The sequence below is a fragment of the Grus americana genome, chromosome 2 (assembly GCF_028858705.1).
Source record: "Grus americana isolate bGruAme1 chromosome 2, bGruAme1.mat, whole genome shotgun sequence".
NCBI classification, from domain to species: Eukaryota; Metazoa; Chordata; class Aves; order Gruiformes; family Gruidae; genus Grus; species Grus americana.
This window is the reverse complement of record NC_072853.1, coordinates 89,177,995-89,241,316: the sequence shown is the minus strand read 5'-3', so window position 1 is coordinate 89,241,316 and position 63,322 is coordinate 89,177,995. Positions and strand designations below refer to the sequence as shown.

The window sequence follows — 63,322 nt, the reverse complement described above, 5'->3', positions numbered from 1 at the left end:
CATTAAGTACCTCATCCTTTTCCAATCCTTTGTCACAATGTTTTCCCCACATCCAACAAAGGATAGAGATTCTCTTTAGTCCTCCTTTTGTTGCTAATGTAGTTATAGAAAGAAAATTTATTGTAAAAAAAAAAAATACTGTGAAAGGGACCACCAGTGGAGATTGTAATGGATGCCTTTAAATTGTTGTAACCCATGATTTGAATTGCATGTTATAGGAATTACTATAGGAGGAACCACCTGAACCAATGGTGGACAAGCCTTACAAGAAGCAGTGCAAGTGCAGCAGTGGACCTGACCTGAGCTGGCTTTGGTGCCCAGTAACTCCATGCAAGGGTGATGACCATAACAGATAAAGCCCAAAGTCATGGGCTAAATTAACTCAATGGACATTTTATGGACATTTGTGGACATTTAATGGACATTTTACAAGGGTGGTCCATAGACTAAGGGAATGATATCTGCATATTATATCAAAGGATGGGAAGCAGGGGTGGTGGTTAATAAGGATGCATTGAATATTGTGGGACCTGAACATGATGTAAATGCTATGGAATAAGGGGTAGAGAATGTGCTGGTTTTGGCTGGGATAGAGTTAATTTTCTTCACAGTAGCTAGTATGGGGCTATGTTTTGGATTTGTGCTGAAAACAGTGTTGGTAATATAGAGATGTTTTCATTATTACTGAGCAGTGCTTACACAGAGTCAAGGCCTTCTCTGCTTCTCACCCCACCCCACCAATGAGTAGGCTGGGGGTGTACAAGAAGCTTGGAGGGCACACAGCCAAGACAGCTGACCCCAACTGACTAAAAAGGATATTCCATACCATATGATGTCATGCTCAGAATAAAAAGCTGTGGCGGGGAGACAGATGTTCAGAGTGATGGCATTTATCTTCCCAAGTAACAGTTATGTGTGATGAAGCTCTGCTTTCCTGGAGATAGTTGTACCTGCCCATGGGAAGTGGTGAATGAATTCCTTGCTTTGCTTTGCTTGCACATGGGGCTTTTGCTTTACCTATTAAACTGTCTTTATCACAATCCACAAATTTCCTCACTTTCACTCTTCTGATTCTCTCCCCCATCCCACCGTGAGGGAGTGAGCGAGTGGCTGCGTCGTGCTTAGCTGCCAACTGGTGCAAAACCGCAACAATAACCTCCCAAAATCCTTGTGGTCCCCCTGACTTGCCTTCTCCTTCTTCCAAAGGTCATAAACTCTCATTCTTTTCCTGAGTTCCATCCAAAGCTCTCCATTCAGCAAGGCTCGCCTTCTTCCCCACTGACTCATTTTTCAGCACATAAAGATGGCCTGCTCCTGCGACTAGATTTAAGTCTTGAAGAGTGTCCGGCCTTCCTGGACTCCTTTGCCCTTCAGGCCTGCCTTCCAAGGGACTCTGCCAACCAGTCTCCTAAACAGGCCAAACTCTGCCCTCCGGAAGTCCAAGGTAGTAGTTCCACTAACCACTCTCCTTACTTCTCTGAGAATCGAAAACTCTATCATTTTGTGATTGCTATGCCCAAAACAGCCTCCAACCATCACATCACCCACAAGTCCGTCTCTGTTCGCAAACAACAGGTCCATTGGGGTGCCTTCCCTAGTTGGCTCACTCACCGTGTTAGCAAGTTCTCCTCCACACACTCCAGGAACCTCCTAGACTGCTTGCTCTCCGCTGTATTGTATTTCCAGCAGACATATGGCAAGTTGAAGTCCTTCATGAGAACAAGGGCTAGTGATCATGAGACTTCTCCCTGCTGCTTAGCAAATATTTTGTCTGCCTCTTCATCCTGAGTACTTTATAACAGCATCCCATCATGATATCTGCCTTGTTAGCCTTTCCCCCGATTCTTACCCTATTGTCACCATCATCAAGCTCTGGACAGTCAAAACGCTCCCTAACATACAAGGTTATCCCATTGCCTCTCCTTCCTTGTGTATCCCTTCTGAAGAGTTTATAGCCGTCCATTGCAGCACTCCAGTTGTGTGAGTCATCCCACCATGTTTCTGTGATTGCAACTATATCATAGCTTTCCAGCTGCACAATGGCTTCCAGATCCTCCTGTTTGTTGCTCATGCTGCGTGCATTGGTGTAGCTGCACTTAACTTGGGCGATTGTTCCTGCCACCTTTTTTTTTGGGAGAAACCCTAACTCCTACATGACCATTCCCAGGCACTTCTGTGGTTTCTAACATATCAATAACCCTTATGTCTTTGCTGACACATGGATCTCCATCCCTTCTATCCACTAAGATGGCAGACCAAAGGACCTTGCTAGCACATTGTCCCACAAACATTGGCATGCCACCCCACGGCTTATCTCTAGCGAGCCTGGTGTTCTCCCTTTTCCCCTTCAAATCTAGGTTAAAGCTCTTTCAATGAGCCCTGCTAACTCCTGTGCAAAGATCCTTTTCCTCCTTTGAGACAGGTGTATCCTGTCTGTCAGCAGCAGGCCTGGTGTTGCTGACCCATGATCAAAAAACCCCAAATCCTGCTGGTGACACCAGGCTTGGAGCCAGGTTGTGGAGGGTTGACCCAGGCTGGAGGCCAGGTGCCCACCAGAGCTGCTTTATCACTCCCCTCCTTAACTAGACAGGGGAGAAAAGGTATAACGAAAAGCTTGTGGGTTGAGATAAGGACAGGGAGAGATCACTCACTAATTGTTGTCACAGGGAAAACAGACTGAACTTAGAGAGGAAATTCATCTAATTTATTACCAAGTAAAACAGAGTAGAGGAATGAGAAACAAAATCAACTCTTAAAACACCTCCCCCCACCCCTCCCATCTTCCCGGGCTCAACTTCACTCCCGGTTTCAACCTCCATGCCCCCCTCAGTGGCACAGGGGGACAGGGAATGGGGGTTACGGTCAGTTCATCACACATTGTTTCTGCTGCTTCTTCATCCTCAGGGGGAGGACTCCTCTCATCGTTCCCCTGCTCCAGCATGGAGTCCCTCTCACAGGAGACAGACCTTCACAAACTGCTTCAGTGTGGGTCTCTCCTATGGGGTGCAGACCTTCAGGAGCAGACTGCTCCAGCCTGGCTCCCCCACGGGGTCACAAGTCCTGCCAGCAAACCTGCTCTGGCCTGGGCTCCTCTCTTCATGGGTCCACCGGTCCTCCCAGGAACTTGCTCCAGCATGGGCTTCCCACAGGCTCACAGCCTCCTTCAGGTGCCTCCACCTGCTCCAGCGTGGGGTCCTCCATGGGCTGCAGGTGGAATCTCTACACCCCCTCATCCTTCCTCCATGGACAGCCTCCATGGGCAGCCTGCTTCAGCATGGTCTTCACAGGCTGCAGGGGGATCTCTGCTCCAGTGCCTGGAGCACCTCCTGCCCCTCCTTCTGCACTGACCTTGGTGTCTGCAGAGTTTCTTACATCTTCTCACTCCTCTCTCTGGCTTCAAAAGCTCCCTCCAACTTGTTTTCTCCCTTAAATTTGTTATCACAGAGGTGCTGATTGGCTTGGCCTTGGCCAGTGGTGGGTCCATCTTGGAGCCTGCTGGCATTGGCTCTATCAGACACAGGGGAAGCTTCTAGCAGCTTCTCACAGAAGCCACCCCTGTAGGCCTCCCCCGCTACCAAAACCTTGCCATGCAAACCCAATACACAGGTATTGATATGCTGGCTCTTCCCATTTCCTCCCTCATCATTCTCTGCAACTGGAAGAACAGAGGAGAACACTACTTGTGTTCCTGGTCTCTTAACCAGTCGTGCCGAGGCCCTAAAGTATGTCTTGATCACCCTTGGACATCTTGTTGCAGCTTCAGCACTGCCTACATGAAAAAATAAATAATGGATAATAATCCAAGGGCTGTACCAGGGTAGGAAGTTTTCTTGTCACATCTTTAACATAGACCTCAGGGAGGCAGCAGACTTCCCTAAGAAATGGGTCAGGTCTGCACACTGGGCTTTCTGTTCCCCTCAGAAGGGAGTCTCCTATAACAATGACCAGTTTTTTTTTCTTTATGGAAGCAATTTTGATGCAGGACGTAGGCCAACTTAATGTCAGCGACACCCCCAACCTAGATGAACCATCATCCTCGTCATTGTTCGGTTCCACTTGCAGAGCCTTGTGCCTGTTACATAAGAGCATCCGGGAAGGTGGGGTGGTCACAGAGATTTGTCTGCTGTGCTGGGCAGGAATTTGTCATTACTTCCCCTTATCCCTTCAAGTCACTGTGTTCAGCCAGGCAGAGAGAGGATAGTGGATCCTCCATATCATGTGTCTGGTCTGCCTGTGGGGCCTGTCCCAGGGAAGGTAGGGTGCGGTTCCAGTAGCCTATCTCTCTCTCACAGCCCCTGATACTCCTCAACCTACTCAGCTCCTGGTGGAGCTCTGCCACCAAGTTGAGGAGTGGTCACCCGGGACAGGAGAGATGGTGTGTTGTGTGGAGTTCCCTACCTGGGCACACCTCCCACAGGCGTGCTTACTGCTGCCGCCGTCCGGTTCTGGCATAAGAGCAGGGCACAGCCTGCAGCCGGGCACCTGGGTGGCAGCATCTTCCCATCCGAGCTCTGTCTGTGAAGCTGTGTTAGTTGTGGTGGGTGCAGAGCTTAGAGAGGCCATGGCTTTCTGTCGGGTGGATACCATTGCTCCCTGGTCGAGCCAGCAGAGCTACAGCGCCCTTCCTACACGCACTTCTGTGTCAACTGCTGCACAAACTGACGTGCTACGCCTTGTTTGCCCACCCTGTTCACAGTGCTCCTGGTTACTAGCACTCCCCAGGGGCTTCTTTTATAGGTGTGGGGCCTTGGCCACCATTGCTCCTGGCCCCGGCCAGGTCCTGTCAGCCACTGTCACCAGATCCGCAGGCTCCGGGCGGGTCTCTCCGCTCCCCTGATGTTCCCCCCATTCAGGAAAGCCCCTGTGCACCATGCTGGAGTGCTCCGCTGAGGACCCTGCCGGCACCAGGGCTGCTCAGTGAGCAGAACAAGAGAAGTGGCTCTAGATTATAAGGCTGTGGCGAGAACTGAATGCTGAACTAATATTTTTTTGTGTATCTTCTTTTGGATAAAGATCTGACAGAAGAACATTTCTCCTCTCAGTCCACTCTTAGCAGCAACATGCCACTTCATTTATCCGTATTATCTTCACCTCAGAACTACCTTCCCAACCACTTCTCTGAGACACTTTAGCTTGTTTTTAACAAAACAAGGTAAGAAAATAGATTACACAGTCTTTGTTACTTCAGTTTATTTTGACTAAACAGGATCAGAGCGCGCTGCAAATTTTGGCAGCAAAACAGTGAGAAACTGTGCCAGGTGGGCTAAAGTTCGTAATCATTTCAGCTGATACAATGGCTGCCCAAAGAAAACATTGAAGCAAACTTTAAGAGTACATATACTTCAGTGCAGAAGGAACCTTCTGCAGTAACTGCTAGAAGTGGAAAGCCTTTCCTTATTCCCTAACGCTGCAGAGCAGCCCAAGGACGAGCACCATTCAAGTACTACACACTGGAAAAGTGATGTACTGAAGGATGCAAGCTTACCTCCTAACCTACTCGTGCTCCTCATAAAATGTGAATAAAGTAATTGTACCATACAGCTACTTGGAGAACTTGTACCATACACAGTAGTATCTGTATTCTTTCTTTCTTATTCTCTCTTTTGAAATATAGAGCATATATTTTAATTGTTAAACTGTCATTGAAAAAAAAATCATAAAAGACTGCTTTTGACTCTTGTGGCTTTTTATTTTTCTCATGCACACCACCCTCATTCTAGCTGTAACAGTACTTCTAAGATTTCATTTAAAATCTGATTTTATATTAACATTTTCACAGATAAAGACCTTTCTAAATTTCTAATAAGCAAGGTTTGCTTTGCTAAACTGAGTTCATGAAAACATCATTTCTCAATGTAATGAGAAGACTCCTTTATTAGTATTCAACTTTAGAGCAGACATTACATTTCAAAAGACAGGTCTTTTACAGAATGTATTTGTACTAGAGACACTTCTTTTGGGTACTGTAATCACAGCTGGTCTGTTTTAGAACCCTGCGTTTTCTCTAATATAAGTTTTTGATCCCTGTGCAAGCGAAATAGCAATTCCAGAGACAGAAGCCAGTTCATTCCCTATATCCTGTCTGCCTACATATGGCATCTTTTTCAGGTTACTAAATAGAAGCAGAAGGTCTATCTTTTATGTAAAGTGTAAAAATAAACTAAAATAGATAGCGGGAATCTTCGGAAGTTCACTTAATGCCTAGGGGGATGTAAGAAAGTGCCATATTGAGCTATATGCTGCTTCTGAGATGAGAAAAGGAAGGAATCTCATAGTTATCTGAGGGAATTACCAAAAAACCCATAATAGATATTCCCAGTGCTGGTCTGAAATGCCACTGAATGCTCACTTCATCATGGTAACACGGCATTTTACATTCATTTTAATCCTCCTTCAAACACAATTTATAACATTTCACACTGGGAATAAAAGTAATTTAAAGGTGCAGCAACAATTTAACACACACATGCACACACACAAAAATCCACTTCCTTAAACTCTGGGTGACTTTACATAATTAAGCCTTCATTACAGAAACATTGCCTTTGGCCATCAGAGATAACGAGGTTCATCCAGACACACTGATCCACTGAATAATTAATGGCAAAATAGCACAACCGAAAAACTTCATGGCTTTGTAGTCCCATAATATTAGATTGCCCCCCCCCCCAAAAAAAAGGAAAAAAGGTTGAAATATATAAATACAATTAGAACAGAGGATGACATTGTCCCCTCACTCCCTTTCTTTTTAAATACTATTTTTGCAATTTTATAGGCTGCAAGGCCGGAGACAGGACAACAAGAAATTTGGCATGCATTCTTCTGCTGAAAATGAGGAGCATTATAAAATTTTATTCAGCCGTTCATTCAAGGTGACAATGCGCTAGACACAGGACCGTAAGAATGTCAATTTAAAATTTTCAGATGATAAAAGTACAACTGTTTTGTCACTGTACCACATCAGCCCTTTTATAACTACTCAAATCATATGTCCCAGTATGGTGCAAGTAAGCAATTTGGGGGTTTGTGTGTCATATAAATCTTCAAATATTCATATATTTCATCCAACAAAGATTCATTTCAGGAGGAAATCTTATCTGAGCCTCCTTTAAGACTTTTTTTTCATCTCAGGTTTTTGAAAAATCCTAGACTGGAATCTGATCTTGGTTAGTTCAGTGCAAATTTAGTAGCTTCAGTGGCACTACTCTGATTAAAAAAATATGTGTAACAAAGCTTTAAAATAGGTTATTTCAATTGTTGCAGCAAAGTTGAGAGTTTTTATTTAATTAACTTCCAAATAAGGTTTTGAGATTTAAGATAAATTATTTGGAATTGAAATTTGGCAACTTACATCCCCACAAAAGGATATCAGTATCTGCAAGATCAGCATTCCCTTTCAGTAACTCCCTGCATTTAATTTCAAAGTGCTTACAGTACTGTAAAATGGGAATATTTGTTATTTGTGTTTCCAAGTAAAACATAGAACTTATCCCAGGGCAATAAGCAAATTTTTTGTTGGTGGTTAAGATAAAGTTAACATTACATTGCACATAGAAAGTAAGCCATTCAACTGGAGTACATACAATGTTTGTCTAGTGTTGCCATTTTATTCCATGACAGGCTTCAGGTACAACCAGATTAACAGCAAAAATATTTTACAAAGTTTCTGATCCTTTGAGATTTTTGGCTGACAGAATAGTGCATGCTGCGCCATGGGGTTTTAAACAAAACTCTTGCTGGATAAGGTATCAATTTCAGATAATAAATCAGCAACAAAATATGGTTCTATCTCTTTAGATACATTTTCAGACACGGTTTCTTGGCATAACAGGCTTATGACACTATAAATACAGTATCATTCATCACCTAGCTGTAGATTTTTCTCAAAAATTTACCCTAATAATGAAGAAAATAAACCTACCTATTTCTCCTTCTACCTTCAGTTAATGTAATTCCACAACTGGCAAAAGAAGAAATGTATCTATTTTATTTGGGAAGCTAATGTCAAAAGTGCAATCAAATTAAAAAGTAGAATGCAGGTGGAACATAAAAACTCTCTTCAACCACCCACTGATCAAATAATTACTATGCAAGTGCTGTTATTATCGTTGTTGGGTGCTCTTTTTTTTTTTTAATAAAATAGAAAGCCTTAAACTTCAGGTGATTATTAAAATCTTACCTTTACAAGCCCTGTAACAGAGAAGAGATAAATTTTGCATTTCAGATCAACCTTTTGTTACTCTTTAGGTTACAAATTTCTCTCAGCCTATACAACTTTATAAATTGTGGAGGAGGGGGGTCTAAGAGATTTAATATTTTCCTTGGGAAGGGAAATTGTTTCAAAGAAAAGAACTATTGTAATTCAAATGGAAGTATATGTTTCAAAACATTCGGATGAGAGAATTAATTAAGGAAACACAATAAATATCAAACCGGCTTCTCTTCCCACTCACATTAATTTCATAGCAGTATAATCCCATCATCTTTCATAGAATTTTTCCCAATTTACCATTGTCATAAGAAGTGTGGTGAATATCAATAAGGCACTTCAGGCAGCATTATAATACGAAAAGAATGGACTACTGAATGAAACTGAAAGGATTCACAAAATTATCACCAACGGAGGAAAACACTCATCTTACTATGTTCTATGGAAACTTGTCATGGTTTAACCCCAGCCAGCAGCTGAGCCCCACGCAGCCGCTCGCTCACTCCCCCCTGGCAGGGTGGGGGAGAGAATTGGAAGAGTGAAAACGAGAAAACTCGTGGGCTGAGATAAAGGCAATTTGACAGGTAAAGCAAAAGCCGCACACACAAGCAAGGCAAGACAAGGAATTCATTCACCACTTCCCATGGGCAGGCAGGTGTTCAGCCATCCCCAGGAAAGTTACTTGGGAAGACAAATGCCATCACTCTGAACATCCCCCTCTTTCTTCTTCTTCCCCCAGCTTTATATGCTGAGCATGATGTCATATGGTATGGAATATCCCTTGGGTCACTTGGGGTCAGCTGTCCCGGCTGTGCCCCCTCCCAACTCCTTGTGCACCCCCAGCCTTCTCACTGGTGGGGTGGGGTGGGGTGAGAAGCAGGAAAGGCTTTGTGTAAGCACTGCTCAGCAGTAATGAAAACATTGCTATATTGCCAACACTCTTTTCAGCACAAAACCAAAACAACCCCATACTAGCTACTACAAAAAAAAATTAACTCTATCCCAGCCAAAACCAGCACAAAACTTTCACTATGAAATATCATTGCAGTTAGGAGACAGATGTATTCCAAATAATCACAGCCTCACTAGTGGAAAATACCCAAAATTTTAATATTGATCCAAACCCAAAAGCTCTGTTTCTTTTTATGTAGTCATTGTTGGTATCTATAAGCTGAGGAGATTTAAGATTATCATTCTCTTACTAGCTTCTTATTTCCATAGGTATGATATAGTCAACAATAATAACCATATCATATGGTCTGTTCTATATGTAATAACAGTCCTTAATAACCACAGAACATGTTCTAATGCTGTTTTAGTTGACCTGAAAGGGATGGAGGGACTGAGTACAAACAGAAGTACTCCACCAAACTCATGACTGTGAAGAAGTAGTAGATCCTGCAGGCTGTACCTGAGAAGCATTACATCTGAAAAACAGTTTTGGATTAATCAAGTAAACTACAAACAGAGAAGTTCCTAGTTGTTAGCTATTTAACAAAAGACTTCCTGTTTTCTCAGAATATAAATTGGACTAAATGGCAAAAAGCATCAGCAGCAAAATGTAATGTGTAGCTTTTCCAGCATACATAAGGTGTCAGGAGTAAGTTGTTAGCAAATTTTGCCTCACTGCTGCATGTCCTCCTGTCCAGAGTGTAAATAAATACATTGAACTACAGCAGAACCTGACACTTGGGAGTGTTAGACCTTCAGCACCAACTTCTTAGAACAAACCCTATAGAGAGAAAAAACTCCATTTTCAATACACAGTGACTATGTGAGCAAAAATGCCAATACAAAAATAACGTCCAGAGCTGTGAACAATACAGTGATTTTATGTGCTTATTTATGTTTTCACTTTAAAGGCTACACAGGACAGGAAGCTCCATTGTAGGTACTTAAGAGCTGGTTATTCTAAAAACAAAAGATGTACAACTCCAACAGGACTCCAAGTTATGGTGAAGGCTATCATGAAGATCACTGCATACTCTCTCAAGCAGTGTCCTGCAGCTGACAAGATCCCTGCTCAGAACCTATTCCCAAAAAACTTGTTCAAAAGTCGTAAGAAAAGCTGCCATAAATTAAAGGTAAAGAACTGCTACTCTCTTTTCATGCAAAATCCCACTGTGAGATGTCTCATTTATTCTGGCTTGTCTGTCTTAGTTTCCTTACATGCAAAACAGAGATAACACTAGCCTCCCCAGGTGCATGGGGGAAGAATATAGTGATACATAGGCAGTTAGTTAACATTCCTGAAACGTGATCTATGCATTACAATATTCTAAGATAAATGGAAATAAATGGAATAAGCTGTCAATTGTCATCATAGAAAACTCTCATGATTAGGATGCCTAAAGGCTTTTAACCCACAGTTGAATGTATACACTCTGGACAGTAGGATGTACGGTGATGTTGCAAAATTTGATGATGACACCAGTCTTTTAAATTAGGGAAGTCTAGAAGAACCAAACAATATTATGCGATTTGTCAGCACAATGGTAGATTAAAATTGTGCAAGTCAAGTCACGTTGTGAACATTTGCATGAGTCATATACATTGTTGAGTTTTAAATTAACTGTGTCTACTCAGGCACAAGTCTTGACATGTCACTGCAAGTGAGCACACTGAAAACGTTAATAGTGCTGAAATAGCTATAATAGAAATATCATCAAAATGGTAAGGTGGGTGAAGAGGTGGACGGAAAATAATGGAAAATATTTTGCTGGAGGAATGTTAATTATATTCTCCCAGATATTATTGTGTTCCATTCTATATACTCCAACTCAAAGTGAAATACTGTAGAAGTTTGGAGGGCTGCAGATAAATTTGGAAATACCTCCAGAGATAGGTAAAGAATAATTTAGAAATGAAACAAATTAGAAGGGTCATTATATCCTGACTCTGTGCAGAGCCATCTGAACAGATTAAAGGCATTTAATGAGTGTCAAAGAAAACAGAGCCAGGCCAACTTAACCATCTTCATTCAGTAAAACTGAAGAGAAATAAATTTAAAATTTATTAATGTAAATAGTTTACAAACTGCCATTACGGAAGACAGAGACTCAGCAGAATTTGGAAAAGAATGACCACATAGATAAAGGGATCCATCACAGACACAGTAAATTGGATGTTACAGTAAGGGATACAGGTCCCTTCTCCCTCCAACTTTAAATGTTAGTCAATTTCTAATTATTAGCAGCAAAAAAAATAATTGTATTTCAGTGGTTTTTATTGTGTAATTGTTCATTATAGGTTTTAAGAAGCTTTGAAAACACCTTCTCATCCTCACACCCAGGATCACTTGTTATAGTTCCTGATATTTTTATCAAACTCAGTTCTCCAAAATGTAAACTATTATGTCCTGTCTGAATGCAGATGTTCATTCAAATAGAAAGTTAATCACTTTAGAGTTTCTCCTTTCCAGGTGGTGGAAGAAAATCATATGAGGGTTAAGAAAAGAGTGGGGAAAAAAAGAAGATGCCAAGGAAGGAATAAGCCAGAATAAATGAGACATCTCACAGTGGGATTTTGCGTGAAAAGAGAGTAGCAATTCTTTACCTTTAATTTATGGAAGCTTTCCTTACCACTTTTGAACTAGGTTTTTGGGGAATAGTCTTTATTGTCAGGCAATCAAGTCTTCTCTCAGTGTTGAGAAGACAGTGCCTTTGTGTACAATTGGCTTGTAAGAGCCAGTCAAGAAAATTACTTCATTATTTACCTCTACCAGCTGTGCACAGGAGTCATAAATTCATCTCTTCATTACCTTAGAAGAATTGATCTTGCCATCTTCTAGAACCAAGTGAAATAACGTTGCCACTCATTGCCACTCTCATTGCATCTGGAAGCAGCATCAAGATTAGCTTCAGTCTTTCTAACCACATGGCTCAGGGCTGGCAGCAGCCAGGATTACCCTTCCCTCCAACTATGATTCCTTCCTGGTCTTTTGAAGTCAGTCCTGTTTCGCTTCTCACTGATCATATTGATTTCTTGCCTTCATGAAAGCAATTGTGCTCTTTCTGATTCTTTGGGAAAATGTCATCAGAGAAAGAATTTAAGTGGTGTCAGGTTATGGAATTGGGAGCGGGCTGGAATATAAAGCCAAATGTGATAACAGAGCTTCTTACAGAAAAAGAAGTTTAACAAACCCATATTATACTTTGGAAATGGCAGGGACAGAAGGTTGTGTGTGCAAGGCTGGTACAAGCAGACACTTCTCTCCTTTGTTCCTTCCACATTCTGACACCTGCAACTGGTTTGATCATACCTCTTCTGCAGTTAATGCAAATGTCCCCAGAACTCCTGCTGGTTCGCCTTGTTTTCCTGCACCCTGCTCATAAGCGGTTGTCTCCCAGAAGATATGCCATTTTCGTGTTCCTTGTAGCTGGGAATATAAAAAGGATCATGACTATCTCAAAACAGAGTTTCCCCTTCGTTCATTTTTCTTGATATTTTAAGATGCTCTGAGTATTCCTAGTTAATAAAACTTTATGCTCAGAACATTTGGCAAGAGCACGTTCCTCATCAAAATATTTTCTCCTCCTCTTTGCAGGGGAAAATCAACTGCTTGGGCAGCTTAGAAGCTGTTTGCTGTTCAGAAGAGAAACCCAAAATCCTTCTAGCAGTTGATATTTTGAAAAAAAACCCCATAAAATCTATGTATAATGCACTAGCTTACATTGTGCTTTCTTTGGTTTGAAGCACAAAAGGCTTTTAGCCATTCTGTTAAAAAGAATCTGTGGGGAAGGTAAAGTATTAGCCTTAAAGAGCATATGCAAATCTCATACTCCTCTAGAGAAGGAAAAAGACCAGAAGCAGGAAGGAAAAGCTAAATCCAAATGTATGACTAACTACGTCTCTTTGTGCTTTTGAAGGCAACTTCTGCTGTGATATCAATGTGAAAATAAAGTACAACAGAGATGTTTAGTGGTAAGAAGGGCTGCAGACCAGTATTCGGCCAATTCAACTGAAGAGATGCTGTGAAAGAGATGCCAGGTTAGCTGAGGCATGCTTCAGGTGCAGACTTCACAGCTTGAGTCAAGTGAACACCTGATTGAACCAACAGATAAAAAGGGGTGGGAACAAATGCTAGTGTGTATTCAAAGAGCAATTGCCTTAGCCAGCCTGTCACTGTGGGCATCTCCTTCAACTGGACTATGTCTCTGAGTTACTGATATTTGTCCATCTTCACAAAACGCTTTGATATTTTCACCTAAGAGGCCTTGTCTGAAATGTGAAATTCTATTAGAAGGCTGCCTCTCCAACATGCAAGATGGCATCCTGCGAGGAAGAACACGGCCATAAAGAGAGACTGTCCACCTCTGCAGTCAACAAGGTCTCTAAATTATGATGAAGAAACAAATGGGAGCAGGGATCCTCAGTGAGAGGGGAAATTGACTACGAAGCAGAAATCCAAGAGAACATTCTCTGACAGATGCTGAACCCAAAGAAGAGACTCATCCTGAATTCATGGTTTTAGCTCAAAATGACTGGAAGTAACACTTGACAGTTTTTATTAACAAACTGCTTAAGCACTTAAGAATACACAAAATTAGCTTATGTTTTATTTTGGGATGCATACTGATGTAAAATGGGAACTGATGTTGTACTGAGTGGAAGAGACCATTTCTGCAGTAACCACATAATAAGCCAACAGATTTCATGAAACACTCTGGGGAAAAAAACAGGCTAACAAGACTTGGAAAAACTAGGAATATCTAGACAAAAAAAGTAATTTTAGCATGAGGATGAACCCACTCCAGCCCATAAAGACTGAGTAATTAAAAGCAAATATCAAAAAGCAAAGGATATAACAGAGGATTACAGAGATTATGAAATAGCCATACCAACACTCACACATAAAGACAAAAGATTAATAGAGAACTATGACACCTGTACACTGCACATCACACACTTATCTACATAGCACACCAATGAGACAGGGAAGTATCATTCTCCTGTTTTACAGCTGGGACAATCTAAGGTTCAGAGGTTAACAGATTTACTTTGAACTTTGTCTGTGTGCAGCTCATGGTTTTGTTTTGTTTTGACAAAGGACAGTGTCTCAGAGCCCCATTTAGTGATTCAACAACAGAACCTTTCTTATAATACAATTTAAAGCATGCACCTGATTTACTCCAAAAGTAACCTGTAAGAATATAAAAGATATCCATAAAATATCTATTATAATTTTATCTTGCCCAAAGAAAGATGTCACTACTGCTTCAAACACTCAAGTTGTATCTTATTGCAGATGAGAAGCCAGGATTCTCCTAAATTTGTATTTCAGAGAATAATGAGTTAGCGATATAAGAATAACAGCTAATCACGCTTACTCTTAGCGTGGTAAAACAGGTAGGCCAGTGATTACCTAACCAAGATGTAAAATTTTAGAATAAACACAATTTCAGACTCCTTGTTTTCATATATTAAATCAAATTGTTTTGTATTGTAACACATTATCATTTTATACATTTTTATGTATGTGCTATTAAATGTTATTATAAATATGCTGCTACCATAACCAATAACTTTGAGGGAAATTGGACCACAATTTAACAATATTTACCTACTTGAGAAAAATTTTAAATATATAAATTTCATATAAAATATAAGAGTGATGTAAAGGATAAAAACCACTGATAAGAATTAAAAAAAATTAATCTAAAACGCACATTAATGCTGTGTCTAATAAGAACTATCATACATCTCTTACGGAAAATAAATCTCCAAAGGTATTATATTCAGAAAAGAAAAAGTACACAACTAAACATATATAAATGGATTATAAGCCATGGAAGAGTATGTAACATTTGACCTGGAAAAAGCGTCAAAATCATGATATAAAGCAGAACTTCAAAAAACATTTTTAATTTACTAGTAGTTAAAAGGTAATGTTAGCATTTAAATCAGTTAGAAAAAAATGTATTAAAGCATTACAATTTACATTAGAAATTTATATGAAAAAATCCTAAAAGTTTAACCTGTGATTAGCTTGTACTTTATGATTTGATTTTGTAAACAGTACCGAACCACACAGATACTTAATTTAGGTTAGTTCGTGATTTTTCCTGACATAATCCTACCAACTAAATTATGTTAAACCAGATAAATCACCCATTGCTTAGGGATCAAACTTAGAGCAGAAACATATCGACAAATTGTTTGGGAAAAGATTTACTGCTGTCATCATTAATGAACCCATGATGGTTTTATCACTGGCAGTATCGGAGAACTCATTTAATACATAGATAATCTTTCCAGACTCTTCAGTCTCATGGCTTCAAAACACAGTGTGGTAATAACCACATTCAAAACTTGCTATTTTAAAACAGTGAGTCCATCCTGAAGTTGTGTAAGTGAGGCAAACAGCAGTGGCACCTTCAGTCGAACGTCAGCGAGGCGTCTGGAGCAGATTTCACTCCATGCTTGTGCCAATTTCTCTGTCCTGATCTCCGAAGCACCGGGCTGCCAAATCCGTGGACTACACAAAGCAAAGGCTGGCAGCCACATCTTTGGTGACATACGTTTGGTTTGCTGCGTGTTCAGGCAGGGCACAAGATCAGATTACTACGCGTGTCATCTGAGCCATTTGGTGCAGTGTTTAATCGCCGAATTAGGGACTGGAAAAGGAAAGGGAGTAAACCCACCAGTATTCAAGAATTTGTTGTAAAAAGCAACGGAACTAAGTGAGTTCAAAGTAAAAAGTAACTCAAAGTAAAGGAAATAGATTGCAGCCTTATGGCTTGAGATTTACAAGTTTGGAGGTAATTAAAAAAAAAAAAAGTTGTTTTAAAACATACTTATATTTTTTTTCCTTGAAGCAAGACAACTGTATAGCGCTTGAAAAATCTGTAATCAAAATCTACAGGAAGCCTGCATGCTACACATACTGTTGCTAGGAATGGAAAAAGCAAACGGACCAAGGCTTTCACAAAGGCCCCATAGCCATCTACGGCATTGTCAAAGGACACGCAGAGCAAGCAAAACCTCTAACGGCCCGTGCAGAGCAAGAGCAGCTCACGTCAGGTCATCACAAGATCAGCAACACAACAGAACAGGTGACAGAACCGGGGGATGTGGCAACCACAACCTATAATTGAGATGCCATTGCAGCAAATGTCTGACATCTTCCTTACCGAAATACAAGATAAGGAAACTAAAGGAACACGTGACATGTGGGAGTCGCAGGATGCGTGTTGTCAGTGCCAAAAAGTTTAGTGTGCTTTTCCTTTCCTTTAACTGAGCAGGGGAGGTGAAGGTTATGAATACGAGTGCTGAAGAGGACTACCTGCACCAGGCCCAAACCAACCCCTCCTGGCTGGACTTGAAGGTCCCCAGCAGGTCTGCTCTTCCTCCAGATCAAGGGTTTCCACTCCCAGGCGAGCTGCAGCCAGGGAGCTCTGCTCTTCCCACACAGATCTATGAGAACTTTGCAAGTTTGGGGAGTGCAGCTGCCCACTCATTTTGTCTCGGTGTCAGAAAGCTGTGGTAAGGGAATTTAGTGAGGATGCAATCCTCTCACAGTCAAAGAATGAAAATTTTTTTTGCTACCGTGAACAACGTCATTCTTGCGGAGTTGTGACTTTACTAACCAGCTTCAAGCTAAGCCACAGAGCCACTTCTATAGGTTACTAATACGTATTTTAAGGACCTGCTTTAAAAACATCACACTTTTGCATAAGTGAGAAACAGAGAAACTTAAATTATACTAAAAGAAAACTCTGCATTAAAATGGAAATTAAAAAAAATAAATTAAAATAGAGCAACTAACCTGAACATGGTGAGAGAATTTTGCCACAGGTGAACTGCTGGAGGAAACTGAGAAGGAAAGGTGACTATTCCCTCCTCTATTTCTCTGTATAAAGCCTTTAAGAGGGGAAAGCCTTTGTCTTTAAGGCAAACGCTCTCACTCTTGGCAGTGCTGGCACTGGAACACCTGCAGCACAAAGGGACACAGAGGTTGCTACTCAAAGGAGAAACATGCTCTGGGAAAAATAAAAAATCTTTTGGGGTTTTTTGTGAGCTTTTTCCCCCTCTAACTTCAATTCCAGACTGACAACCCCCCCAAAAAAGAGAAGCATATTAGTGGCACTAAATGAGTTATTTAAAATTCCTTTTGATAATATCAGCCGAGTTGAACAAACACAGTAGATCTACTTCAGATACTCTATTTCTCTTTAAGAATATTTATATATGAAATAGCAACTATTATTTTAAAATATACACTCTTAATGTCAGAAAGAAACCAATTTCCCTAAAGAGTCAATATAGTTTCATAGAATCAGTAGTCAAATTCTCTGCTACTGTCAATGAATTAAATTATTATTACAATTATTATTAAATTATTATAAAATCAATTTTGCAGTTCCAAGCACTTACACGAAGTTGTAGAGTTTTGCCTAGTAATTTCTTCAGTCTTGCATCTGTTGTAGTTGTTCAAATGAAACAAGAATGTTGATTCCTTTGAAAAATAAACCTCAGGTTAGGGCTTAAAATTGAAAAATTCTAATTCAAATTAGACAATTTAAGCAATATAGAATATAGGAGATATCCACCATATTTGGGAAATAAAGTCAGAAAAATTTACCGTTATGATCTCCTATTCATTCTTTTGTGGGTTTAGTGTTACAACTTTTTTTAGTGATCATTTCTATACACCCCTCTCTAATGCTTTCCAAGCAAAAAAAAAAAAAAAAAAAAAAAAAGGATCTTGCACTTCAATGTCTTGGCAATATGCTTGTCACAGTGCAAAAGAAAGATCTAAGTGAATGGTTTCCTTTGATATCTGTCTCTCATGGTATTGTGCCACATCTAGCGCTGTGAAAAATAAAATAAATAAAAAGCTGTATGTTAAAAGAAAAAAAAAAAGAAAAGACTTGTGGTAGAGAATGAAAACAAAAAAAAGGTGCCATTCTTAGCTAGTATTTTGGGGGAGAAAAAAAAATTAGCATTAGGTTCCAAATTGACTTCCACAGAAAAATTAATCTTGTCTGTTGAGGAAACTATACATTTTTTTTAGGGAAACTAAACCAGGGTTAGGACAACTGAAATTGAAATCAGTATGTCAACAATCAAGACAACACTACTCAAGATAAACCTACAATAGTGCAGCACTTTGGCGTGACGATGTCCAGAGTGCTTGATTTTAATTTCCTGACACAAGCAGCAAACTAACTTTAAAAATAATTCTGCTCTAAAGTTGCAGGCATCCCAAGATCATGCAGCAGAAGTTATCTTTCTCTCTCTTTTATGCAAACAGCTATATTCATATTATTATTACAAAAAAACACAAACCCCCACAACTCTTCTGTAGACAAGCGTCTGTTGTATTAAAGTATTATTTTAATTGTATGTTAACAAAACAGAGTCCATGTTCCAATTTGCTGGGGAAACAACACACACTGGCATTTTTCAACTCAAGCAAAATTGTTGTTGATGTCGATTTAATCTGAATAGAAACACTGCTCTAACTTGCAACTTTTTAGTTTTGATGGAGTTTAGGATTAAACGGAATCACTTTCTCCCCAAGAGTAGAGCCCCTATTATTAAAACAACACAACCCAAAACACCCATCAATCCCAACTTGTTTAGAAGTACAGAAAATTGTTTAGGTGTCAGAAATTACTCCAGCCTTAAGGTTGCATCCATGCTTCTATTATTAGGATAACTTATTATCTAATAATTATTTTTTTTGTTAAAGAATTCATCTGAAGAGGAATAAGATAATTTACTCACTTCATTCACTTCCATAATCACAATCCTATCAAACAATTAACTTTCAAATTAGAACTTGATATTGCAACTTTTTTTAGACTTGCATACAGACCAGCCATGGTTTTGTCCAGCCTAGAACCTCTAATGGTAACCATTACAAAATACTTGAGGAAAATACAAAAAATGGAATTCAAGAACAATATTCCACAGTGGATCTACCTTTATAATGGCTAGAGAATTAGAAAAGAGAGCAAAATGAATCTGTTAATTGGCAATTACCCTTCTTTCAGGAAAATTTTTTGTAAAATTTAGTCCAAGCCCATCTAAAAATTTGCACTGTTGATAGAAAAGCAATGAGCATTTAAAAAAATCAGAAGGTACCTTTTGATATGGAAAATGAGAGTCTGCTGCTAATGCCATTCATAATACAAGATGATACTGCTAAATTTACTGGGGTTTGATGAAGGTAAATAAAGCTTATTTAATTTCTGATTTAACAGTGATAGGAGTATGACCAAAAAAAAGACAGGCTAAAAATTCACACACATAAAAATCTAAATCTCTGTTTAAGAATCTAAATAGAGTGCACTGATATTTTTTAAACAACATTTCTTTTCACTGCTGTAAACTATTAGTCAGGAATAAAGTGTAGTGGAGACAAACTCTGCTACTAACAGGATAAGCAGGATTTGTTTTTTTTAATGAAATATTAAATGGTCAAACCCATTATCGGGATTCCTAATTCTAAGTCAAAGTGGATCTGGTGCATCAACATGATGAGTAGGCTGGTGGAGGAACAATATGAGTAAAAAATATTATTCTACTGCTGTGGGCCACTGGGAGTTGTTCAAAGAAAAGGCAATTTCTTCATGAAGGACGTGGTTATTAGGGCAGAATCTAAAGATAGCAGTGCATATTACACATACTTGTTAATACAGAGAATATATGCCCCAGCTCAAATGCATCAGGTAAATTATGAATGTGTATGAATCAACAAAAATAGCAATGTAGGTAAGAATGATGTGAAATAGTTGTGTTTAGTCTGCCTTAGTTGTCTTCATAGCAATAAGCATTTGAGTCATTTCCAGTTAAAGACCTGAACAGATAAATTGTAAGAAATATACCTTATTTGACTTTCTTTTGGTCAAAAGTATTTTTACCCCAGAGATCAGAATTAAAACTGACCAGGAAGCTCCTTTTACACCATCTTTCCCCACCATCCATTGGAATTTTCAAGATACTGAATAATCTTCTTAGCCTGGATCATAGAATATCTCAAGTTGGAAGGGACCCATAAGGATCATTGAGTCCAATTCTCTGCTGCTTGCAGGACTACCTAAAACTAAACGATAAGACTAAGAGTGTCGTCCAGACACTCCTTGAACTCTGACAGGGTTGGTGTTGTGACCGCTTCCCTGGGGAGCCTGTTCCAGTGACCGACCACCCTCTCCGTGAAGAACCTTTTCCTAATGTCCAATCTGAACTTCACCTGACACAGCTTCATTCCATTTCCTTGTGTCCCATCGCTGGTCACCAGAGAGGAGATCAGCACCTCCCCCCTCCACTGTCCCCCCTTAGGAAGCTGTAGACTGCGACGAGGTCACACCTCAGTCTTCTCTTCCTCAAGCTGAACAAACCAAGTGACCTCGGCCATTCCTCAAAAGTCTTGTCTTCAAGACAAGTCATGAACTTATAATCTGAAAAACATTTGGAAGTACACACACAATGAAAAATCATGTCAGCTTTTCGTAAACATATGTTTTAATAATATAGAAGCTTTAAGCCCTTGTGCAAACTTGTTTAATAAAGACATATAACTTTTTGTTTAAAAGCTTTCTAAAATTTTGTAATGAAAAGCACTTTTGAAACAGTAAATGAGCCAAGTAAGTCCTATGAAATATGTAATTTTGAATATCTGAAACATTTGGTCGTTACTTTGGGTGGAAAAAATTGAACGGAAAAATCTGTCAGAAATGACAAGTTCATTTTTGATGGATAAGTATCCTGGAAAACAAACAAACAAAATCCAAAAAACCCACCACCTCCTTGGCAGGCTTTACTTGGAATAGTGTTATGCTCTGCATGTAAGCACAAGAAATTGCTTGACTAAAGTGGTAGTATCATCTCTAATAAAGAAAAAAAAAATTAGAAATACAAAGTGAAAGTGAAGGTAGCAATATTACTTTTACTAATTATAATGTAACAAACAGCAGTTTCCCTTGTGAAGGGGGAGAGAGGAGGAGATGGGAAACGAACAGCTAGTAAGTCTTAATGACCCACCTTCAGCTATTATACCATTACAGCTCATTTGTTCCAAACCATTCTTCACACCAACATAAAATTGTCTGGAGCAGATGTGATTTTTCTTGTATCTGAAAGAGTTTATTTAATACAGGAGTTCGAAACAGATGTGATTGCAATGCAGCCTTCTAATTCTGTACAGTACAGCACCACGTTGCAGTGTGGTAGAAGTCAGCCTGGAAACCAGACTGAAGCATATGGAAAGATCTTCATGAAATGACTTGGACACAGTGACCAAAGAAGGTAGCGGGTGCCCTGGGAAACAGCCACAAATCAAAAGTGCATGTAAGGAAGTTTTCCCCCATCATCTTCTTTTCCCACAGTTTTTAAAGAACTTTTGGACCATTTAGTATAACAGATGTCAGGAAAGTATGTAATTAATACCAACTAATTAAATGAAGCATACATTCATATTTAGGTTTAAATAAAGGAAATTTTTCATTTTCATATGAAAATCCTGAAGTTTTAGTTTTAAAAGAGAAGATTGCCTAATCTATTTTTATTTAAAAAAAAAAAAAGAAAATCAAATGAACAAAGGAATTTAAGAATAAATGAATTTAAGTATCAAGTATTTTTTGCTTGAAAAGACTATGAAAAGAACCTGGGATCCAAGACAGGAACTTCAATTGACCAGTGGCAGCAGGGCAGAAACCAAACATCAGCCTCTTCAAATAACTTCCAAGATTGCTTTTATCAGATGATGTAATATCAGGCATCAACTGCTCCTTATGACATAGAGGATACACAGGACAAAACAGAAAAGCAAATCACTGGCTGCTTCCTCTTCCTCCAACAAGAGCCTTCGAGCTTTCTGTGTATTTTTTGTTTCCTGAAATTCTTACAGCTTTCTTGAATAGTGAGCTACAGAACAGGGCAAAACAATGCCAGTGATCTCATTAAATCCTCCTTTACCCAAGCCATGACAGAACAGCACAATATGTAAATCACTTTAACTCTCCCTACTGAGATTCTGGTAATATAAAACTATGCTCATCTGCAAATTTCCGATAGAGATGTAGACACACTGTAATTGACCAGGCGACCTCTCAAAAATGATGCTATCTCCACCTCTTACTTGTCTCTCCCAAGTGTCTTTAATTCTACAGAGCTGTGCTAGCATAAAATTTGTCAAACTCTATTTTAAAACTGTGACATCTTTCACCTTTTCTTATGTGATCCATAACATATTTTTAAAATTAGAATGTACACATATAAAGACATACACTCAAGCATTTGCCTATAGACACATATATACATACACACACCCACACAACATCCCAAATTACTTTCCTGGAAACAACGAATTTGTCCCAGTAAGAATGTCTGCACCTGGGAAGTGCCAATCACTTGAAACCTCAAAGTATTTGAAAGTATTTCAGGAAGTGATCTGACAGAAATAGAAACATAGGTCTTTAAGCCTTTTGTTCCTAGATGATAGCCAACCACTAAAGTTCATTATCCATTTAATACTATTGCCCAAAGCAAGTTGTGCAACTGAGTTGGCCAGTGCTGTTCTGGAAAGCCGTTAGAAAATTAAAAAGGAAGAAAAAAAACCCAAACCTTTTTTCTTAAAAAGAAAAAACAAACAAAACCCTTTAAGAAATAGCAAAGCTGCGTCTTACTCTATTCAAATAAAGAGTAGAAAGTATTGTTTCAGCGAAGTCTATGCAGGTCTAGAAATCTTCCTCTGTGACCTTGATGTACACCTCATTCAAGGATTTTCACTGATCACTTGCAACCTCATAGCAGGCAAAACATTTTTACAAGATAGTCTCACAACCTACCCAGAACATACTAGTACCCATCAGCATAATTCTCAGATCAGAAACCATTAATGCCCAACTGCTCAGTGCTGGACAATTTTTTTTAATTTTTTTTTTTTTTTCTAAGTTTGAATTTTTTTTGTAGGGCAATGGAGGACTTTATGCTGAACAAGCAGATTACTAATTTAGCTATTATTTATGCAATAAGATTGGAATGACTCACAGAAAACAGGCCTAGCTACCAATCTTGGCTATTATATTTAACTTACCAAGTAGTAATAACATCTATTGAGATTTTAATGAAACATTAAATAAAGGTATTTAACACTTTACTGGATGACAGGGAAAAAGTCCCTAGTAAACATATATATCATGTTATAGCTGTGATTGATAAATAAATAAATAGCTATTTGCATATTTTTATATTTGCTTAAGCTTTGGGTCTGAATATTTTTTTTAAACTGATCTAGAAAATGGGTTGAACTGAAAAGGTAGAATTTAATCCCAAAGAAGTTGACATTCATGGAATTCATCACACTCATAAAAATACAGGTTTTTGCCAGCATTGTTCAGTTCAACCAGAACCAACCTACTGACTGTGCTGTAAAGAACTAGGCTTATTTACTTTAAATGTAGCGCTGAGAAGAGCATACAGTGCACAAAAGAGAGAAAAAAAAAAATAAAGGGAAGAAACTGTCCCACTACACAGACAAAAGTAAAGAAGGAATTGAAAAGGGCTGAAGACCCATAATTCTTTGACTTTCTAGCATTTGGTACAAACAAAAAAATTAACTTTCCAGTTTAACAATAATTATGTTCCCAATAATATCTCAAACATAGCTTTACAATGGGTACACCTTCAAGCCTATTAAAACCACAAGCTATCTGCCACAAGAGCCTTAGAAGATAGATACTTTATAACCGGAAGCGATAAAGGCATTGAAAAAAAAATGAGACTCAGCTTTCATCCCTAATTTTCCCTGAAGACTAGAACATCTACTCTGATTTCTTGTACTTTTGAATATTTTCAAGAATTTAGGAACTAAAATTCCCTATGTTATTTAATGATATCTTTCAAAATAACACAAAATTGAGGTACATGCTTCCTTAGTAAGAAGTTCTTAAAGTCTCTCCAAGGGCATATTGTGGGTGTGACTACATGATGACTGAACACTGGCATTTTCTGGACATGTTCTGTGTCACACTGTTGAGCGTTTCCTTCTGAAGATCAGCGCAGCACAAACGTTGAACCTTAGGTAACCTGAAAACTTCTGAATTGAAGTCCTTGAATGACTTAAAATTACACACCATTTTTCATGCCACATGAAGGCCATTTACATGCATCCCTCTAGACTAGACCAGCACTCATCTTCCCATCATCACTCTAAGCTATATTTTCCAAATTGAGATGATCACATCCTTTCTAGATTGTTCCCACTTTATTTGAGGTGGGGAGGGGGGATGTTTCCCCTCCAGCATTCCCTTATGTAAAGGCGGCTTAACCACAACCCAGAAAATATCCATAACCACGCACATTCTGAAATCAGTAGGCTGTTTCATCGCTGAATTTCAAGATCTATAACTAATAATTATTTATTATAGTGTGCAGAAGAATGTTTGCCAGCATTTCAAACTGCAATGAATAAAGCCCTAAAGGTCACAAGATTAATGATGTTTGCCTACACAGCTCACTTTTCATCATGAGCTTGAGAGTCTCAAATAGTTTTCTAATGAATAGGAAACCAGGCAAAAACAGCTGAGGAGGGATAAAAAAAACCCACCACAACAAAAAAAACCCAAAAGGCGACAAACAAACCACAAGCCTTAGATATGATCAGAGCTGACTTAGAGTGAGATTCAAGAGCTACTGAAACATGAGTTAATAAAAGCAACAGGGCTAATGCACTTTGTGATGTACACAGGCTGAAATTGAGACCGGAGTGGGAGGAAGGGAATTGACTGAGCTCAGATGCAACCCTCTTTTCTTTCCCTTTGGGAAAAATATAATTTAAAAGATTAGAACAGGAAGAGAGATGATGAAGGAGGAAAGCAGTAGAGAAAGATATTTTCACCAAGAGAGTGACAAGTATGTCCCCCCTCAATAAGAATCAAGACTAAAAAAACATAAGAATTTATTTTTTCTGGTTAGTTTAGTGCCAAAATGGTGCATAAAGACAACAACTAAATTATGAATAAAGGCCCTCAACAGCATGAAAGTGGATTTTCTTGTCTTTCCAAAAAGCCCTCAAGAGACAGCACACAATCTTCTGTAATATTACCCCAAATGGCGATGTGACTTGTGAACTTGGCAAATGTGCACAGCTTGACCAGGCATGTGATACTTCTGGAAAAAGCAGTCAAAAGGCTGGAGAAAAGGAAAACAGCTACAGGAATTCATACAGACACGCAACCTGTAAGGACATCAAGCAGCCAAAGAAAAGACTTGCAACACAGACAATAAAAAACCCAAGAAACATCAAGCTCAAAGCATCTTCTTTAGTGAAACACTACATTTGTTTTTTAATTTTCAGTTGAATTAAAAAAAAAAAAAAAAGAACCCATGTTACCCTCTACTACCATGATTAAAATCAGGTCATATCAAATTAGGAGTCAGTCATTATAAGCTCCTAAAGGAAGGATAATTTTCAGTATTTTTTTATTTCAAGAAGAATTAAAGAGATTTTGTTCACACTAATCAAGTTAAACATTCTGAAATTATAACTACTCCGACCTCTGATTCGAAGTTTATTGCCAAAGCGAGTCTTCAAGTAAAAACATGGAAACAGAGAGCACACAGGGGAGAGAAACTGTAGATATCTCAACAAAGTTGCTACCATCGCCTGATTTCAGATCTGAGGCAGAGCTGCCCAAGCCATGTACAAGACCAGACACATAAGGAGTGTTCACATCCCCTCCAGGGCTAGACACTTACTTCAGTTTGTGAATAGAGTTGGAGAAGCCCATTTGCAGCTGGTGAAGCACTGGGCTGGACCAGAACTGGAGATATTTGGCCCTCTCCAGGGTCCCCTTGATATGTTACACAGTCCTGAGCAAAGGATTTAATTCCCTTATGAATTTCATTCTCTGTTTATGCTGCCTCAAACACACAGACTAAACTCTTCCAGTGCCAGTGTTTTATAATGCATTATGACAGCGTCACATGAGCAGAGTCTTAGTTAAAAAGTTCCCAATCTGAACTAGCAATTTTGAGTACAGAACACCTTCGGAGCAGGGTAGAGAGACATGCAGCATGCGGAGGAGGTCAGGGTCCTGCTGAGTTCAGGCCGAGAGATGTAGGAGCAAAGACAAAGGATCCACAGAAGAAAAAAAGAAAAACCCTTAGCAGTAACATCTTGCCTTTTTGAGGGGTTACATCTCCGGCCCCCAGAGAATTTCAAGCAGCATGCTTAGTGTCTACTTTGGGAAAGGAAAATACAAGCCAGCAAACAACCCTTGAAAGATTTCCAGTGTCTGCTTGAAGTGGTTTCCATAATGCAAATCAATAATACCCTTTTCCCATTCCTTTTGTTTCCGGGTTCTTTTTATTCCCCTTAAAAAAAAATAAATCATGAATTTGATTATTTTAGCAAATTACAACAGCAATTTTTATGCAGTTCCCTTCCATCTCCAGTGAAGCATACCATGTCCAAGATTAACACAGCCTGATGCACAATAGAACATTACAAAAATTATGTATCTTTTTTCCCTTAGTAAGACTGCTGCCACCAATAGCAGACTTGAATCTGCCAATTGTAATTACAACTCTAGGATTTTTATTGTCAAATACATTTCCAAGATAAATGGTTCTTGCCTTTTCAATGATTTTGACTGATGGGCTGAGCGTGGAGTTATCTTTTTTTAAAAGCTGGAACTATGGGGTAATGCAAATTCTCTTGCCTTTTTACAGGCTATACAAAGCCTTTTTACAAATGTATTTTTATTTTTAGTGCTTGTCTCTTATCTCTATGGCTTATTTTACATGAATCTGCACTGCTTTGCAGTAAATCTGATTCAAGTGTATCATTTGTGAGCTACATACAAAGACAGTGTAAGAGCATTAATCTGTTCTTTTCAGCACACTAGGTCTCAAGAAGCTCCCACAATCCAGCATTAACAAGCTATTTATTTCATTTACCATCTTAATGACTGAAGAGAAAAAAAAAAGAAAACGATGATTGCTTGTTTGTTAATGAAAGGGTGCTGTGGTTAACCGCCGGAAAGACTATTAAGCATCATAAAATTGCCCTTGAAATTTGACACTTTTAATATCTCATCTGATGTGCCATACTAGCAATGCAAAAGAAATAAAAAGATCAATAAAGGTTACACCTAACTCCCAATTAGATAATTTCATGGATTTGAGGAAGAAAATAAAAATAGAAATATTAAGGCAGATTAGTTCACTGAAGAGTGAAAGATGACATGGACTGAGTTCTCATTCTTTTATGATGCTAAGTTAGCTGTCTTATAAAAACGTGAACCTATGTATTTTTGTCTACCTATCAGTGAACTTGCAGGTGCTTGCTAGATTGACAATTATCTTAATAACAATGGAAAGAAAAAAAAAAATTTTTTTTGAGGTTAGCTTGTCACTCGTGATATTTTCCTTGCTCTCTGTATTAGAAGCCTTGTAGAAGACATTGTGTTGAGGAGTTAGTGACCTTGAACAGACCATGTGTTCTGTATTGTTCCTCGTACTTAGGGCTCAAGCAGCCCGTGGGTTCGCATGAGCAGCCACCATAAGGAACCTGCTGGCGTGCCCTGTGCCGGCCTGTGCCGCGCTGGTGGGTGTTACGAGAGAGAGAACATCCCGGCCTGTCAGGAAACTCTACAGTTTACTAATATAATCTGTAATTTGCAATATCTTCAGGAACAGTAAAGTCTATGTGGATCAAGGGGTGCAATGTAGTGATTCTGACTGGGAGACCATCGTAACTCAAGGAGCCGGTGGCCCACGTCACAGTTAACCTGCGTACGGGCAGACCTGCGCCACGCTGTACGTTCCGCGTGGCTCTCAGGCTGGGCTCTGCTGCACAAACCTCTTGGCTGCAGGACAAACTCAGCCAACTCATCATAACAGAGGAGCTGGCAGGCAGCTCCCACTTGGTACCAGCAATTACCATCACCTGCATGGCCTCACCTTTATCTAGAGGTGCAGCAATAAGTCCTCATGAGAACTTCCTTTATGAACAGAGTTCGTTTCTTGTAAGCAAATTATATAGAAGATCTCAAAGGATCACAAAGGAGGAACCTCTCTCCTTGGACAGCCTGCCGTGGGAAATCCATCCATGGACTGTCTGATGGTGTATGAACATGGGGTGCCCAGCACCTGAAGGGAAATAAGATTTATTCCTTTATATATAGTCTTCCTTTATTTCTATCTTATTAAAAATGTTATTTTATTAAGCTATTTGTTGTTGGTCCATCCCTCCCTCTCACACTGCGCCTCACCACCCAGTGCAGAACAGTCTCTAAAAACCTCCTTTGCCAGCAGATCACTGGAAGTAGATTACATTTCTGGCTATAGCTGTTACTACATTCCCCACTGATTTAATCCTGTCCCAAAAATCTTGGTTAAATTTTCTTTTAACCACCCAATTCTCAACTGGTGAACTCTGCAATTAGAATTTGAAACTTAGTCCCACAAAGAAAGAGGGCTAGAGCTTTAGTATAAACCTACTGTCACGGCAATCTGCGATATCTGACTGTAAGGCATTGAGGACCAAAGTGAAACTCCCAGGTAAGACTTGGGGTTTTGAAGAAGTCACTTGGAAGAGCGTCAGCTTTGATAGTTGGCCACGTGTAACGCAGTCTAGCTATAGGAAATGCTTGGGAAAGAGAGCAGATCTTAAGTGACATCCCTCTCCCAGGCTTGGTACCCATATTTTGTAGTACCTATAGACACTTCTGCCACATAAAAGTCTCAGCCCTGAACTTACTACCTTGCAGGTAGAAGCCTAGGGTCTGTCTTTCTGCAGAGAGTTAGTTTCTTCCTTTCTAGAGAAAGCCACAAGGGGCTGGAGAGTAAGTGGAAAAATATATTTCCCCCACAATCTGGGGTTTGTGCATGAAATTGGAGCCAAGCTGCTTGACAGCATCAGGACTAAGATGTTTCTAGAGCTGCAGAGAAAGAAAACTTTAATTATAAAAATGAATACAGATGTAAGAATGCTCATGGGTTTTCAGTAGTTGGCAAAATTTTGAATGTCCAAGTTCTGGACTTAAATAAAGGCAAGAAGGCATCTAAAATTCAGCTCAGACACCCAAGTCCTTTCACAGATTTAGACATATACATATAGAAAAGAAATAGCAGCTATGTTGTCAGTAAGTATCAAGGTATCCCTATATGGATTACAGATCCTGAAAAGCTCCTGTTCACTCATCTTTTATATGTTGATTACATTAAAAATAGCAAGCTTACAAAGCCTACATGCACTGCTTCCTGTTGCTGTAAGCTCTGTAAACAGCCAGATCTATGATTATGCTCACTGATTTCTCTAAGGAGGCAGAGAGTTTAAATACTTTGAAAGCCCATTTATGACAACAGATATTACAATTTACATATGAAGCATCTATATAAATTAGAATATAGGCTGATTTGGTGAGTTTATGAAGTTTATAAACTCTGCCAATTTATTGAAAGAGTTTATGGTCTCTGTAAGCACTTCATTTCATGGCTCACGATTTTTACAGGACAGTCTGCAAAAAAATGTCAGTGCTTATATCTCAGGAACATCATGAATGGTATGTAAGAGATGAAGATGTAACTATAACAACACTTTTGGCATTATCCCCACTGTCACCCTGGCCCCCTAACTGGGAGTGTGTGTGGTTATCCACCTCTGAGGTATGAGCTTATTTAAGGTATACAAAAAGAAGCGGACGCCAAATCCTCACTTCCTTGCAAAGCTCAAGTCTATGACTGAGTAACATCCAAGCTATTGAAAAAGAATTGATGATTCTATTATGGAAGTTGCTACAGAACTGAAAAGCCATTCTTGAAAGGATTGAAATGTCAGTTAAGAACCTTTGAAGCTTGTTACAATTTTAAATCCAGAAAGCACTGTAAACCAGCATCCGTTCTTCTGATTTTCAAAACATTTGCGTTATGTACATCAGCTTTATTCTACTGTAAGACTAGCTTTTACAAGAGAGAGGAAAACCTCACTTATTGCTCAAGAAAATTAAGATTTTCTTTTATTTACTTAAACTATTTCAGATGACAGTTGGTTTCTAAACAGTTGTCTACTCCAGCAAACATGTCAGCCTATACACCTTTGCTCACATGAATAGTTGCAGTACTGATTTTATTACCAAAAGTAACAAAAGGGTGAGGAAACAGAAAGAATACTTGGATGACTGTGGAAGGAGAGGGACTGAACAGAGTAAAGTTTAGATCTTCCTCAAAGTCCTTCCCTCAATACAGCAGCCAGACATAAAAACAGATAAGACTGAAAATTGCAACACAATATGTAATCTTCCTGTCTTTGACTAGATCAGGACTTACATCAATCTTTGATGTAAACAAAATAACTATGTACTATTAGCAAGACAACATATAATGGTCAGGTTCCCATTCAGTTATACCATAATACAAAACCTGAATTAAAAAGATACATTGTACATATATTAGGTACACATAAATACATGATAATAACAGAATAACAGTAGAAAATAATACTCATACTTTAAAGTGTTTAAAATTACTTGGATAAAATAAACAAATTAACCAATAAGTATATTTGTGGCCTCCAGTAAAAACAGAGCAAAATATGTGACACTATTTTCACTCTTTGTCGTTCTTGTGTATGGCCTTCCCTTACAAAATGGGACTTCAGTCTCAAAGCACAACAAGAAATGTGAAGCTCGCTGTTAAAGGTAGCTCTGGCAGAATTTGAAACATGCAGGAAGAACCCATCATCACAGAACTCCAGATTTTTAGTTTTGTTATCCGATGATTTTATTTGATGGCACTGACGTCATCAACACATTTCTTAGAGGACTGGAAGAAGGGATAGAAACATGAAGGAATCACTTTTTTCTTCATCGTTCTTTACAACAATACAAGCTAGAACATGCAATATGAGATTATCTGGAATTTTAAAAATTTGCACACACTCCAGAATTTAAACCTAGATTTATTTTTTATTTATTAACTTTCTGGAGTAAGTGATCTATCATGGACTATAATGAAAATGAAAGTACAATTTCTGACTTAGAAAATTCCCAAGGACAGTGCTGAAAGTTGAAATATAAGTGTGTATACTTTTTTTTTTCTCCCTTATATTTTCCTCTAGTCCTTCCTTCCAGTCATTTCCACAGACAGGACAGTGGGCTGGGTGACTTTCAGTTCGAACCAATTTGGTCATTTTGTTTCCTACAAATGTGAAAATTCTAGCCACATTTTCTCGTTTAGTAGCTTTAAAAGCAAATGTCTTCAATAATGATAGAGATAAATTCTTTCTTTATAATTTTTTAAGGAGTAATCATGTTAGTCTTAAGGAAAAGTATATGGAAAACACCCACAAACCGAATTGAACAAATTTTGATGAACAAACATTCACATTAGTTTTATTATCCAGTAAATCTACTTTTACTTTTATGAACAGGATATTGTTTTCACTTCTTTGAACGAGCTTTGATATAATTCAACAATTATTTCTTGCAAGGAAGGCATGAGGGAAGGATTAAAAAAAATAAAAATCAGGGGAATGAACATTTTCTCTCTGCTAGATAATTCAATACAGAAACTTATTACTGTATTATGGAAGGGATTAACATTCATGGGAACATCCTGTCCCATGGAAGTCCCATCCTTACCACTGAAAGGGTTAGAGTCTGGAGTGCATCATCCCATAATTAGCTCAGCTTAGATTTTCCTCATTAATACGTTAACTAAACCGTAGGCAACTTTTTTTTTTTGTTTTCTCTTTCCTTTACCTGCTGCCAGAGTGGATTAGTATTAGTCAGGCAATGATAGCATTCCTTAATTCATATTACTGGTCATATTAGCACTCATGCAAAGAAATATCGCAGGTTTATTTAATCAGAAATCCAGGGACAGAGGTAACATTCAGTTCATGTCCAAATCAAAACAAACGCACGCTGGAACACTGCCTGGCAGAAGGAAGGTTGCGTGATATCCAGAAACGTAACTAAAGAAAGTACCTTTTTTAGCAAGTCTCTATGACTTATTTTATCAATTGCACATATTGATTGTAAAGCATCACTTAACCACATTCATTACCATAGCTAGGTACGATTGCTATTGGTCTCAAATCACTTTGTCAGAATTGCATCAGAAAATCCATTACTTGCTACAACAGTTATTGTTACCAATCTGTCTTAACCTTACTCTTCATTACTAACAAAAAGTAATTGTAGCTTACGACTCTACATTAACAGAAATGTCCCCTCTGTAATTTAATTTCTAAACAACAAGGTCAGTATAACCTTTCACATTTAGTTTCTGTGTTGTCAACAATGCAATTTGCTTATGCCAAGCAAGCTAAGTTTTCCCTACTTACATTTCTGCACAGTTACAACACTTGAATATAATCAGCCCTCCCTCATTCTGAGCTTCAATGGATCCTAACACTTTAAAGTAGCCTTCTAAAGAGCACGAATATTTCACCATGCATTTGCATCAGTGCTAGAGCTACAGGCCACAGTGCATTTCAAACACGTAAGAGGGTCCCTCCTCCAAAGACTTCACAGTAGGAGATCACATATTAAGATAAAAGAAAAACAACAACAGCCGTAGAGCTGAGAGAGTGTGCAGCTCCATTCATTGCCGCTACCTTGGAGATTTAAAGAAAATCCCCAATCTAGGGTTGAGTACCACTGAAAGACACAAGATCAAGGAAACAGACAGCTTTGTGAATGGGACTTCGATATTGTGACAGAATTCATGGTGATAAAGGGAGGACAGTCACGGGCAGAGTGCGTGAGGCACTGAACAGAGAGAAGGAGCCGTCTGGTGGCAATATGAAGTCCAACTCAAAAGAGGAGGAGGAATGAGATAGTGTAACAAGAAGGGCTGAACAGAAAGAGGGGGAAAAGTTGAACACCTTCAACACTCTTTCAAAGATGCCATATTCTATTTTCAATTAAAGTGAACTTCACAATGTATAAAGACAAAGATTGCCAAAATTTGTCAAAACAGATTTTTTTTAATATATTATTAATAAGTATATTAACCTCATCTTAAAAAAGCGAGAATTGTACTAACAGGACAATAGTGAAACTAAGACATCGTTAGATTGAAAAAAAGTGTGACTTGGGAAAAGCCAGTCTCATTCAACTACTGAAAAAGTACTTTTAAAAAAACTTCAATACTTTGTCTCACTTCATGTCCCCAGTCGTTCATTTAGGAGACGCTCTTTTACCCAAGAAGTTTTTCAAAAGTCAGGGAGCAATACCGATATTTCTAAATGCACAAACAGCAAGCAAACTATGAAAACTGCTTTTGAAGGGAAGAAAGCTAACAGCAACCATTGCAATAAGAGACTCCTTCAGCTCTACACTTCAGAGACCTTCATCATGCTAGTAGTTCCTTGATCACAAGTTGGAATGCCGGTACCTTTCTGAAATGCCTTAACACTAGTCATATAAAGTAACAAGGAACGCCTATTTCTACCCTTTACAGATGCATGTAGGATTGCAACACTTTTGGGAGGAATCATTGACTAGTGTCTTTGATAACAGTTTAAAATATATATCAGATTAGATACATTTAATTAACTCTTCTATGTTGCCTTTATTTCTCAAGTAATGCCACAATACAGCCTCTTGCCTAAAACCAGAAAAGGAACATTTCCTTCTGCAAAACCATAGAGAAAGCTGAATTTTCCTTCATAGATTTCAGCAAGAATTTGAAAATGAAACTTTAGTGGAATAAGTGTTGTATTCTGATGCTGAGCAAACCACTTGTTTATAAACAAAAATTGAAAGAACAAAGAGAAACAATTGCAAATGCTACAAAATCATGATGAAAAAAATTTTCATAAAATCACAACTACAGCAAAGACAGAAATACAAAAGTAACAGACTTCTTTTCTATTAAGTACACAGTAGATATTAAACCAATAATTCATAATAAACCTAATAGCCAGTCTCAGGAAAGTGGGAAAATAAAACAGCAGGAAATAGGAAATTATGCATGAAATAATATTATATAAGCCTCCCAGTGCATCTGGATTTTATACTTAGATTATATGGTATGCTGTAGTAGATATTGCGAGCCCTTGGGCAATTTGCAGTGGACCTAACTATGCCTCATCAACTACCATAAGCATGTAAATTTTACCCCTAGTCTATTTATTTTTTTCTTCTACTTTGCAAGGAAACAGCATTAAAACCGAGGCTGGCGTTGCAACAGCGCTGCAAAACGCCACTGAAATATTTTTGTTTATAAAACAACCATGCCACCTTCCAGCTTCATTGTCACTGCTCCCGTTGTATATGAGAATCGGAGCACTACACCACGCTTCGTCCAGCCGAGGCTACCTACCCTGCACCTCCCGGGCAGAACGAGGCTGCGCGTAGGGTTCAGGCGTAAGGGCTGAGCGTTCATTCCCTTCCTCGCGCGCTGCGCTGACCTTGCCTGGCTGCCCGACGCTGACCCAGCCGCTCGCTCACCCTCCGTCCTCAACAGGACCAGGGGGGAAATAAGACGCCTCCCCCTCCTTCTCTGACCTTGATGTACACAGGGTTGTTTCTCCCCCCACACTCCTCATGCTCTGTGCGATGCCAGCGCATTCAGCCGTTGCACACTTCTCGTATTAAATACCACCGATCTCCCTCAAATTTTATCACTTATTTTAATCTTCCATTCCAACCTCTCCCTCTCCCCTCCAATTCTTGTGCTTTCTACTTAGTTCTTCACATTCAAAAGGTACATGGAGAAGTGCAAAAGGCTTACACCAAGGGACACTGGCAAATGTAATTTATGCCTACGAACAGCGTTTGGTGCTCACTGTAAAAACCATGTCATTCAAGCACAACCTCAATTCTTACATTAAAAAAAAAAAAACCCACAACAATTTAAGTACCGTTTGTACACTTAGTCCTTTCTGCGTCTAAGGCTCTCCTTTTCAAAGCAGCCTTCAACATTTCTTTTCTATTCTTGAAAATGACTTTTTTTAAAGTCGGTTCAGGTTTGGACATCAAAGGTTTACTACCTCAGATGGCACATGTCAAAGTTTTCTGACAGCAGTTACGAATTCCTCTTTGCAATTCTCTTCTACTGACAAATTTCAGCTTTATAAATGCCACTCCATACAGGAAATCTTGGAAAATTACCACCATTCTATTCATTCCGTTTGTTAAGCATGTCGTATAACAAAGCTAAGTATGTTCCAAGTTAACGTTATCTTTCATTTTGTCCTGTAAGCGGGACATGACACAATATAAAGCCTATCAGATAGATGAGTCAGTGAATTTCAGGAGTCACAGTATCCATATAGCATCGAATCATTCTGAATTTGTAAGTTTTACATGGGTTCCCTAAAGGATCATCATTAGAGCCCCCAAAGTACAAAGAGCTATGACACACACATGCATGTTTAAAATCTAGGCTAGCAAAATTGCCTCCTGAATTTTCAAAAGAAGCACTTCAAATTTAGAAGTACCTAAACCTTGAACTGATTCCTTCCCACATCAAGAAAGGCCAGTGTAGGAGATATGTAGGAGAAAACAAATTTAAAAAGCAGCTTCCATTATTCAGCACATCTGCAGATAAAGCTAGAGGGTGGACAAGCAGTGGAGAGTTGAAAGCCTCCCCCATTTAAAGGGTTTGCTCAGTTCTCATGGCTCCCTGTACCTTCTCAATTCCCCTGCTACTGAACAGGCACTCCAAAAGGTTCCTTCCAGGCAACCTTGTGGTTAACGATATTTTACAGAGAATCTCTTCTACAGTCTTTTGATAAACTGCTCTCTTTTACAGTATTTTTGGGCACTGCTATACTCAGGGATAATTTCTCATTTAAAACCTGGAAAAAACAAAAAAAAAAGTAGGAACGACAGAAAAAAAAACCCTACTGAACACCCCCCACACACACTCATCAGTATAATAGAGTTCTTACTCATCTGCATTTTCCCACTTGGAAATAAAAATCTGTATGAAGAATCAGTTACCTCACTATTATCTGAAGTGATGGATAAAATAGCTCAAGTATTTAGATGACCACATATGCTAGGATATGTTAAAAACCCATTGTTTTCAAAAATCAAGACTCCCTATTGAGTACTGAAAATTGTTTCCTCTGGCACTTCTTGATGTGCCAGCTACAGCATTTCTGACTGTTTGGTTTGTTTTGACTTATTCCCAGACTGAACACATTTGTCGTTTATCAGTTCTCAATTAATTCCCAGACCATTCTGATTACCAATATATGTGTTTTAGCTTTAAATGTTATCTAGACTTCCAAAAGAAATAGCAATCTAGAGGGGGAAAAAAATTGATTCTATGCAATTACAGTAACACTTGGGTTCGGACAGCTGAAAATATTAACATCATGTTGGAGGCATATGCTGATGGATCAGAGGTCTACCGGCAAATAAGTTAAAGATGACAGACAGCTTTGGTAAAATAAGCATGCTTTTTCCAACAGGGGCATAATACTGTGACTGCCATCGTATCAGAAACAAATAGGAAGCTAGAGAAGGCGGGGGGGGGGGGGGGGGGGGATTTAAAAAAAAAAAAAAAAATCAAGCTTTGACAATTGTTTACATCCAGATGAAAATTCTGTGAAAACCTGAACTAATCCTGTCTTCCTTTTACCTCTAGTGTCAGCATTTGAATAAGATGAGAAAAACAAAAAATTACAGAAACAGCACTAGAGAAAGGATTTTAAAGAATCTTGTTATTACTGCCTACATACAGATCTTCACTAGAGATATTACGACATGAAGAATATGGTGTTCAAATGCTGAACCCCACTGACTTGAAGTCAGCCTAGTATGTGGTCCAGTATCTTTAGCTAATGATTAAAAAATTTACCCTTCCCTGTTTAACTATAACTTAAAAAAAGAAAAACTTCTCCTATTAGAAAGTATACGCTTAACCTCTCTCAACCAGTCATTTTCTTTTTGAATTTCTAAAAGGGTTGGACGATGAAATTTAGCATGTTGACTTCACCAAGAAGAAAACCTATTTTTACATCTTGTTCTCACATTGCAGTACTGCTGCAGCTGGGATCACAGCAACACAGAGAAACTGTAGGGGACAAAAGATATATATAAATAAAGCAAATAGCATGCACAAGTTTTGCAAAGGTTAAAATAAGTTTCATCTATGGATAGAGCTTAAAACTTCAAATCCTCTTCCAGCTTCCAAAGCAGTTTCACTTGTGTATTTCTTGCATTCACATAGGATCATTTGGGGACACATTTTCTCTGAAATGATTTATGCATATTGAGAGAGACAGATATAAAATATATATATACATACACATATATGTATTAATCCAAACCCCCCAACACAACCACTGCATGAAATAAATGTAAAGGACTGGCTTCTACAGTTTTCCATAGTCACAGATTCTTCCTTCAGGTACGAGTATCTTTGGTCCTCTTACATATACATATTTCCCATACCCTCAGAAAGAACTTTTAAGTGTCTGTTAAGCAAAGAAAAACAATTTCAGAGAGATTCAACAGCTGGTCAGTTCAGTAAAGCAATAATAAAATTTTAAATGCTCTATACCAACAATTTCTACTTTGCTTTCTCCCTCCTCCATCTGATTTCTTAACCAAACATTTGTGAAAAATAGGTATATAAAATCCTCTGAAATCTGATTAGTCACAGTTAGTTTTTACATCTAGGCAGTACCATTACCTTTGTTTAAGATTAAAGTGTGTGTTAACTGGCGTTATCCACTCACTGCATTTTGCCCTCTCCAGTTAACAAACCTAAGCCATGCAGGATGCAGTTTTAAGAGTGGTTCTGCTCAGGCAGCCTTTGTACAAATAGCAACTCCACATTTGGAGACACGGATATTAGCAATTTTGCCCAACTTCCTCCTAGGCTATAGTTAGGTGAAATGAATGAATTCTGCCCTGCTCAAATTAGTTCTTTGAGTTAAAGACTTGGGGGAAAAGCTAAGGTTAAGGGCAACATACATTTCACTTTATTATACACAGAACAAGCAGCTTTCCTATTACTGTCTTTGATGCTTTGGGCAAGATTCACTGCACTCCACATTAAACAAAACAATAGATTGCAGTTCAAGTCCTCCTGGTTTCCTGTTGCTAATTAGGGTTTTAAACAACCTTTTAGAAGCATAAATGGATCAAATTTATAACAAAGTGTCCTGGAGGTACAAATAGATTTCGTTCCTTTCCTGCTGGTAATCTCTCTGCGTCCTACGTATCCTGTAGGATAACTCACTTCGTTCTGATGGCTGCTTCACCTCAAAGGTCTGACCCTCACCGGGGTGCCACTGGGCTAGACATTTACTTACAGCACCACTAAGTTCCCTGCAGTTTTTGGTTTATAAATCTTTGTCTTTCAGCCATGCATTTCCTCCCCCTGACTCTGTATTGCAGAAAACAGTCATTCAGCAGTGTCTAAACACGAATGAAAAAAAGAAAAAAAAAAAAATATTAAAAAATAGAAGTGTCATAAAATAATGCTAGTGTATTTCTCCCTGGAAAATATCACGTTTCCTGGTAACCTTTTCATCTCTCCTCCTCTCACACACAGCATCCAAGTGTAATTGGCATGACATGACCCGGTTTATTGGCATCTTCCTCTAGCAATCACAAAACGACACAGTATAATTTCATCAGATGCTAAAAGAGGGGAACATAAGATATCAGTATGATATTCTGTGTAAGGAAAGAATACATTTATTCAACACTTGGTAATTTATTGGAAAATTATTTTCTGTGGGAAAGATAACCTTACACATTACCAAACAACTCTTACAGCCACTTAAGTTTTCAAAAGAAGCTCAGAATGTTGAAATATATCATTACTCATTTAGGTACACTCTAAGAGTACATCCAGTTTGCCACTGACCTAACTTCCAAGAACAAAGAATCCCCCTAGATCCCAATCACGCAATGACCTCCCTTTGTGGCTCTATATACATACAGGAATTTGTTGATATAGATGTAAAACATTTGCCTGCATCATTGAGCTCTACTTTACATTCCACACAGAAGAATCCTGTGACTACCAAAAAAAAGATACAGCTTCTGGGTATAACTACTTAAAGTTTAACTTCAGAAAGGAAAGAAACACTGATAACCAGGCTGCTTAAAAGCAGCTACTCACAAAAAAAAATTCCCTAAGTTTTCAGATACTTATATAAATGTTCTTATAAGACATTTCCAAACGTCCACTGCACCCCTTAATTTTTATTTTTTTCCAGAAAAGTATGCAGAGGAAAGGCAACTTCATGACTTATGCCATTTTGGCTGACCTCTTTCCCAGGAAGGCAGGCACCATAAAATCAAAACCTTTATGGAGCACAGGAGCTCTACTATCTGAGCATTTGTTTTTCACTAGATATTCTAGGAAAGTTACACAGAAAGCGTTGTTAGATGCAGCACACTCTCACCGCTTTAAGGTGTTGTGCTCCCTGCTGATGTAAGAGGGCACATCAAGTATGCTAACTTCAGGTCTTTTGGGTGACAACAGACGTGAGTTGTGGTCTCCTCAGCAAGATAACAACCCTCACTAGGTAAAAGCCTTCACCCATCTGGCCAAAAGTACAATTCAAAATTTTCTCCGCCTTTATAAAAAAGTTACAGATATACAGATATTATGGATATACAGAACAAAACAATTTAAAGCAACACACACACACACAAAAAAAAATCTTTTTCAGCTATGTGTCTTTCAGTTAAACAAAAACAGTACTATGCAGCTTTAGATATAATCAATCTTCCTTACTTCCCACCAGGCCTCATTAAATATTAATTCCAGTGCAGTTTCACCTTCTTAAAAAAAAAAAAAAAATCATTTTCATAATCCCATTCTTAGATATTTTGCTTGATCTATTCACTTCTGTGCTGCCATTTCATCTTGAACAGTACTTTCTCTCCTTGGTATTCACATTCTCCCACCAAGCAAGAGAACCCACGTGGTTCATTGCCTGCAGCTGGCGGAGACTGGACTCCACAACCAACCAGACTCCTATAGTCCAGTGTTCTGTCTTCTTTCCACCAGACATATTATTGGCTCAATTACAAGGAAAGTTTACAAATGTATGTTGGTACATTTGTTGCTTATAGGACAAACCACGCCCCTCCCAAAGACTGTGATATATTTCACCAAGACAAGGATTTTTGTCTTGAAATCCAAGAGTAACAGCATTATTTCACTTGACTTATTTCAACATCATATCTTAATAATATATATACATCTTGACAAGATTCCTAAAGGATAGAGAGATGAGGGGTTGCTTAGTTTCAGGTCTGCTTTACTCTAAAATGCATCTAACCCTGATATAGTCTGGAGGCAGATTATCATATCAAGCCACAATCTTAAATAATGTTCAGGAAAGACTATCAACTGGCAAGAAATCCATGAAGCTCATTGTTTACCATTCTCTTGCCCATTATAAACACTTCAGGCTCAGGAACATATATGGTAACAAAATTTCATTCTTCATAAGCAGGTTTACTTAAAAATTAGGATTACACCGTCTTGCTGCATGAATATGGTAAACAGTTTAGCCACCCTCCCCCCATGCCCTCCTTTTTTTTTTTTAAACCAGTTTTATTTAATATATACACATTTTCAGCTCCTTGCCTTTATCTCTTGTTCCAGCTCCCCAAAATCTCATAACATTAGTGTCTGGTAATATAAAATGTTTTGCACAGGCACCAGGGATATCTTGCATAATGAGAGAGTGATTTAAAATGAAGTCTGCCAAAACAGCTACAAAAATTGCAGAAAAATCTCAAAATAAGCATTCTCAGGAGAGTAGCTGTCCTGGTTTTGGCTGAGATAGGTTAATTTTCTTTCTAGTAGCTGGTATAGTGCTGTGGCTTGGGTTTAGGATGAGAATAATGTTGATAACGCACTGATGTTTTCAGTTGTTGCTGGGTAGTTGCAGTGCCTACACCGAGTCCAGGACTTTTCAGCTTCCCCCGCCCTGCCAGGTGCAGCAGAAGCTGGGAGAGCACAGCCAGGACAGCTGGCCCAGGCTGGCCACAGGGATGGTCCCTGCCATAGAACGTCATGCTCTGGATGCAACTGGGGAAGCGAGCTGGGAGGTGGGATCGCTGCTTGGACACAGACTGGGCATCAGGTTTTTCTTTTGCCAGCGGTGAGCAATTGTATTTTTGCATCACTTGTTTTAATATATATTATTTACTATTATTTTCCTTTGTTAATCCTATTAAACTGTCTTTATCTCAACCCACAAGGGTTGGCTTGGGTTTTTTTGTGGGTGGGGTTTTTTTGGCGTTTTTATTTTTGTTTTTTCCCTATTCTCCTCCCCATCCCACCTGGGGGGGTGGGAGGGGGGTGAGCAAGCAGCTGCCTGGCACTCAGTTATCTCCTGGGGTGAAAGCACAACAGCAGGAAATCAATGAGCTCTAGGAGTTGAAGTTTATATCTAACAGAGATCAGAAATAAAACAATTCAGTTATGCCTGATTATCATAGGTCCCTTATTACAGCCTGCTATGTGAAACATGCCTTATTTTGGCTGTGACCAGGCATGCTATTGAATTCAGAGAGACAGAACTCTACAATACTCTGGGATTTTTTGCTGTTATTAGTCTCACATCTACAACTGCTCAAAATGCCCTAAATTCACCTTAGAAAAAGCACCATCTGGCTATTACTGGCTGCAAATTACCAGCTGTGAAATATTACTATATTAAGAATGTCAGCCAAAACAACAGCTGACCTTTTGTGCAATAGAAATGCAGTGTATAAACCTAGCAAGATTTTTATCCAGATTTCAACTTACAAACAAAACTTACACTAATTTTGCCTTTTCTCAGACAGGTGTATTTTCTTCCATACTTTAAGGATAAAAATACATTTCTTTATAGAGAACCACCAAAAGATTGATTTTTTTGAAAGCTTTTTTTCATTTTAAAATAAGGTCTAAAAGATGAATAAGTTCTTTGTCAGGTCCTTGCACAGGAAGAGATTTCTCCTTTAATAGCACAGTACCAGTTATTTTCTGAGGAAGTTTAACTCCCATGTTTTCTCATTATGACCAAAATTTAGCGGAGGATTTGTCTTCAATGATAAGGTCACCTGCCTAGTGGATGAAGGGAAGGTGGTGGATGTAGTTTTTCTGGATTTTAGTAAGGCTTTTGATACTGTCCCTCACAGCATCCTTCTGGACAAGTTGTCCAACTGTGGGATGAGCGGGTTCACGGTGCGCTGGGTGAAGAACTGGCTGAAGGGCAGAGCTCAAAGGGTTGTAGTGAATGGGGCTACATCTGGCTGGTGATCAGTCACCAGTGGTGTTCCTCAGGGTTCAATTCTAGGGCCGGTTCTGTTCAATACATTTATCAACGATCTGGATGCAGGAGTTGAATGCACCATTAGCAAGTTTGCTGATGATATGGCACTGGGAGGTGCTGTTGATTCTCCTGAGGGACAAGAGGCCTTGCAGAGGGATCTAGACAGACTGGAGCATCAGGATATGATTAGTGGGATGAAATTGAACAAGTCAAAATGCCGGACTCTGCACCTAGGATGGAGTAACACCAGACACAAGTACAAATTGGGCGAGGAGTGGCTGGAGAGCAGCCCTGCAGAAAGGGATCTGGGGGTGCTGGTCGACAGCAGCTCACTATGAGTCAGCAGCGTGCCCTGGCAGCCACGAGGGCAAACCCCATCCTGGGGTGCATCAAGCACAGCATTACCAGCTGGTCAAAAGAGGGGATTATCCCGCTGTATTCAGCATTGGTGTGGCCTCACCTTGAGTTCTGTGTGTAGTTCTGGGCCCTACAATTTAAGAACAATGTGAAGATCCTTGAATGCATCCAGAGGAGGCCACCAAATCTGGTGAAAGGGCTGGAAGGGATGTCTCATGAGGAGCGACTGAGGAGTTTGGCTTTCTCTAGTTTGGAGAGAAGGAGGGTGAGGGGTGATCTCATTGCCCTCTACAGCTTCCAGAGGAGGGGAAGTGGAGAGGGAGGTGCTGGTCTCTTCTCCCCAGGATCCAGTGATAGGGTGTGTGGGAATGGTTCAAAGCTGCACCAGGGGAGGTTTAGGCTGGGCATTAGGAAACATTTCTTTACTGAGAGGGTGGTCAAGCACTGGAACAGGCTTCCTAGAGAGGTGGTCAGTGCCCCAAGCCTGTCAGTGTTTAAGAGGCATTTGGACAATGCCCTTAATAGCATGCTTTAACTTTTGGTCAGCCCTGAAGAGTTCGGGCAGTTGGACTAGATGATTGTTGTAGGTTCCTTCCAACTGAAATATTCCATTCTATTCTACCACACATTTGAAGATAGATACTGTATTGTAAATTAGAACATTTTCTCTATATTCTTTCCTCTATATAATTTTTCTGTCCAGAGAACTTTACTTATTCATCCTTCAACAAGAGCTGTAAATGCTCTGATTATTTTTTTTTTATTTTCTTAATGAAGCTAATATTCACATGTGGTGAAAATAGCTTTGCAGGAAGAAAATGTTTTTAACTGATAAAAGAAAGGATTTGGGAGGAGAGGGGGCAGATAGGGGATACTGGGTTTTTGTTTGTTTTCTCAATTTCTCTGTTGAGTATTTCACACAAGTAGAGATAAACTTTGGGGGAAAAGCATTGTAAATACTAATATGATTTCCTACAGCAAGAAGAACCAGTATACATGAAAGCTTGCTTTTTTTCTGGCTATATTAGCTGGTCCAACATAAGATAAAGTCTTTCCTTTCAAAATTTGCCACAGTATATCCCTTAGACCTTGACAAAACCAGCAACATTGATATGACGCAAATGCAAGAAGGAAAAAAGAAAAGGGGGATGCTGTGCAACAGCTTAGTAGAATAGCACATGGGAAAAACTCTTGAAGATTTGTCACAACGGAGAGGATATGAACAGTGGCTTAGGATGTTTTGACAAAACTTCTATCAGGTTGTTTATCAACTACGAGATTAATTCTCCCATATATTGTTCTTCATAGGTAGAGTATATGATAAAAACAGTTAAAAAATCATGATGTTGAACTAATGAACTTGAAAGATAAAAAAACATGCTAGACTGCACATTTCCTTCTCTGTTCCATAAATGTTAATTAACAATGAATATTAATGACATATCACAAAGATTATTAATACAGAGAAGCAGCTTGGTACTGAGGGCTTAGTACACAACCGAGTAGCCACTCATTAAGTCAACTGCAATAACTGGAAAATATGCATGCTCTTTGCCCAGGGAAGTGTACAAATGATCTTTTATTCAGATTTAAGTACATTCAGAATGGACTAGGAATGTTTGGCTAATCATTATGGTTCAGATAACGTGGGAACTCATTTTACAACCGTCAGGGTGAGCTCACATTTCGTGCTGGTGTTTCTAAACCTGAAAATGTCATGCTGCCTGCATGGCTTTTCGTTCAGATGTAACAGTTGTGTTCCATGACCTCATCATCCAAGGTATGAAGGAACCGCATTGCCAAGTTTGGACTTCTGCCACTGCATAAGGAGACTACTGTCAGTCTTCAGTTACTAACACTGCACATTATCTGAATGTAATGAAAAATGTAGTAAACAAGGGCACATCCTAGTAAGCACCTAGCCCAGCTTCTGTCTCCAAAATGAACATACTATTTAGGAAAATCATGCAGGCCTGGCCACTTTGTCATCCCTTCCATTCCCCAAAACCACCCTAATACTGAGCGCTGTTGCAGGGGTAGCAAATGGTACACTGAACAAAACATTTCACAGAACTGTCAATCCAAAATCTCTTTGCTGTGTTTTAACTTCCAGTTTTGAGTTCGGCATCATTTAGACAATGCTTTTGATTGTTCTCCCCTGAGTTTAATTGCCCACATTAACTATCTATGTGGAAGCTCATCTGCTGCTTCCCTACCACCACCCTCAGTTTTATAAGGTTCTTTTAGAATTCCTTACCATTAGCACACTTTTTGGCTTACTTCAGAGGTTACTGTCTACCATCTGCAAGTTTTGAAGTTTCACTGTTCATTCTGTTTTCTAGGTCACTGCTGAAGTTAAATAAAACCAATACCATCACCAACCCTGCAGGACTCCACTGCTGTCCTGTCCTCCCTCCCTAATCCTGAAAGTGATTGCCAAGTCCTACCCTTCCTCTCCTTTAACCAGCTTTCAGTACAAGAAAGGCCTTCCCCCAAAGCCATGTGTCAGAGTTCAATATACTCTGACCAGGTTCTTTTAGATACTCCATGTGTGGAGGGTATAATGCTTAATGTCAAATTTACTTACTTGAAGATATTTGATGTTACACGGGGTTTCTGATTTAGCAGAGTGATACAAAACATACTGAAAACAAAATACACATGCATAGTAATTGCAATATACAGTTCAATCACAATACCAATGTGATTCCAATTACCAGTTTTGTACCTAAAATATGTCAAAAAATTACTGTCATGACATTGGGCATCCCAAGTCACTGGGAAGGAATACTGTTGGTCTCCAAAATACTTTTGCTAGTTTTTATACTCTATGTTGGGCTAAGCCATGTATTCACCCCTCCCATTCTGCTCTGGCTAACTCAGAGACATTCACACCTCAAGTTAATCCACTCAACTGTTGTTCATCTAAAACAAAAGCCACCCTCTGGTCCCTTTTGAGTGAAATAGAAGTCAGCTTCTTTGCATCGTTCTCCGGGCTTCATGGGCACACCACCCTCGCCCATCTCCACTGAGCATTCTTCCATCATAGATGTTTATTTATTGAATAATATTCCACACCTAGGGGTTTAGTCAGTCACGCTAAGGTAATTGACTTTCTTCTTCATACCCACTGGATTCCCTTTATCCACATTCTTTCTACCACATTCACAGAAGTGTTACACAGCTCGTTAGCAAGGCAGGTCCTCCCTCTACAGAAACCATGCTGACTCCCACACAACATGTATCTGTGTGCTCATATTTGTTATTACAGATTCTGCCATCTTACCAGAGATACACACCAGCCTCGTTGCTCTGTAGCTGACAGATGTCCTCTAGAGTCCTTTTGCAGATAGGATTGAAGTGGCAACATTCCACTCCTCTGGTATAGCAGATATTTGTAATGTTGGGCTGCAGACCAAGGTTAGTAATTTCACATCTGAATTCCTTCAGCGTCCTCTAGTGAATACCATCCTGGCCTTACTTGATGCAACTTGTCTATCAGATCTAATATAACCCATATATTTACTTCAAATTGAGCTAGTTTTTCTGCTCTGTTAAAAAGGATGGGTCACTGGGAATCTCTCCAATACCTACACCAGTGAAGGCCAATGTAAATAATTCATCTTACTTCTCTGCCGCATCTCTGGCTCTTTTGTCATCAAGCAGTACTACCAGCTACCTACCTGGTTCCATTTTTGAAGTATTTAAAGAACTTCTTCATACAAGCTCAAGCATGGCACTTGCCATATTTTGTGGGCTTTCCTGTTCTTCTCACTTGGAGATTTCATTTCCATCACTTTTTTTTTTTTTTAATGTTGACCTTTCAGTTTTATTTGTTTTCCATTTGAATTGCAACTTACTTGGTCTTCTAACAAAAGGGATTTATTTTAACAGCCTCCAGACTGCTTGCATTTTCTTACACTGCTTCTTTTAGGGGGTGGTGTTTGTTTTTGACAATTTTTCTCATTTTCCTATAGTTCCAACTCTTAAAATCAAATATGCATGCACTACATTTGTTTTGCCTGTTGCCTTCTGCTACAACATTAAACCTAATTGTAACATGGTAACTACCACAGAGCAGCACTCAATCTTTACCAAAACAGCATATTTTCTTGTTGTTCCAAGTAGTTTCTCTCAGAAGCAGCTAATTACTGCATCTAAAAATGGAACTGACCTGTATGTGGTAGATGAAATTTTCCACTATATCTACCCATCTTAAAATTGCAATTTGACTGATTTTGTTTAACACTGCGTTCATTATTTTTCCTAATTATGGTGTGAACAATACAATCAATACAATCTTAGTAGAATCTAGGAATTCTACCCTCAAGGAATCCTTAGTACTTCTCTTTTCCTTTAAAACTTGTCCTGTTACACTTCACATAATTTTACACACACACAGAGCCACTCATTTCACCCTCCCGTCAGTGTAAACTACTTTAATTCCTGTCAAGTTGGTAGCCTGGTAACATCACGTCCCATTGAATTTCCTCCTTCTGAAATGCTTGCTTGCAGGTGTCACTTAATGCCATATGTTCTAATTGTCCTATCTTACTTTTCAGAATTTAGGCTGGTATAAAAATACTTCAAAGCTTTTACACTCAATCCATCACTTAATACTGCACATATGAATCAACTGACATTATAGGTGAACTAATTTACCTCCTTTATTTTTTGTATGCTGTTTATTTCTCTCAGACTTTTCAGGAGTGTGTTGGACAATCTTCACATCATTTTAAATCAGGTGACCTTCTGTGCCTCTAAGCTTTTGCCCAATTTTTAAATTTCAATATTCCTCTGTAGCCTAACTCATTGCCATCAGCCTGACTCCATTATGATTAAGATGTAGCTTAACCTCCCTATACAGTTTCTTCTTGTCCAGAAAATTTCCTCAGTTCCTAATATAACTAAATCTCACTTTTATATCATGTGCTCATCTTTATATCATTTGCCTCATCCACACACTGAAGACTTCAAATTTCTGCCTGGCACTTGGGATAAAAGCATGGATGAGACCTATGGAGGGCTCTGCTAAGCAGCAAAGTTACTCCTAAACATCTTTCCTACACCTTTGTGATGCCTGTATTGCTGGTACCAACACAGACCATAATTACTGTCTGTTCCCCCACATTCCTGAATAGACATTTTCTCATGGCCATTATTTTTGTGCTTATGTTGTAGTTTAACCCAGCAGGCTGCTAAACACAATGCAGCTGTTTACTCACTTCCCCACCCCTCCCCCACAGTGGGATGGGGGAGAGAATCGGGGGGGAGGGAAGTAAAATTAATGGGTTGAGATAAAGACAGTTTAATAGGACAGAAAAGGAAGGAATAATAATAATAAAGAATATAAAAAACAAGTGATGCACAACGCAATTGCTCACCACCCGCCGACTGATGTCCTGCCAGCTCCTGAGCAGCAGCCCCGCAGGTAACTTCCCTCCTAGTTTATACACTGAACATGATATCCTATGGTATGGAATATCCCTTTGGGCAGTTGGGGTCAGCTGTCCCAACTGTGTCCCCTTCCAGCTTCTTGTGAATCCCCAGCCTCCTTGTTGGCAGGCCAGTATGAGAAGCTGAGAAGTCCCTTAGTGTAAGCATTGCTTAGCAACAACTAAAATGTCAGTGTGTTATCAACATTATTCTCAACCTAAATCCAAAAACACAGCACTATACCAGCTACTAGGAAGAAAATTAACTCTATTCCAGGTGAAACCAGGACAGCCTAGCACACAAATTACCATTGCAGTCCTCCTGGATGTTCAAAAAAGCCCATGTATCTATGTATCACTGAATTTTCCCTCACTGCCGCCTGCTTCTTCCTACTTGTGACCATCCCTCTGCTGTATCTTCAGTACAAGAGGACACTGATCTCAGTTGGAGAATGGATCTCATCCAAAAGACTCCTTGCTAGTAGAGTGTTCTCCATCTTGGAGATTCAGTCCTTTTCTGTAGCACAGGGACTTCTGTAACAGAGGTGAGGCTATCCTGCAGCTTTCTTATCAGCCACCTGAAAAGAACCTCTCTATTTCCTTAATTTGCTTAAATTCAGCAAATCCCAACTAGAGAGAACAAGTCTGTTCACTTGGTTCTGGGGAATCCTTGCACTGTGTTGATCCAAGGAGCAAATTTTGTATTTGTCAGTCATTATACATGCTGCACTTTGTAACAAACTGGGTCTAAGCCCTGCTCTGCTGGGGCATCTCCTGCCTGCACCTTGAGATTTATTTATTTATTAAATCTCAGTGGACTAATACTTTCTAGTTTCTCTTTTGATGGGGTGATTATGATTATTCTCTTACGATAACCACCAACAGGTGAGATATAAAAGAGCTTATAAAGAAAACAAGATTAAAAACAAAGTCATCAACTATGTTTCTCCCTGCACCAGGTCAAGGTTTCTATGCTAAAAAACTGCCCAGTTTGTTCTCTTGCTTACATCTTGGGAGATCGGCTTTATGGACTTTAACTCACCTTAGCTGGGTATCCAGACAGAAGAGATTTCACATTAAGACCTAAGCAGCAACCTGCACCCTTTATTGAATATTTGTAATGAAACCACTGACTGAGATAACCATAGCATCCTGTACCTCATGATGTTCACATTGATCTTCTGTATTTAGAGATACTAGAGAAAAACAAGTAAGTCAACTCAAGAGCCCTAGTTATTAGCTCATATCAGCTTAGGTATATACATGCACACAGTAGATTATCTGAAGCAGGTTTAGCTATGTCAGTAATCAGATCACACAGAATGTGCCTACACCACCTTTGTCCTGGGCCTGATCCAGAGCTTTAACCTGTAAGCATCCTTACCTGCTGCTGTAGTGTGCAGCCATGAACAGCATCTCAGCTGGAGATGGCAACTGACACCACAGTAGCAATAAGAAACAGCTTGTTCAGTCATCCATCAGTTGTATCTGACTGGGTGAACACTTGTCTACTCCAGCAGCCATTTACTTACAACTCATTGAAAGCGTCCGTAGAAGTGATTTTTATGGAAAAGGACTAGCTGCAAATTATAGCAGAGAGACTATTCAAGAAGCTACTCTTGCTCAGATGTTTCTTATTGCACCCAGGAATCATTTCTGCCTCCCAGTCCAATATTTTACATGGTATGCCATGCTGAATAAAAAAAAAAAAAAAAAAAAAAAAGAGATACCTCAAGCACATTAGGGAGGACAGACTTTTCTCAGGTTTTAGGGTTTTCTAAAGAATGAAGTTTAACACAGCAGCTTGCTGGCTTAACAGTACAGCTAGGCAGTGATTTAACCATACAGATATGCCTACAGATAATTCAATAATTAGTACAAGTCAGTCCCTGCAGCTTTCTTTCAAGAAAGAGACAAATAATTTTTAGCGTCCAGAACTCCACAGATTAAGTTACCCCGATATTTCCAAAAGGTAGCTTTAAGTAGAATACTTCAGTAGTCTAGAAGAAAGGTTATAAAGTCTCAGGCAGATATGATGAAGTCTGTGTTCTGATTCTCCACAGAAAGCTTGTGAAGGAGTTGGCTAAAACAGAAGTACAGTGGGGATAGGAAGGAGAATTAATTAATATTTAATATTTCAAAGCTAATTCATGAGTTTGAAACAAACCTACTTTCCACTCTATTCTTCTATTCCCTGTTTTATTTCATTGCTTTGGTGACTTAAAACTTTTGTGTGGGTTCTCCCCCCCCCCTTTTTCCTTTTTTATTAAAATTATGCGAACTAACTTTGTTAAAATTATCTTCCACTAAAAGCTTGGTCTCAGTAGTAAAAAGAAGTTTTTAAACAGATTTGATAGTTCTTCTATTAACTTACCTAAATTCTTTTAAAAATATTAATACATTGAAAGGGTTTATTCTGACAAAAATACCTTTGAAAGCAGATCTATTTAAACAAACAAGCAAAAAAATTCTGATGGTTGTATTTTTGTCACTACATACAAGAGAATGAAAAGCCTGATTGTAGGAGAATCAATAAGAACTGGTAGTCAATATAAAACAATAATTTTAAATAGCCTAGTACACAGATACTTATAAATGTCTTCTCTTTCGTGGGTCACTTTCATGATCCCTTCCTGTTGTGAGTAGTCATCGCTGGGACAACTGTAGAAGGATATAATTTTTGAATAGCTTGAGTGCTCTGCAACTTCTACCAAAAAAAAAAAAATCAAAATGAACAAAACAATTATGTACTCCCTTTTCTGTTTTGCTCTAAAAGACCTGACTAGTTACTATTGTACCCTGACTTAAAGAGAATGGACACTACATTTTACTTTAATAGAGAGATCCTATTGTAGAGATGCTTAAAAGGTAAATCAGCTCTTTGCATAACTGTGGGACACAACTGCAGAGTATCAGGAATAACCTCTACAGCACCTGCATTCAAAGCCCTAGAGAGACAGTTTTGTAACACTAAGAACTGAGTTTAATATAGTAGATATTAAACCTGGAACCTGTAACAAACACATACAAACAATCTGATCTCTTTTTTGTGTTCTTGACTCTCTTCTCATTACCATCTCTCTACTTTCTACCCCTTCTCAATGACTCTTCCTATTTGCAGACTATTAACAGAGACAGGGCAGCAAAGAACAGTAACGTTCCCCTCTCTTCTTCCACCCCATCGCAGTCCCAGTCCCTGCCCCATGCATTGTAGTTTGGTTTTCTGAGCACAGCTCACTCCAAATACCGATTGACTCACTCATTTCATTTTCTCAGTTGCCAGGATCCAGAAACGACTGTACCACCACCTCTTTAATCTTCTTCCTCCATTTCATATTTACCACTTTTTCCCCCATGCAAGGCTGTTGTAGCTTCCTACAATTCCTGTTATACCTCTCACTTTGCCTATTTCTCTGCTATGCTTTTCCGTTCTAAGCTAGCTAATGTCTCCCACAGTTTTTCCACTGGCATAGAAAACTGCAGAATCAAACAGACCAGCAGTTGCTACGATATGCATGTTAAAGACATCAAACAGCAACCACAAATGCCATCCTTTACCGCATTTAAGTTTTGTAAGTAGAAACAGAAAAATGTCAGTGTGGTTATGGAAAACTGCTATGCTTTTGGCAGAAAGACTGAAAGACATCTCTGATATAAGTCAACATACTCATCTTGTCCCCGTATGAATTCTTTCAGTTACAGTATAATTAGCTTCATATTTCTTTGTCCTCCTTACAAATAAGAAAAAAATAAAACATAGAAAAAGTTTTTCTAACATAAAGGACATGTTTTCTCATGTAAAGAAATATTATTTTGTTTAATTAAAATATCCTTACAAACATTGTCTGTAGCATTAAAACCTCTTTCAGAACTTAAAGAATTAAGATCAGAACATCCCACAAACTAAGAAACATATTAAAGATGATACTAAAACAGACATAAGAGTTGAAACAAAACTTTTGAAAGAGAACAAAACAATAACTGCTCTGAGTCTTCAACACTTTACCTGCAGACTGAAAGCCTGCAGGAAGGAACGAGCTTAGAAGCAACACTAGGAAAGCAGTTGCTGCTAGACAGCAAGAGGAAGCCTCCAAGAAGCATGGGATTTGCCAGTGATACATAGGTTCCTACTAGATTTCTTTTTAGAAGATAACTGATCCAAAACTCATCCTAAAATTAAAAGCCCTATCTGAACAGGGAAATGGGGAAGGGACTAAAGCACATGATTGTGGGTTAACGAAATGAGTAGGATATCTAGTGGTTAGAGCTAGGTTGTTTGGTTGGGTTTTGGGGTTTTTTTTTTGTTCAGTTTGGGGGGTTTTTGTTTGTTTTTTAAAGCAGTAATAGTGTGCATGAGTCAGTGACACAGCTGCAAGCCAAAAGTCTCCCAAGTCAAAACTCCTTGTTCCCCTTCTGGCCAGCAGACACTACATCCTCATTAAAGCATAACACATACCAATGCTCTAAGCCATAATCTATTGATGTAAAATAGCAAATTAAAAAAGACAGTATTGTTCCCATTTTGATCACACCTGCAAACAAATCCAACCCAACACAGCATGTTTGTGTCAAGAGAATACTATATCCTAAGTAAATTCTTGCAAAGATATAATTATGTAAAAGGCCTCAATACATTTCACATTAGTCCTTATTACTTTATCTTAATCTTAAGTACTACTGCAATTAAGATTTCATTATCAGCTGTCAATTGACCCATCCCTTAACATTTTATAATAATTAAAGAATATCACCCCTCCTGCAATTTGCCCTCTTCTCTTGAATTGCATAAATATGCTATGTGCCTATTTAAAACTGAAATACCTAATGGGAGCAATTAAAACTTTAACAAATCAAACATTTAGCAAAAAGTCCAAAACAGCAATCAAAAAAGCAAGCAACCAACCAACCTCCTCTCTTCCCCTTTTTATACAGTTTCCTTCTAAATTCAATAGCAAAGCCTGGGACACATGCAGGAAATCAATTAATTTGCTACTGCCTCTTTGCAGGGATTCATTAGCAGGCAAAGGAAAAATAGCAGCAGGTATGGGACATAAAATTGCTGCCTGAACCTCTAACCAGAGGAATTTGAGCTGACAAAGAAAAATTGACTTCTAGCTGGGTTTTCCTATTGGTTTTCTATTCTTGCCTAGTTAACTTTAATAATAGCTAACCAATAGGAAAACAAAACAGCAGGAGAGGGTTTTCCTGTGAGTCAAATCAATCTCCACTGAAGCACTAGCCACTGCCCCTGCCCCAATCCCAGGCACCAGAATGCTCAGGGACTGAAAAATAAGGCATCAGCAAAGTTAAAAGTCCAATCCAAGCGATACGGCATATCCAAAAGGTTAGTCATGTCTAATCTCTTCTGTTGCTGAAGCATGAGTAATATCCTGCTATCAAAGTAACTTTTATAAACATGAGTTCTGATTATTTTAAGTTTCATCCTTTAAATATAGTCTTCAACCCAGCCCCAGGTTGTTATAGCTCTTAAAATAAGTGAAGAATCCTGCAAAACTTTCAAACAAAGGGATCTGAGTGCCCTTCACAATTCAATCAGCTTCCTCAATGACTCCTGTATAGCTGAAATCTCCTGTGGCTTTTGTTTGAAATCTGGTATAACAAGTATCCATTTTGGAATATGAGATTGGTGTTCAAAGTTGAGGTTGTGTCAAGCAGAGAAAAAGAACAAACAAAAAGAACCACCACAAGCCCCTCAGTATTATCATCTTAACACACAGAATAGTTTACCATTTTACTTTCAGATTAATAGTAATAGGAAAAAACCTCTTTTCTTAGCAGAATGAAAAAAATCTGAGTGGGTGCATAGAAAGAAATAAATATCAGAACTAAGAACGATTCAAAACTAGCAGAGGCTGACTCAAAATCATACCCTACCAAAACTGCTGAAAACCTTACAGTTACATTGACACCAGAGATATTCACACTGCTAGTGAGGGAGGGGCTTTCAAGATGCTATGAGAATATCTTCCCTGCTCCAGGAAAGGAAAAGGTCTTGGCTAGGAGAAACCGAGACAACATATGCCAAATATCCTGCTTTGCTATCCAGCAAGCAGCAGCTGACACTATCTGTTCCAAACTCTCCTCTTTCTTTCATGAACAGAAGTACAAACAGTGATGGATTACATGGTATTTAGATCTAAACTCTGCATCTGGATTCCGATTAAGCTCCCTTTCTTCCTTGCCTATAAGCATATTTAATATTGTGGGTGGTATGGAACCATGTGACAAACTATTAGTCAACCTGTAGTGATAGGTTATTTCTTTGATACAGCATCTTCTGGTAGCTCCCTATTTCAACTCTGTATTTCAGTTGCTTGATTGTTTTCACATAAAAGAAGGTGCTTCACTAACCTCTCATTCAGATGTCCAGGAAGGATATCTGAGCTAAAGCGGCTACCGGTTTGAATTTAAGTTTAGAAAACTGCACAGAACTAATGGAAAGAAGTGCAGCTCTTAGACAAGAACATCTGAAGAAGAAACCAGTAATTCTCTATATATCCACCACTAGGATGCTGTTGTACTTTGTCTGTAGTAAGGACTTAACACTGGATAGGTAGCATCAGTTAAAGTCTTCGCTGAAACAATCTGCTTGTTGTTTCTGGTTGATCTAATCCAGTTAGAAACTACTTATTGCATTACCTTTGGCTTCTACAGTTAGTTTCGTTACGGTGCCAATATCTGCATTTCTCTGTTTCCAATAACATGGAAACAGCTAGCCTGCTATCTGTCCTCTTAATGGGGTTCACTAGACAATATTTGTGTCCCATTTTCAGGGTTTTTTTTAACTGTGCTAATGTTTCCATTGTCCTGGTGAAATTTTCCATGTTGACAATATGCCTCAGAAAAGGTATTTTAGGAAGCTTAAGCCAAAAAACAGTCAGTCATGTCTAAGAATGAAAATGGGTGCAACTATTTATTTTTCTCATTTAGAAAAAAGTCTGTTCAAGTGCGCAGCTGATAGTCTTTAGCATCTCTGCACATCTGTGCAGAAAATAAAAATTTATCCAATGGAAAAATAAAAAGAATCCAACAACACTAGCTCTGATATTATCATAGATTGTATCATAATATATACACATTAACAGGAGAGAATTATCATTATTTGCATAATGCAGCATCACTTTTTAGATTTTTCTGGCCTTTTACTGCTTGGCTTAGCAACTTTACTGTTCTTTTGCATACTGTTTGTTTCTAGTAATTACCCCTTGCTACAAAAATGTTAGGCTTTTGAGCTGGCTCCATTCAGATTGGAAATTGTGGAAAAAAATTAACAGGGTTATTCTCAGAAAAATTCATTTATTTACAGACACATACTCAAAGTCCCATTTCTCTCAACAGCAGTAGAAATATGCAGAATGAATGCACTCACAATGCTCCCAATGTCAACCTTTTCCTCCTTCAGCCAGGTACACAGTTTTCTGTCTTTTCATTTCCATTTCTTTAAAAAAAAAAAAAATCCATAATTCTTCATTCTCTTTCACCTTCCATATAGTTTATTATGCTGAAAATATTTCTCTGGTCACTTTATGCTATGTATACACCCAGGTCCTGAAACTAGGAGCTCATCATTTGTAGATCTTACAAATATAAGATCTACATTTTTTGTAGACAATTGTATGCAAGAAATTTAAAAACCAGCTGATAATTTCAAAGTGTTTAGCTGAAAAGGCATGAATTTTCACTGGATACACAAGAAGTCTGCTTTGAAAATGGGGTCTTTTAAGAGGTCTCAGGCTGATCCTTGAAATTAATCTGTTGTTTTGAAAAAACTTGCCTGCATATCATAGCCTTCAAAGTCTTTGTTACAGTATTCATACCAACAGAGTTTTGGAAAGTTAGAATGCAGTGAATTGGAGCAGTGGAAGACCCAGAAAGATTTATTATAGATCTAGAAAGGTTTCTCAGGCATCATGTGCCGTCACCTTTGTAGTAGGCATACATGAAGATTAACAAGAAAATACATTTTGCCATCTCAGACAGCAGCAGGGAGCAGAATAATGGTTTAAGTGAGCATCAGATGTATTTTTGAAAGGGAAGATGAGAACTGAATAGGTACTTCAGGAAGCAGAAGCAAGAGATTTAGCGACAAGTTAGAGTTTGCCAAATTCAGTTCATTCCCCTGTCCGAAGAATAAAATGGGAAATAACACTTAAGCTATTTGAAAAACTCCAGTTTCCCTGATAAATCACATATCTAGACAAATACCCAATTAAATGATTCAATGAAATAAAATATATGTGTCTCTCTTTTTTCTATTGCTCTAATATTTCATTTTATAGTCTCAGTAACATTTTCAGGTGTGTAGTTACTGCAGAAGGATTACACATTTAATCTAAAGCCATAACTGAAACACATCACTGGGAACCGAGGCCAGGAACGGTTCTGACTGCCAGGGAGCAGGACAGCTTGGATTACCGAGAGCCTCTAGCAGTACACGTAGATGTCACTCTTCTATACAAAGGGAATAGTGAATTAAGGTTCACAATTAGCACCATCTTGTTTTTTTATTTCCTAACCCTCTCATCACCCACCTATCTGGATTATAAAAATTTAATCACTTCTCCCTATTATTTTTCCCTGTTCATTCCTGGTGGCAATGCCTGTACAGTTTCATAGGCTATAGGCATAGAAGGCGGCTAAAGAACAGTATTTGTTAGGTCTCACTCTACATATATCTATGTCATATACATAAGTCACCTGTGCTTCATTGCTGCGTGATCACCTGATCTCAAGGCAGCTGGAACTTATGCACCACAGGCATGCTTGCTGTTGTTGCTCATGACATCAGACCCCTTAAAAAGGATTATTCAGCCAACTTGTCTCAACTATATCTCCCACGTAATGCCTCTGCAAGCCACCATGCTTGGTGGCAGACTTGGCAGAGCACATATATATGTACCTAACCTACCTACAAAGCAGTCCAAAACCATGCTGCGGAGCAGAACCGACTCAGGCTTTCTTCCTGGCACAGCTTGTTTCTTGCACTGAAGCCTGTGGATGCAGATAAGCAGGCTGAACGTCACGTAAGGTTCAGCCATAGCACAAATTGTTCTGGAAATTTTAACTATAACACAGGGGATGAACAAATACAGAATGAGCACAGTGAGAATAAGAGAAGAGAAAAAGCAGGGAGGGAAAGAGGGATAGAAATATACATATCCTCAGACAGGCAGAAACAAAACAGAAGAAATACATCTCCTAATTATAACTAGACTAAGGAGATTTATAGTACCTGTAGAACCGGAAGTCATGATTTGCACAGATCTGAAGAAGTAGAGCAAAGATCTGGAGTTAGCATTCAACTCCATGCTTTTCCTATGGTAAGGTCAATTATAGCAACCAAGTAATTTACTTAGTATGTATATTTATGGAAGCATTTGACAAGAGAAAAAGAACATTAAGAAATGCACATGTATACAAATCTATCTCAAATATTGCAAAGGCTGTTACAGCACTATGCAAACAAGCCTTGCCAAGGAACCACTACCCTAGCTAGAGCTGAACAGCTGTGTTTTTGTTGCCACAGACAGATGTGAGTGAACTCCTAGCAGCAGATTACCCATGTTACCTATCAATCAGTCACTTTCCATGAGTCTGAACAAAGGCACCTGATCTTGTTGTTGTCACAGCATTGTTCCACTCTGTCAAACTATGCTTTCCTGACTGCTTTCAGATCCAAGAGCTATACAATGGGACAATATGGAACTGCAGAGATGAGGGTATGCTCTGCAAAAATTATTTGCTTGATGTAAACAGATCTGTACTTCAAGCCACATGCAGTTTCTTTCTTCCCTCTCCCCAGAGGATTTAACTTTTTTTTTTATTTTTATTTTCCCACTACAGCACATCACCGAAATGCAGAAGTCAATTATTATATCTAATCCCACACACTGTCCATAGAGGACATAGGATCACAAATAGAAGTGTTCAGAACTTCAAAAACACCAGATAGCTTTTAATCCTTATTTAGTTCCTTTCTGTACGTATGTTATGACTCCATTTTTAATTACAAACTACTTATTTTCCACAAGATCCCTGCTTAAAGCAGAAACTCAGAAAGGATAGCAATTGCTTCCTAGTTGACTAGTCAATATCTTGCTTCCTATTCATCACTCATTTTGTGACCTCAAATTTTATTTACTACCTGCTGTTCAGGCTCTGCTGTGAAGACAGAATTATTAATTCCCTTAACAGATTTTTCTATAGCTCTCATTATTCTGGCATCCAAGTACTTCACAAAAAATAATAATGGCTACAAAAACCCATGAGATGAAAAACTATTTATCCTGTTTTACAGGCTTGGAACTGAGGATTAGAAAAAGTAAGATGTGTAGGACTTCAGACACCTAGAATCAGATTTTTCTAAGTAACTGGTTTCAGGTAAGTATTCCTATCTTTACAGAACACTGTGCCTTGTCTCTCCATAGAGTTACTTTGAACAGTTTTATCTCCAGCCCTTGCAACTACTCTGCCATTGTATGAAGACCAGCTTTATTATTCCAATAGATTTTCTGTACAGCAAAGTAATTGCACCAGATCACATCTGATTTTTATGGTTATTTTCTCTATAAGTTCTCAACTGATTAATAAACTATCTGACCTTATGGTATAGCCTCTCACTGGAAGCACTGGTTTATGATTCCCATCTTAAATTGTACCAACCACCTACTTCCACAGACCCTGCAAGTCCTCAGAGCTCCATCCTGACAGCAATTTTTGCTGATGCTAACCTTTTTCCCCAAATGTTTTAGTAAACCCCATTTTAAAAATTCAAGTACCTTGGGGAAAAAAGTTAAAGCAACTTTATTAATTTAAAGTATTCACCCTTCTCTCTCAGACCCTAGGAGAAAAGGGGGCATAAAAGAGGGAAGCTAAATATAGCATAACAATAATTCAGAAGAAATTAAGTACTGGTGCTGAATGGCAGGCAGAACTAACACAAAAACCTTTTATTAATGTTCTTAAAGATTGGTTATTCAGTTTAGGAAATAAAAGGAAAGACAGTTTTATATCACAACATTCTTCTTCCCCCTCCCCCGCCTCACAAAGAAAGCATGTTCGAGAAGACATGAGTTACGTAAATCATGCTTCTACCTCAGTGAATAGACAGCAGTCAGAGATGTCACCTGCTAGATTCCTTCATCAACTTCTCTCCCTTCCTTTTATAGCTAATTGTAGTTCTTCAGTTGCAGTTAGCACGTAGATGCCTTACACTGGGTTCATCAGACCTCACTGTCTGTAAATAAGGTATCTCACTTAAGTTAATTACCTAGACTACATAATTGAGAGCTGTCAGACTCAAACACCTTCTTCAGACCAGGATAACTCAACATCTAGAACTGCATACTCATTGACTACACAGTGTGGACATCTAGGCTTCATACTTAACTTAGAGCACTGAAGACAAAAAGAGATAAACATGGCAACTTACTTTCAAAGCACAAACAGACTATAGGCAAGCCTAAGTTATTAGCAACTATTTTTCAAGCCAAAAAGTCCAGCTAAAAAAATACAGACATACTCAGAACTATAAAATGAAGCAGCCTTCTTTACTCCAGGCAGCTCAAGAACAAACAGCCGCTAGTTAAATTTTCACAAAGCTTTCATAGAAAATGCCCATTTTAAAAGAACAGCTATTCCTGAACATTAACCTAGTCACAAACAATTCATTTTCCCCACCTTTTAGGTTAACAAACCTTTTCTTCTGCTCATCAAGTTAGTCCCCTCCAGCCTCCTTAAACTAAAGGAGAGAAATACCAATAACAGTAGAGAAACCCTCTAGTCACTGCAGCAACAGCAAATATAATGATTTCCAGGAGCATGGTCTGAGAAAAGGCCTGTTAAAAAGCTGAGAAGAGCACAGGTGTGCCAGTAGCAGAGCTAATGAGCAGCACATGTTTGCAGTTAAAACCCTTAATTTAAAGCCTCTTCTGAGCCAGGGAAATCTTGGGAATGGAGATAGCAGGCAATCAGTGTTTCTGTCAGCCTAAGAAATCAAGACTTGAATTCAGTTTTATTATCAGGATACTGCCAGGTCAGTACTTGCTGTGTGGTTTTTTTAATTTATTCTATGGAGAAAAAGTGATGCTTTTACAGTTGCATAATCTAGAAAGAATTTCTGAGAGTACCAACAGAATGAGGAAAGGTTTTGAATTGTTGTGCACAGTCATGCTGCTTTACCTTATACTGTATCTCATTAACTTGCTTTACCTAGAGGCTGAGAGCAGCATGAGAGTAATAGTTAGAGACTTGAATAAAGTTTATCTTGCATGTACCTGTTAATTATTGCATCTTGGACTTAACCCATGCTATTAAGTTCCATGCCAAAGTGATTACAAGCTTATTCAGGTGATCAGAAGAGATTTGGTCTTGTTCCACTGGTATGAAAACCGCTAAAGGTCTAGCAGCTTTCTGCCGTCTTAGCTCCTTGCTTTACACTCTTAACGCTGCAGCTTCTGATAATGAAGGGAAAGCATGTGGGCAACCCACTGTGACAGAGAACCTTGAACAGCAATTAACAGGCAACTGCTTCCAGCCCCTTCTTCTGCTTTGTCCTTTTAGAGATGTGGAGGAAAGGATGGAGAACAGACTGATGAAGGAAACAGGAAAACAGGACAGAAAAACAAATAAAATCTGAGAGTCCTTCTAAAGCAGGAGGAAGCATAGACATATATCATATCTGTCACCTTGTCTAAAGTACCTCTGCCCTTCCTTCAGGACTTTGACAGAACAGAATTAAAGCTTTTTCCTAAAGACACCAGAACTGTTTCTACAAAGGAACAGGAGATTGTGGAAAGAAGGCCTCTACGTGAAGGAAGGAACACTTTCCCTATGGAAATGCCTCTATACCTTCCTACTCCTAATTTCCCTCGCTACCACCAAGTGGAAAGAACCGCAAAAGTCATATTACAACCAGAAGAGCCTCTTAGGCAGAGGAGAAACCTCCGCCTGATCTGCCGAGGGCCCTTGGGGCAATCTCAGCTCTGAGGCCCTGGCCTGCGGGCTCCTGCTGCCTGGCCTCCGGGGCGCCTCTCCCAGGGACCGGGAGGCCACTAGCGCCCAAGGAGTGCGGGGATACATTTAGCAGCTAGTGTCACGGAGGACCACAAATGACAGGGATTAACACCCAAGTCGCTAATGCTGTGTGCTCGAATATTGAATATGATGGTTGAAATTGCTGCTTGAATGAGTTTCTGGAACTTGGATTCTGCTAGAATAGAGGCTACAAATGCAGTTTACGTGGAAGGGATTACCTCTCCAGCCCCTGGTTGCTTGACACTCAGATCTCATGACATGCTATGGTGCTTCCCTGACTATGTTAAGTTTATTAGGAGCTAGAAAAAGCATGGTACTCTAACTAGGCAGAGATGTTGGCAGAGCTGCACTTTGTTTCATCAGAATTAATTTCTTCTTCCTTGCTTAAAGGGAGCACTTAAAACATACCAAAATTAGTTGCATTTCTGGGTCAGAGAAATGCAGGTGACAAGCTGATGATGAGCTTATGTCTCATAAATGCCTACATGCTGGTTTGAAAAGTCTAGGAGATTTTAAATGTGCTGGTTAAGCAAAGATTGCCTTTACATCAATAGCTACTCTGTTGATAAATATGTAGTTCTTCCTTGATTGCTGTTTGAATTCTTTTTTTCTCTTGCTAATATTTTTATTAGAAATGGACTTTGGAGAATCCCCTGAGGTTCGTTGTTTTGGTCCATAGAAATAGATTGTTTTTGTAAAACGGGGCAGAGATGACTCTGTATTGAAACTGTGGCAAATTCTCTATCTAGCTTTAATTTTTACATAAACATGTTTTTAGAAAGATGGATTGCTTTTTATGGGATAGCTTTAAAGTATATTAAATGCCATAAATCTTTGTCTGTAGAGATCATATTCAGAAGAGATAGATTCTAAATGAATAGATTTTATTAAGGCGGAGAAGTTTAAAATGGTCATGACAAAAAGTCTTTTAGAAGTTGCTGCAAATGAAACGTTTATGCTCAACTTTTCTCCTGACCCTCTACCACCTGCCCAATCCTCATTCACACCCCCATGTCCCCCTTACTAGAAATTGAAAGGTATACTTTCTTGAAAACAGGGGATTTCCGGATATTAAACTTTCTTGTAGAGCATTAGATTTTTGGTTATCTCACCTGGTTATTTGCCAGAGTGTTTAGTGCAGGTGTTGCTCTAGCTAGACAAATGGATAATGACCAATTACTTTAGCTATCAGATTGAAGATCAATGCTCTTAAAAAGCCATCATGTAAACCATGAAACACATTGGACAAACAAATGTCTACAGAAAGTGGGACTGGTGCATAAATCATGCATGCAGGCAAATAATAAATCAGATGGCTATGTACTCTAATAAACAAAGACAGTGGCAACTACAAGACTGTTACAGTCTTTAGCTGGAACTAATGAACAGAAAACAGACTTTGGTACAAAAAGTATAAAAATAATTCCAGACTGGCACCACCAACAATTAACTCCTCTCGCTGAAGAGCCTGGAAGGCTGATGACTTGCTGTATCACCTCCACCTTTCTGCTTATGCAAGACAGACACGAAAGGAGTTAGTCTAACACCAGAGAAAAGGGTGATCTGGGAAAATCTTGATACGACAGTGTTAGCTGCTCTGAGGCCTCTGAACTTATACAAGTGTTAGAATTATTGTAACTGGACTAATGTTAATAAATTTGCTGTATTTTTATTAGGGTGCTAAAAATAATTAGGCAAACACTAAATCCTTAGCTCTACATAGAAAGCATGTTCTCTTTTGCCCATAGGAAGATTTTTGAGTCTAACAGCTAGAGCTGGCCTAAATCTATGCTGCTGCTGAAGGATTCACTACCTCCCCCTTAAACATAAATACTCATACTACTAGTACTATTTCCAGTCAGATTGGGTCTATGACTGAGCAGCCATACTCAGTCAAAGGAAGAGAGCTGGAGGCCAGCTGTAGAGTGGAAGTGGGGGGTATGCTAGAGATGTAGAGAAGCACACGGTATTTTGCATAGATCTTATGAAGTGCTGTCGTAGGCTTCTGTAACACACACGGACTGGTTTTGCAATTAATTTATAACGTGA

General features: G+C 38.8%; 1 long non-coding RNA gene across 1 annotated transcript; it reads right to left on the bottom strand.

Moving 5' to 3' along the window:
• Positions 1 to 8,892: 8,892 nt before the first annotated feature.
• Positions 8,893 to 21,401, bottom strand: LOC129203011 (uncharacterized). Its single transcript, XR_008575889.1, has 5 exons — positions 21,200 to 21,401; positions 20,409 to 20,616; positions 17,585 to 17,666; positions 16,977 to 17,141; positions 8,893 to 15,825 (listed from the first exon to the last, which is right to left on the bottom strand). It is a non-coding gene; the product is annotated as an uncharacterized LOC129203011 (long non-coding RNA).
• Between the last annotated feature and the right edge of the window lie 41,921 nt (positions 21,402 to 63,322).